At 48.4% G+C, this 69,944-nt stretch overlaps 1 protein-coding gene, 1 long non-coding RNA gene and 1 pseudogene across 11 annotated transcripts; 1 reads left to right on the top strand and 2 right to left on the bottom strand.

Annotated features, from left to right (window-relative positions):
- Positions 1-21,729: 21,729 nt before the first annotated feature.
- LOC149915071 (uncharacterized) lies at positions 21,730-25,903 on the bottom strand. The gene is made up of 3 exons (XR_016459718.1): positions 25,674-25,903; positions 23,270-23,362; positions 21,730-22,973 (listed from the first exon to the last, which is right to left on the bottom strand). It is a non-coding gene; the product is annotated as an uncharacterized LOC149915071 (long non-coding RNA).
- A 388-nt stretch (positions 25,904-26,291) lies between these two features.
- On the bottom strand, positions 26,292-29,552 carry LOC149915070 (uncharacterized; annotated as a pseudogene).
- A 16,316-nt stretch (positions 29,553-45,868) lies between these two features.
- Positions 45,869-60,415, top strand: LOC149915069 (annexin A4-like). 10 transcript variants are annotated; one of them, XR_016459737.1, is made up of 6 exons: positions 45,869-46,548; positions 47,641-47,735; positions 47,985-48,098; positions 49,023-49,079; positions 52,004-52,151; positions 56,812-60,414. XR_016459737.1 is itself a non-coding variant. In XM_090123979.1 (5 exons), exons 2-5 carry the CDS (start codon positions 48,048-48,050, stop codon positions 52,083-52,085), a joined length of 288 nt encoding a protein of 95 aa, XP_089980105.1. In that variant the 5' UTR covers positions 46,561-47,735; positions 47,985-48,047; the 3' UTR covers positions 52,086-52,266. The 10 variants fall into 10 exon arrangements, 2 of the variants coding, with proteins under 2 accessions (XP_089980105.1, XP_089980106.1); XR_016459734.1 differs by having other exon boundaries at positions 47,985-48,334; positions 56,812-60,413; XR_016459733.1 differs by having other exon boundaries at positions 47,985-48,341; positions 56,812-60,413.
- Positions 60,416-69,944: the final 9,529 nt, after the last annotated feature.

The following is a 69,944-nucleotide window of genomic DNA, read 5'->3' as shown; positions in this document are numbered from 1 at the left end:
CACACACACAGCACCCGTTAGGAGCAGGGCCACCACCTGGGTGCTGCCCACAACATTTGCCAGCTGTAACCTAGCTAAGTACAGAACTGTGCCCAGGGCTCCCAGCAGCACTGCAGCACTCCAGCCATCATCATTAGTGCTACAGCCTCCAATTAAGAAGCGCAGACAGAAGGAAACTGACAAGAGAGCCTTTCGTACTCCTTACGAAGCTTGTAGTTCTCATTAATGCGACAAATCTCTCCATTGGTGCGAGAAGCCAGAATTTCCATTGGGCAACCTTCATCTGCTCCTGCTCCCTAGGGAATCACCAAGGCAAGACTTAAGATACCAGCACCTGCTTGTGACGTGCAACCAGGTTTCTTTAAGAGAGAGAAGACATGCATAACAAAGCAGTAAGTCCTTGGCCAGAACTTAAGCAATACAAAAGGAAGATTTCCAAACCTTCACAGCCCTCCTTAGTTTGTGCACGTCATACATGGTGGTGGGAGTCATCACCCCAATGATCACCCTCTCAAAATTCCCACTCAGCTCCAACTTCAAGTCATCAATCAAATCCTAGAAGGCAAAGAGGAGAAAGGAGTTGGCAGAAGGGACGGCCTTTGAGGACAGAGGAACTGAGCTGTTCAGCACTCCTCTTCAGGCTCCAACCCTCCTTGCATCAACAACTGCTCTGAACTGAACAAGAACAAAACAACCTTGGTCAGGTGAAGTCTCTGCCGACCTTTCTCTTGTAGAGATTGGGTCGTTTTTCACTTTGCGCCCAAGTGACACAACCACGTTCATGCATCTCTGCAGACCACCCACCCTGCCAGTAGTGCTCTTAGCGGTGATCAGAACTTGCTGACGCTGGGAAACATTTAGTTTGGTCAAGACGTCAGTGATGGCATCTTCATCCGTGCCTGCAAGAAACAAATGGAAGCTAGTCAGGATGCTTGCACAAGGATCAGAAGTGCCCTCTGGTCTTGTGCCACCTCCAGTCCCTCACACAGCCGGCTCTCAACAGCTCCAGGACTACATCGATGCACACAAAGCTGCCAGGACCCACGCCACCAGAGCAGCTGCATTTTGGGACACGAAGGGCAGTTCTGTTTCCACTTTCCAACAATTTTTAGGGCAGTTGTGCAGCAGAGCAGTGCAAGCAGCTATGCTTCCCTCTATCAAACCACCAGAGCAGCCATTCGCAGTGCTGGGGAAAAAATAAAAGTTGACCATGGAGGGAGATCAACTTAGCAAAGCCCTTCATGGCCTTCCTGAGAGCCTGCGCTTCTTGCTCAGCGCTGAAACTTGAGACCCCCTCGATTGTTGCCTAAGGCCACAAGAAAAGGATTTAGCAAAGGCAGACCGACGCACGCAGAGTTGAACTGGAAAAAAAAAAGAAGACAAACATAAAAGATGTGAACACAGAGATAGTAAAACTCCACCCACACAACTGATGCTTCTCTCTCACTTCTGTCTCACACGGCAGCCTGTTCTAGTGGGACTTCCCAAGCATATCAGAAAGAAGCCACGGGGGCACAACTGCATGGAGAACATATCTCCATACTGCTGCCCACGGAGTACCTGGTTTCCAGTGAAACAAAAGCTGGACCACCCGGCATCTGTGTTCAGGCCCACCAGGCCTTCTTCCTAGCAGTTCTCCACGTCAATCATAAAGCAATGCGCTCCCATCATAGCCCTAGTCCTGACTTCTCTTGTAGCAGGTAAGGACCAGTATTCTGCACCATTCCTTTTGCTCTGCTCGGCACTGGGGAGGCTGCAGCTGGAGAACAGCGTCCAGCTCTGGGCTCCCAGTACAGGAGACAGCTGGACATGCTGGAAAGAGTCCAACGCAGGGCTACCAAGATGGTGAAGGGACTGGAACACCTCTGCCATGACAAGAGGCTGAGAGAGAGGGGGCTGCTCAGCCTGGAGAAGGGGAGCTCAGGGGGATCCCACCCACGGCTGTAGAAGTTCTGCACAGAAGTTTGTCCTGATATCCAACCTAAACTTACCCCATGCCTGTGTGTCCTGCGGAACCCCACAGATGTGACAGTGGGCTGCTTCTCAAAGGAAACCAGTGCTCGGCGTCGGGAGCGGTGGAGGAAGCAGCTGATCCTGCCAATAACGCTGCCATCGCGCGTCCCTCCCCGGGACTCCCACACCTTCCTCTCCCCAGCCCGGCTCGGCTCCTCGCAGGCTGCAGACACTGCTGAGGCACTCGCGCTCCAGGCCGTCATCTTCTTCCCGTGCCGCCGGACCGCTCTCTGCAGGGCTGCGCTGAGCTCCTGCTGCTGCACCAGAACCGCAGCTCCCGTGCTGACAGACGGCGGAGCTTCGTGCCGGCACCCACAGCACGCGGCCCCCGGGCTGCTGGCGGCACGGCAGGATGCTCCCGTCCCCGCCTCCCTCCCACCGCCCCTCGGCTCCGGCATCCTCCCGTTATCCGCCTGAGGAAACGAAGGCCCCGCACAGGGCTCTGGACGGGCTGACCGACGGCTGATGCCAACGGAAGGACGTTCAACACCGCCACGCGCCGGTCCCGCACTTCGGTCACGACGACCCGAGGCATCTCTGCAGGCCGGGGGCAGAGCGGCTGGAAGGCCGCGCGGAGGAAAAGGATCCGGGGGCGCGGGCCCCGGGGCCCCGGAAGCGGAGCGGGCGCGCGGAGCGGGGCAGCGCCGCGGGCAGCCGGGCCGGGACCACGCGGGACGCGCGCGGTGATGACGCAATGACGGCGCGACCGCGGGCGCAAACGACCCCGCCGGGAGCGCCCGCCCCGTTCCGCGGGCCGACCAATAGGAGAGCGGGAGAGGCGGGGCCGAGCGCGGGCTCTCCGCCAATGGCGGCCGCGGGATTCCGTGCCGGGAAAGCGGCGCTCCGCCGCCCCGCGTCCCCGCCGCCGCCCGCCCCGCGCCTCGGGGCCCCGTCCGTCCCGCGTCAGAACGGAGCCGTCCTCCGGAGTCGGCGTCGCGGCGGGGCGCCGCCGGCTGAGAACCGGCGGCTGACTGCGAGCGGCGGGACGCCCGGTGTCCGGGAGCGGCTCCTGGCCGAGCCGGGCAGCCCCGAAAGAGAGGGACCGACCCCGCCGATCGAGACGCGTTCGAGCCCGGCAGAGTCGGGCGGCCGCCTTCGGTTCCGGCTCGGCTCGGCTCGAACGGTCAGCAGCGCCGTGCTGAGCCGCTGCCCCGCAGGCGGAGGACTCGACTGCCGTTTTCTGTATTCACGTCTGTCCGAGAAGAAAGCTGGCGGCGCTGGCGCTGACCAGGGAGAGGGAGGCCGGGGGCCGGAAAGCTCTCGGGCTGCGGCTCCAGGGCAGGCAGAGGAAGTCACGGCGCCGGTGACATCAGCCGGGCTGCTGGGACCTGCGTGCTGTCACGCTGCGTTTCCGTGACGACGGCGGGCTCTCCCCGAGGAGCCGAGGGCAGCTTTGCTGCTGAGTTCGTTACCCGACGAAGCCCGACGCGGGGGGGCTGGGCAGACAGTCTTGCCAAAGAGGCCCGTGCTACAGCAAGATTGACAGCACGACGCCTTTTGTTCCCCTTGAGCCCTGGCCAGGCTTCGGGGCGAAAACCAAGAGGAGAAAGAGGGCAGCGGCTGTTCCCTCGGACTGCTCCGTACATTGGTTTACTCTGTGCTAGAAAGGCTGGAGCTGCTTGCAGCGGCTCTGGATGCCTCACTCGTGGGATGGATGCATTGCTGTGCAACTTCCCCATGGCTGGGAGAGGTTCTTCAGATCCTCCCTGTAAACGGGGCTCCCCAGTGACTGCGGATCTGGCTGATGGTAAAGTACTGGGGCTATTGGTCGTGGATCTTTCTTCACCACTGTGTTCACGTGGCAATGAGTAGGCCCACTGCCTTGCTTATTCCCTTTACTGCTAAGCTTCTCTTTTGGCTATAGACGCTGCCAATATTACTGCTGGTTTTATTTTGTCATAGGCAGTAAAATAAGCCTATCCCAATGACGTTGGTGTCTTTGTTGCAGCTGTTGAGCCCACCGATTGGCACAACAGCATTAACACATGATGGGCACGTAACTTGGACATCAGGAACGTGACTTCAAAGGCTTCAAAGCATCGGGAATGTCTCCTTTGGAGAGAGACTGAGAGGTTTGGGCTTGTTGAGCCCGGAGAACAGAAGGCTCATGGGAGACCGTGTGGCTGCCTTTCAGTACACGGGGCCTCACAGATCACCCTTGCTGAGGGTGAGCACTATTCCCTCATTGAGGACATTGATGAAGATGTTGAACAAGACCGGACCCAGCAACGACCCCTGAGGAACACCGCTGGTTACAGGTCTCCAACCGGACTCTGCACCGCCAACGACGACCCTCTGCGCTCTGCCAGTCAGCCAGTTCTCAACCCACCTCACTGTCCACTCATCTGTCCACACTTCCTCAGCTTTGTCATAAGGATGTTGTGGGAGACGGTATCAAACGCCTTGCTGAAAGCAAGGTAGACTACATGCACTACATCCACCCAGCCAGTGACAACATCGTAGAAGGCTACCACGTTGGTCAAGCATGCCCTCCCCCTGGTGAACCCTTGCTGATTACTCCTGATAACCTCCTTTTCTTCCAGTTGTCTGGAGATGGCATCCAGCACAAGCTGTTCCATCACCTTTCCAGGGACAGAGGTGTGCCCAGATGGCCAAGAGGGCCAACAGCATCTTGCATTAGAAATAGCGTGGCCAGCAGGAGCAGGGAGGGAATCATCCCCCTGTACTCAGCCCTGGTGAGGCCACGCATTGAGCACTGTGTTCAGTTTTGGGCCGCTCACTACAAAAAAAGACATTGAGGCCCTGGAACGTGTCCAGAGAAGGGCAACAAAACTGGTATGGGGTCTGGAACACAGGCCTTACGAGGAGCGGCTGAAGGAGTTGGGGTTGTTCAGTCTGGAGAAGAGGAGGCTCAGAGGAGACCTCATTGCAATCTACAACTTCCTGAATGGAGGCTGTGATGAGGAGGGGTTTGGCCTCGTCTCCCAGGCAACAAACAGGACCCGAGGAAATGGCCATAAGTTGTACCAGAGGAGGTTTAGGTTAGACATAAGGAAGAACTTGTTCTCTCAGAGAGCAGCCAGGCCCTGGAATGGCTGCCCAGGGAGTTGGTGGAGTCGCCGTCCCTGGCAGTGTTCAAGAGGCATCTGGATTAGGAGTTACAGGATATGGTTTAGTGCTTGTGGTAGCAGTGGTGATGGAAGGATTGTTTTTATTCCTTTCCTTTTTCTTCTTTTCTTCCCTTCCTTTCCTTTTTTTCCTTTTTTTCATTTTGTTTTCTGTTTTCCATCTTTTCTTTCCCTCTCCCCTTTTCTTTCCCTCTCCCCTTTTCTTTCCCTCTCCCCTTTTCTTTCCCTCTCCCCTTTTCTTTCCCTCTCCCCTTTTCTTTCCCTCTCCCCTTTTCTTTCCCTCTCCCCTTTTCTTTCCCTCTCCCCTTTTCTTTCCCTCTCCCCTTTTCTTTCCCTCTCCCCTTTTCTTTCCCTCTCCCCTTTTCTTTCCCTCTCCCCTTTTCTTTCCCTCTCCCCTTTTCTTTCCCTCTCCCCTTTTCTTTCCGTCTCTTTTCATCTCTTCCCCTTTCTTTCCTTTTTTCATTTCTTTTGATTCATTTTGTTTAGTACTTTCTTACTTTTCATCTTTTAGATTCCTTTCTAAAAGAAAAGATAGAATGGGAGACAATAATTAAAGAAACAAAACCTGCTTTGAAAGCCATGGGGCCGGATGGATTGAACCTTGGGGTGCTGAGGGGGTTGGCAGATGTGGCTGCCAAGCCGCTCTCCATCATCCTTCAGCAGTCCTGGCTAATTGGGGATGTGTCCTGGCTGTCCCTGAACGTGTTTAAAGAGCTCTGGATGTGGTGCTCAGGGACATGATTGAGTGGTGGGTTGTTAGAGTTAGGGGAGTATGGTCAGGTTGCGGTTGGACTCGATGATCTTTCAGGTCTTTTCCAACCTGATCCATTCTATGATTCAATGGATTTAACAGCAGCGTTCTTGTGGGAGCTGCATTGAAACTTGCAGTGTCTCTGGGTCCCCAGAATTACTTTCTCCAAGCTGATTCGTAGGTGCTGGCACTTCTTTAAAGCAAGAGCAGCTGCTGATGGGAGGAAGGTAGTTCAGGCTCATGAGTTCTGCAGCATCTCCCAGGATGGTACCAGAGGAGGCAGGAATGATATTGCAGAAGATGAGAAGCTCCCCAGCTGGAAGCCAGAAACCCTGCGGGAGAGTCGGAGCACGTGTGGATGCCCAGGAGGTAATGCAGCCCCAGTATTTGAGAAGCACGTGGCCATGGAGCTGCGGCCCAAGAACAGAGCTATTCCGCCTTTGCAGAATAGCTGGCATCCCAAGAAGGACTCGTCTGTCCTTGTAAAAAGCAGGGGGAGGGCACGTCCAAATGCTTGCTGGTTGCTTGGGAGCTCAAATCCTCCAAGCTGGAGGCAGCCTGGGGGTAACATCTCCTTGGTCCGATTGTGCAGCACCTGAGCAAGAACTGGCTGCATGAGGGTCATCTTAATTTCTCTGTTCTTTTACTTAAATAAACCTGTTGGGAGACCGTGGTGTTGGTTTCCTAAAATTTGGATCTGGGAGGTGAGCACACCCTTTGCCTATGATGGAAGCACAGAAATGATGCGGGCACTCGCTGAGGTCACAGTCATCGCCGAGGTGGGAGCGTTTGTGGCACAGCCGGTGAGCAGAGCTGGTGCTCTGGTGAGTGTGCTGCACGCAGAGACTGAGCTGTGAGCTTTCCTTGAGAGATCACCCTGCGAGAGCCCGTGGGAAGCACCGCTGTGGCGTGTGCGTGAGCTGGGCACAGCTCAGGCTGAGCAGGCCGAGCAGGTGAGCTGGGTTTGGTGCTGGGTGGTTGCCGGGAGGTGTCTCAGCAGGAAAGCTGGGCTGGGGTGGGCACGCTGCATCAGCCCTCGTCCCGGCTGGCGGTGAGACAGAGGGAGTTTTCTTCAGGACAGCAACACCAGCCATGTGCTTCAAGGTGCGTAACTATTGAGGAGATGGAGAACGCTTGCTGTCAGAAATCATGGCAGCTGTACAGGAGCTGGGTGTATTTTGGGGACAGTCCTTGTAACCAGCTGGTTTCGAGACATTGCCCTGCCCGAGAGTCTAAACTGCACAGCAGAAGAATGCTGGGAAAATGCTTCTTCCACACTGTTTTTCACTTGCAGGTTCTTTCCTTAGGGTTCCTTTTTCCTTTCCAAAAGGAGATTTTGGGGATCGAGGCACTTGAAGAGAGAGTGAAGCCAGCTCTTTCCAACAGTGCGGGCAGTCCCTGTGGAGAGGACCCCGGGAACTTGAGCTTTCCCTGAGACGTTCCCCAGCATGTCTCAGCAGGGAGACGGACGCAGTTGCCATCGCTGTTTTGCGCGTGGAAAGGTATGGCTGGGTTTCTTTCGCTTGGGTTTCTCCTTTCTCTGGTTTTGGAGGGGAAGGGGTGGAGCAGGGGGAGCCCTGCTGGTCCTTTGTTAGCTCAGTAAGCGGCTGGGTTGTGCACTTGCAGCAACAGGACAGCATTGCCAGGCTCCTTAACCTGCTGGGGCAGGGTGGGATCAGAGAGCGGGCACTGCCCTCCTGCCAGCTGCGCCTGGTTATGGTTTGCCAGCTGCCCTGGGTTTCTGCTGAGAAGTTTGTTCTAGCTGCCTGCAGTAGTAAAGGGTGGGGAAGAAATAGTGGTGAAGAGCTAAGGCTGTGTACGGTAATTTTGCATGGGTTGAACTGTGGCACCTGAAGTCACTGTTTCCCTCGGAATAATGCTGGTGTTTGCAGGTGTGTTGGTTTAACCCCCCGAAGTGATGTCTGAGAGCTTCCTTACTGGTTGTCCCCTCCCTTCTCTACCTCACCTGCTATTCCTTCCTTTTCCCTAGCTGAGCTGCATGCCGTTCCTTTTCCCTAGCTGAGCTGCATGCCCTTCCTTTTCCCTAGCTGAGCTGCATGCCCTTCCTTTTCCCTAGCTGAGCTGCATGCCCTTCCTTTTCCCTAGCTGAGCTGCACGCCCTTCCTTTTCCCTAGCTGAGCTGCACGCCCTTCCTTTTCCCTAGCTGAGCTGCACGCCCTTCCTTTTCCCTAGCTGAGCTGCACGCCCTTCCTTTTCCCTAGCTGAGCTGCACGCCCTTCCTTTTCCCTAGCTGAGCTGCACGCCCTTCCTTTTCCCTAGCTGAGCTGCACGCCCTTCCTTTTCCCTAGCTGAGCTGCATGCCCTTCCTTTTCCCTAGCTGAGCTGCATGCCCTTCCTTTTCCCTACCTGAGCTGCTGTCCCCTCCCTTCCCTAGCTGAGCTGCATGCCCTTCCTTTTCCCTAGCTGAGCTGCATGCCCTTCCTTTTCCCTAGCTGAGCTGCACGCCCTTCCTTTTCCCTAGCTGAGCTGCACGCCCTTCCTTTTCCCTAGCTGAGCTGCACGCCCTTCCTTTTCCCTAGCTGAGCTGCACGCCCTTCCTTTTCCCTAGCTGAGCTGCACGCCCTTCCTTTTCCCTAGCTGAGCTGCATGCCCTTCCTTTTCCCTACCTGAGCTGCTGTCCCCTCCCTTCCCTAGCTGAGCTGCATGCCCTTCCTTTTCCCTAGCTGAGCTGCACGCCCTTCCTTTTCCCTAGCTGAGCTGCACGCCCTTCCTTTTCCCTAGCTGAGCTGCACGCCCTTCCTTTTCCCTAGCTGAGCTGCATGCCCTTCCTTTTCCCTAGCTGAGCTGCATGCCCTTCCTTTTCCCTAGCTGAGCTGCTGTCCCCTCCCTTCCCTAGCTGAGCTGCATGCCCTTCCTTTTCCCTACCTGAGCTGCTTGCCCCTCGCCTCCTTTTTCTTGGTGCTCTTGCCTTTTCCTGCTACTCACTCCCAATCTCAACACTTGCCTGCTCTGCTTGCTGCTCTGACAAGTGCCTCTTAACTCTGCTCGCAGCTTCTCTCCTTCTGCATGCCCTTCTCTATTCCCTTCTCGTGCCCTTCACGCTTCTGCTCCCCTTGCTGAGCAAGCCCATGCCCGGTAGCTCCCCTTCAACCTCCTCCGCCCTTTGCCTTTCTCCACACAGATGCTTGCTTCTGGCCCGCACTCCTGCCCGCAGCCTAGCCCACAGCCTGCATCTCTTGGGGAGACAGCAAGGTGGCCTGGAGCTACCCACACCTCCTCCCGGGCACGGCTTCTCAGCTTTGCTTCAAGCCCACAAAAAGCCCCAAGGAGCTCCTCTTACCTTTGGGCTCCGCTTCTTCTCCTGCCGTGCAGCTCCTGTGCCAGGCCGGGGCTCAGCTCTTCCCACACTCCACCATTCCTGCAAGATTGCTTTCTCTCATTCACTGCCTTCCTTTGCTTTCCTTTGCCCTGCTACCCTTAGCTTCCCTACTTGCTTCCTCTACATTTACGTGCACCGCTTTGTACTTCTGAGTCTCTTCTTTGCCTCTTCTTTCTCTATTTTCCCTTCAACCCTCCCCTCCCCCCTCCCTCCCATTTTTCCCTTCCTCCCCTCCCCTCTCTCCTCTCCCCCCCTCTTTCCCTTCCCCTCCTGTACCCCCCCTTTTCTCCCTTTCCCCTCCCCTTCCCCCTTGCCTTATGGCAAACTCACCTTTCCTGCTCTTCACTCCCTCCTTCTTCATTCTCCTGCCTTTTGCTGCTACTCTCGCCTTGCTTTCCCTTGCTGTGCTCTGCTTTGCTTTCTCTACATTTTGGCCATCCAGTCTTTTCTCAGCTGTTATTCTTGACTGTTTACTTGGCTTTTTTCTTCTTTTCTCATTTCTTTTTTTTCTGACCTTTTTGGGCTTTTTTCTTTTTCTTCTTTTTTTATGCTTTCGTTTCTTTTTTCATTTCATTGCACTTGTTCTTTTTTTTTCTCTCTTTTCGTTTTTTTTTTGTTTTCATCTATTTTTTCTCATTTTCATCTTGGTTTTCTTTTTTCATTTTCACTCTTTTTTTCTTTTTTTTTTTTCCTAATTTTTTCATTGCACTTTTCTTTTTTATTTCATTTTTCTCTCTCTTTTCTCATTTTTTTCTATTTTCATCTTTTTCTTTTTCATCTTGGTTTTCTCTTTTTGTTTTCCATTTTTTTTTTCATTTTTCCTTTTTTATTTTTTTCCTTTATTACTCTTTTTTTTCCCTTTCTCTTTTTTCTTTCACCTTTTTTTCTTGATTTTCATTTGTCTTTTTTTTTTTTTTATAATCATAGGTACTCCTGAAACCCCCTTTAAGCCCTCCCTACCCTCCCCATTCTTTCTTTTCACCCTCACCTCCCCCCCTGCCCTATCCTACCATTCCCTTGCCTGCTCTTCTTACCTGCGCTGCTGTCCCTTCCTTAACCTGCCTGAGCTGCTTGTTCCAAAAATTACCTAGCTGACCTGCTTGCCCCTCGCTTTCCTAGCTGAGCTGCTGGCCCCTCTCATTCCCTACCTGAGCTGCTTCCCCCTAACTTACCTAGCTGAGCTCCTTGCCCCTCGCTACGTACTTGAGCAGATGTATGCTCACTTGGCTTCCTTACTGGTTGTCCCCTCCCTTCTCTACCTCACCTGCTATTCCTTCCTTTTCCCTAGCTGAGCTGCGTGCCCTTCCTTTTCCCTAGCTGAGCTGCATGCCGTTCCTTTTCCCTAGCTGAGCTGCATGCCCTTCCTTTTCCCTAGCTGAGCTGCATGCCCTTCCTATTCCCTAGCTGAGCTGCATGCCCTTCCTTTTCCCTAGCTGAGCTGCATGCCCTTCCTTTTCCCTAGCTGAGCTGCATGCCCTTCCTTTTCCCTAGCTGAGCTGCACGCCCTTCCTTTTCCCTAGCTGAGCTGCACGCCCTTCCTTTTCCCTAGCTGAGCTGCACGCCCTTCCTTTTCCCTAGCTGAGCTGCACGCCCTTCCTTTTCCCTAGCTGAGCTGCACGCCCTTCCTTTTCCCTAGCTGAGCTGCACGCCCTTCCTTTTCCCTAGCTGAGCTGCACGCCCTTCCTTTTCCCTAGCTGAGCTGCTGTCCCCTCCCTTCCCTAGCTGAGCTGCATGCCCTTCCTTTTCCCTACCTGAGCTGCTTGCCCCTCGCCTCCTTTTTCTTGGTGCTCTTGCCTTTTCCTGCTACTCACTCCCAATCTCAACACTTGCCTGCTCTGCTTGCTGCTCTGACAAGTGCCTCTTAACTCTGCTCGCAGCTTCTCTCCTTCTGCCTGCCCTTCTCTATTCCCTTCTCGTGCCCTTCAGGCTTCTGCTCCCCTTGCTGAGCAAGCCCATGCCCGGTAGCTCCCCTTCAACCTCCTCCGCCCTTTGCCTTTCTCCACACAGATGCTTGCTTCTGGCCAGCACTCCTGCCCGCAGCCTAGCCCACAGCCCGCATCTCTTGGGGAGACAGCAAGGTGGCCTGGAGCTACCCACACCTCCTCCCGGGCACGGCTTCTCAGCTTTGCTTCAAGCCCACAAAAAGCCCCAAGGAGCTCCTCTTACCTTTGGGCTCCGCTTCTTCTCCTGCCGTGCAGCTCCTGTGCCAGGCCGGGGCTCAGCTCTTCCCACACTCCACCATTCCTGCATGATTGCTTTCTCTCATTCACTGCCTTCCTTTGCTTTCCTTTGCCCTGCTACCCTTAGCTTCCCTACTTGCTTCCTCTACATTTACGTGCACCGCTTTGTACTTCTGAGTCTCTTCTTTGCCTCTTCTTTCTCTATTTTCCCTTCAACCCTCCCCTCCCCCCTCCCTCCCATTTTTCCCTTCCTCCCCTCCCCTCTCTCCTCTCCCCCCCTCTTTCCCTTCCCCTCCCCTCCTGTACCCCCCCTTTTCTCCCTTTCCCCTCCCCTTCCCCCTTGCCTTATGGCAAACTCACCTTTCCTGCTCTTCACTCCCTCCTTCTTCATTCTCCTGCCTTTTGCTGCTACTCTCGCCTTGCTTTCCCTTGCTGTGCTCTGCTTTGCTTTCTCTACATTTTGGCCATCCAGTCTTTTCTCAGCTGTTATTCTTGACTGTTTACTTGGCTTTTTTCTTCTTTTCTCATTTCTTTTTTTTCTGACCTTTTTGGGCTTTTTTCTTTTTCTTCTTTTTTTATGCTTTCGTTTCTTTTTTCATTTCATTGCACTTGTTCTTTTTTTTTTTTCTCTTCTCCTTTTTTTTTTTTTTGTTTTCATCTATTTTTTCTCATTTTCATCTTGGTTTTCTTTTTTCATTTTCACTCTTTTTTTCTTTTTTTTTTTTCCTAATTTTTTCATTGCACTTTTCTTTTTTATTTCATTTTTCTCTCTCTTTTCTCATTTTTTTCTATTTTCATCTTTTTCTTTTTCATCTTGGTTTTCTCTTTTTGTTTTCCATTTTTTTTTCTTTTTTCCTTTTTTATTTTTTTCCTTTATTACTCTTTTTTTTCCCTTTCTCTTTTTTCTTTCACCTTTTTTTCTTGTTTTTCATTTGTCTTTTTTTTTTTTTTTTTTATAATCATAGGTACTCCTGAAACCCCCTTTAAGCCCTCCCTACCCTCCCCATTCTTTCTTTTCACCCTCACCTCCCCCCTTGCCCTATCCTACCATTCCCTTGCCTGCTCTTCTTACCTGCGCTGCTGTCCCTTCCTTAACCTGCCTGAGCTGCTTGTTCCAAAAATTACCTAGCTGACCTGCTTGCCCCTCGCTTTCCTAGCTGAGCTGCTGGCCCCTCTCATTCCCTACCTGAGCTGCTGGCCCCTCTCATTCCCTACCTGAGCTGCTTCCCCCTAACTTACCTAGCTGAGCTCCTTGCCCCTCGCTACGTACTTGAGCAGATGTATGCTCACTTGGCTTCCTTACTGGTTGTCCCCTCCCTTCCCTACCTCACCTGCTATTCCTTCCTTTTCCCTAGCTGAGCCGCATGCCCTTCCTTTTCCCTAGCTGAGCCGCATGCCCTTCCTTTTCCCTAGCTGAGCCGCATGCCCTTCCTTTTCCCTAGCTGAGCCGCATGCCCTTCCTTTTCCCTAGCTGAGCCGCATGCCCTTCCTTTTCCCTAGCTGAGCCGCATGCCCTTCCTTTTCCCTAGCTGAGCCGCATGCCCTTCCTTTTCCCTAGCTGAGCCGCATGCCCTTCCTTTTCCCTAGCTGAGCCGCATGCCCTTCCTTTTCCCTAGCTGAGCCGCATGCCCTTCCTTTTCCCTAGCTGAGCCGCATGCCCTTCCTTTTCCCTAGCTGAGCCGCATGCCCTTCCTTTTCCCTAGCTGAGCCGCATGCCCTTCCTTTTCCCTAGCTGAGCCGCATGCCCTTCCTTTTCCCTAGCTGAGCCGCATGCCCTTCCTTTTCCCTAGCTGAGCCGCATGCCCTTCCTTTTCCCTAGCTGAGCCGCATGCCCTTCCTTTTCCCTAGCTGAGCCGCATGCCCTTCCTTTTCCCTAGCTGAGCTGCTGTCCCCTCCCTTCCCTAGCTGAGCTGCATGCCCTTCCTTTTCCCTACCTGAGCTGCTTGCCCCTCGCCTCCTTTTTCTTGGTGCTCTTGCCTTTTCCTGCTACTCACTCCCAATCTCAACACTTGCCTGCTCTGCTTGCTGCTCTGACAAGTGCCTCTTAACTCTGCTCGCAGCTTCTCTCCTTCTGCATGCCCTTCTCTATTCCCTTCTCGTGCCCTTCACGCTTCTGCTCCCCTTGCTGAGCAAGCCCATGCCCGGTAGCTCTCCTTCAACCTCCTCCGCCCTTTGCCTTTCTCCACACAGATGCTTGCTTCTGGCCAGCACTCCTGCCCGCAGCCTAGCCCACAGCCCGCATCTCTTGGGGAGACAGCAAGGTGGCCTGGAGCTACCCACACCTCCTCCCGGGCACGGCTTCTCAGCTTTGCTTCAAGCCCACAAAAAGCCCCAAGGAGCTCCTCTTACCTTTGGGCTCCGCTTCTTCTCCTGCCGTGCAGCTCCTGTGCCAGGCCGGGGCTCAGCTCTTCCCACACTCCACCATTCCTGCAAGATTGCTTTCTCTCATTCACTGCCTTCCTTTGCTTTCCTTTGCCCTGCTACCCTTAGCTTCCCTACTTGCTTCCTCTACATTTACGTGCACCGCTTTGTACTTCTGAGTCTCTTCTTTGCCTCTTCTTTCTCTATTTTCCCTTCAACCCTCCCCTCCCCCCTCCCTCCCATTTTTCCCTTCCTCCCCTCCCCTCTCTCCTCTCCCCCCCTCTTTCCCTTCCCCTCCCCTCCTGTACCCCCCCTTTTCTCCCTTTCCCCTCCCCTTCCCCCTTGCCTTATGGCAAACTCACCTTTCCTGCTCTTCACTCCCTCCTTCTTCATTCTCCTGCCTTTTGCTACTACTCTCGCCTTGCTTTCCCTTGCTGTGCTCTGCTTTGCTTTCTCTACATTTTGGCCATCCAGTCTTTTCTCAGCTGTTATTCTTGACTGTTTACTTGGCTTTTTTCTTCTTTTCTCATTTCTTTTTTTTCTGACCTTTTTGGGCTTTTTTCTTTTTCTTCTTTTTTTATGCTTTCGTTTCTTTTTTCATTTCATTGCACTTGTTCTTTTTTTTTCTCTCTTTTCGTTTTTTTTTTGTTTTCATCTATTTTTTCTCATTTTCATCTTGGTTTTCTTTTTTCATTTTCACTCTTTTTTTCTTTTTTTTTTTTTCCTAATTTTTTCATTGCACTTTTCTTTTTTATTTCATTTTTCTCTCTCTTTTCTCATTTTTTTCTATTTTCATCTTTTTCTTTTTCATCTTGGTTTTCTCTTTTTGTTTTCCATTTTTTTTTTCTTTTTTCCTTTTTTATTTTTTTCCTTTATTACTCTTTTTTTTCCCTTTCTCTTTTTTCTTTCACCTTTTTTTCTTGATTTTCATTTGTCTTTTTTTTTTTTTTTATAATCATAAGTACTCCTGAAACCCCCTTTAAGCCCTCCCTACCCTCCCCATTCTTTCTTTTCACCCTCACCTCCCCCCTTGCCCTATCCTACCATTCCCTTGCCTGCTCTTCTTACCTGCGCTGCTGTCCCTTCCTTAACCTGCCTGAGCTGCTTGTTCCAAAAATTACCTAGCTGACCTGCTTGCCCCTCGCTTTCCTAGCTGAGCTGCTGGCCCCTCTCATTCCCTACCTGAGCTGCTTCCCCCTAACTTACCTAGCTGAGCTCCTTGCCCCTCGCTACGTACTTGAGCAGATGTATGCTCACTTGGCTTCCTTACTGGTTGTCCCCTCCCTTCTCTACCTCACCTGCTATTCCTTCCTTTTCCCTAGCTGAGCTGCATGCCGTTCCTTTTCCCTAGCTGAGCTGCATGCCCTTCCTTTTCCCTAGCTGAGCTGCATGCCCTTCCTTTTCCCTAGCTGAGCTGCATGCCCTTCCTTTTCCCTAGCTGAGCTGCATGCCCTTCCTTTTCCCTAGCTGAGCTGCATGCCCTTCCTTTTCCCTAGCTGAGCTGCATGCCCTTCCTTTTCCCTAGCTGAGCTGCACGCCCTTCCTTTTCCCTAGCTGAGCTGCACGCCCTTCCTTTTCCCTAGCTGAGCTGCACGCCCTTCCTTTTCCCTAGCTGAGCTGCACGCCCTTCCTTTTCCCTAGCTGAGCTGCACGCCCTTCCTTTTCCCTAGCTGAGCTGCACGCCCTTCCTTTTCCCTAGCTGAGCTGCACGCCCTTCCTTTTCCCTAGCTGAGCTGCACGCCCTTCCTTTTCCCTAGCTGAGCTGCACGCCCTTCCTTTTCCCTAGCTGAGCTGCATGCCCTTCCTTTTCCCTAGCTGAGCTGCTGTCCCCTCCCTTCCCTAGCTGAGCTGCATGCCCTTCCTTTTCCCTACCTGAGCTGCTTGCCCCTCGCCTCCTTTTTCTTGGTGCTCTTGCCTTTTCCTGCTACTCACTCCCAATCTCATCACTTGCCTGCTCTGCTTGCTGCTCTGACAAGTGCCTCTTAACTCTGCTCGCAGCTTCTCTCCTTCTGCATGCCCTTCTCTATTCCCTTCTCGTGCCCTTCAGGCTTCTGCTCCCCTTGCTGAGCAAGCCCATGCCCGGTAGCTCCCCTTCAACCTCCTCCGCCCTTTGCCTTTCTCCACACAGATGCTTGCTTCTGGCCAGCACTCCTGCCCGCAGCCTAGCCCACAGCCCGCATCTCTTGGGGAGACAGCAAGGTGGCCTGGAGCTACCCACACCTCCTCCCGGGCACGGCTTCTCAGCTTTGCTTCAAGCCCACAAAAAGCCCCAAGGAGCTCCTCTTACCTTTGGGCTCCGCTTCTTCTCCTGCCGTGCAGCTCCTGTGCCAGGCCGGGGCTCAGCTCTTCCCACACTCCACCATTCCTGCATGATTGCTTTCTCTCATTCACTGCCTTCCTTTGCTTTCCTTTGCCCTGCTACCCTTAGCTTCCCTACTTGCTTCCTCTACATTTACGTGCACCGCTTTGTACTTCTGAGTCTCTTCTTTGCCTCTTCTTTCTCTATTTTCCCTTCAACCCTCCCCTCCCCCCTCCCTCCCATTTTTCCCTTCCTCCCCTCCCCTCTCTCCTCTCCCCCCCTCTTTCCCTTCCCCTCCCCTCCTGTACCCCCCCTTTTCTCCCTTTCCCCTCCCCTTCCCCCTTGCCTTATGGCAAACTCACCTTTCCTGCTCTTCACTCCCTCCTTCTTCATTCTCCTGCCTTTTGCTGCTACTCTCGCCTTGCTTTCCCTTGCTGTGCTCTGCTTTGCTTTCTCTACATTTTGGCCATCCAGTCTTTTCTCAGCTGTTATTCTTGACTGTTTACTTGGCTTTTTTCTTCTTTTCTCATTTCTTTTTTTTCTGACCTTTTTGGGCTTTTTTCTTTTTCTTCTTTTTTTATGCTTTCGTTTCTTTTTTCATTTCATTGCCCTTGTTCTTTTTTTTTTTTCTCTTCTCCTTTTTTTTTTTTTTTTTGTTTTCATCTATTTTTTCTCATTTTCATCTTGGTTTTCTTTTTTCATTTTCACTCTTTTTTTCTTTTTTTTTTTTCCTAATTTTTTCATTGCACTTTTCTTTTTTATTTCATTTTTCTCTCTCTTTTCTCATTTTTTTCTATTTTCATCTTTTTCTTTTTCATCTTGGTTTTCTCTTTTTGTTTTCCATTTTTTTTTCTTTTTTCCTTTTTTATTTTTTTCCTTTATTACTCTTTTTTTTCCCTTTCTCTTTTTTCTTTCACCTTTTTTTCTTGTTTTTCATTTGTCTTTTTTTTTTTTTTTTTTATAATCATAGGTACTCCTGAAACCCCCTTTAAGCCCTCCCTACCCTCCCCATTCTTTCTTTTCACCCTCACCTCCCCCCTTGCCCTATCCTACCATTCCCTTGCCTGCTCTTCTTACCTGCGCTGCTGTCCCTTCCTTAACCTGCCTGAGCTGCTTGTTCCAAAAATTACCTAGCTGACCTGCTTGCCCCTCGCTTTCCTAGCTGAGCTGCTGGCCCCTCTCATTCCCTACCTGAGCTGCTGGCCCCTCTCATTCCCTACCTGAGCTGCTTCCCCCTAACTTACCTAGCTGAGCTCCTTGCCCCTCGCTACGTACTTGAGCAGATGTATGCTCACTTGGCTTCCTTACTGGTTGTCCCCTCCCTTCCCTACCTCACCTGCTATTCCTTCCTTTTCCCTAGCTGAGCCGCATGCCCTTCCTTTTCCCTAGCTGAGCCGCATGCCCTTCCTTTTCCCTAGCTGAGCCGCATGCCCTTCCTTTTCCCTAGCTGAGCCGCATGCCCTTCCTTTTCCCTAGCTGAGCCGCATGCCCTTCCTTTTCCCTAGCTGAGCCGCATGCCCTTCCTTTTCCCTAGCTGAGCCGCATGCCCTTCCTTTTCCCTAGCTGAGCCGCATGCCCTTCCTTTTCCCTAGCTGAGCCGCATGCCCTTCCTTTTCCCTAGCTGAGCCGCATGCCCTTCCTTTTCCCTAGCTGAGCCGCATGCCCTTCCTTTTCCCTAGCTGAGCCGCATGCCCTTCCTTTTCCCTAGCTGAGCCGCATGCCCTTCCTTTTCCCTAGCTGAGCCGCATGCCCTTCCTTTTCCCTAGCTGAGCCGCATGCCCTTCCTTTTCCCTAGCTGAGCCGCATGCCCTTCCTTTTCCCTAGCTGAGCCGCATGCCCTTCCTTTTCCCTAGCTGAGCCGCATGCCCTTCCTTTTCCCTAGCTGAGCCGCATGCCCTTCCTTTTCCCTAGCTGAGCCGCATGCCCTTCCTTTTCCCTAGCTGAGCCGCATGCCCTTCCTTTTCCCTAGCTGAGCCGCATGCCCTTCCTTTTCCCTAGCTGAGCTGCTGTCCCCTCCCTTCCCTAGCTGAGCTGCATGCCCTTCCTTTTCCCTACCTGAGCTGCTTGCCCCTCGCCTCCTTTTTCTTGGTGCTCTTGCCTTTTCCTGCTACTCACTCCCAATCTCAACACTTGCCTGCTCTGCTTGCTGCTCTGACAAGTGCCTCTTAACTCTGCTCGCAGCTTCTCTCCTTCTGCATGCCCTTCTCTATTCCCTTCTCGTGCCCTTCACGCTTCTGCTCCCCTTGCTGAGCAAGCCCATGCCCGGTAGCTCTCCTTCAACCTCCTCCGCCCTTTGCCTTTCTCCACACAGATGCTTGCTTCTGGCCAGCACTCCTGCCCGCAGCCTAGCCCACAGCCCGCATCTCTTGGGGAGACAGCAAGGTGGCCTGGAGCTACCCACACCTCCTCCCGGGCACGGCTTCTCAGCTTTGCTTCAAGCCCACAAAAAGCCCCAAGGAGCTCCTCTTACCTTTGGGCTCCGCTTCTTCTCCTGCCGTGCAACTCCTGTGCCAGGCCGGGGCTCAGCTCTTCCCACACTCCACCATTCCTGCAAGATTGCTTTCTCTCATTCACTGCCTTCCTTTGCTTTCCTTTGCCCTGCTACCCTTAGCTTCCCTACTTGCTTCCTCTACATTTACGTGCACCGCTTTGTACTTCTGAGTCTCTTCTTTGCCTCTTCTTTCTCTATTTTCCCTTCAACCCTCCCCTCCCCCCTCCCTCCCATTTTTCCCTTCCTCCCCTCCCCTCTCTCCTCTCCCCCCCTCTTTCCCTTCCCCTCCCCTCCTGTACCCCCCCTTTTCTCCCTTTCCCCTCCCCTTCCCCCTTGCCTTATGGCAAACTCACCTTTCCTGCTCTTCACTCCCTCCTTCTTCATTCTCCTGCCTTTTGCTGCTACTCTCGCCTTGCTTTCCCTTGCTGTGCTCTGCTTTGCTTTCTCTACATTTTGGCCATCCAGTCTTTTCTCAGCTGTTATTCTTGACTGTTTACTTGGCTTTTTTCTTCTTTTCTCATTTCTTTTTTTTCTGACCTTTTTGGGCTTTTTTCTTTTTCTTCTTTTTTTATGCTTTCGTTTCTTTTTTCATTTCATTGCACTTCTTTTTTTTTCTCTCTTTTCGTTTTTTTTTTTTGTTTTCATCTATTTTTTCTCATTTTCATCTTGGTTTTCTTTTTTCATTTTCACTCTTTTTTTCTTTTTTTTTTTCCTAATTTTTTCATTGCACTTTTCTTTTTTATTTCATTTTTCTCTCTCTTTTCTCATTTTTTTCTATTTTCATCTTTTTCTTTTTCATCTTGGTTTTCTCTTTTTGTTTTCCATTTTTTTTTCTTTTTTCTTTTTTATTTTTTTCCTTTATTACTCTTTTTTTTCCCTTTCTCTTTTTTCTTTCACCTTTTTTTCTTGTTTTTCATTTTTCTTTTTTTTTTTTTTTTTATAATCATAGGTACTCCTGAAACCCCCTTTAAGCCCTCCCTACCCTCCCCATTCTTTCTTTTCACCCTCACCTCCCCCCTTGCCCTATCCTACCATTCCCTTGCCTGCTCTTCTTACCTGCGCTGCTGTCCCTTCCTTAACCTGCCTGAGCTGCTTGTTCCAAAAATTACCTAGCTGACCTGCTTGCCCCTCGCTTTCCTAGCTGAGCTGCTGGCCCCTCTCATTCCCTACCTGAGCTGCTGGCCCCTCTCATTCCCTACCTGAGCTGCTTCCCCCTAACTTACCTAGCTGAGCTCCTTGCCCCTCGCTACGTACTTGAGCAGATGTATGCTCACTTGGCTTCCTTACTGGTTGTCCCCTCCCTTCCCTACCTCACCTGCTATTCCTTCCTTTTCCCTAGCTGAGCCGCATGCCCTTCCTTTTCCCTAGCTGAGCCGCATGCCCTTCCTTTTCCCTAGCTGAGCCGCATGCCCTTCCTTTTCCCTAGCTGAGCCGCATGCCCTTCCTTTTCCCTAGCTGAGCCGCATGCCCTTCCTTTTCCCTAGCTGAGCCGCATGCCCTTCCTTTTCCCTAGCTGAGCCGCATGCCCTTCCTTTTCCCTAGCTGAGCCGCATGCCCTTCCTTTTCCCTAGCTGAGCCGCATGCCCTTCCTTTTCCCTAGCTGAGCCGCATGCCCTTCCTTTTCCCTAGCTGAGCCGCATGCCCTTCCTTTTCCCTAGCTGAGCCGCATGCCCTTCCTTTTCCCTAGCTGAGCCGCATGCCCTTCCTTTTCCCTAGCTGAGCGGCATGCCCTTCCTTTTCCCTAGCTGAGCTGCTGTCCCCTCCCTTCCCTAGCTGAGCTGCATGCCCTTCCTTTTCCCTACCTGAGCTGCTTGCCCCTCGCCTCCTTTTTCTTGGTGCTCTTGCCTTTTCCTGCTACTCACTCCCAATCTCAACACTTGCCTGCTCTGCTTGCTGCTCTGACAAGTGCCTCTTAACTCTGCTCGCAGCTTCTCTCCTTCTGCATGCCCTTCTCTATTCCCTTCTCGTGCCCTTCACGCTTCTGCTCCCCTTGCTGAGCAAGCCCATGCCCGGTAGCTCTCCTTCAACCTCCTCCGCCCTTTGCCTTTCTCCACACAGATGCTTGCTTCTGGCCAGCACTCCTGCCCGCAGCCTAGCCCACAGCCCGCATCTCTTGGGGAGACAGCAAGGTGGCCTGGAGCTACCCACACCTCCTCCCGGGCACGGCTTCTCAGCTTTGCTTCAAGCCCACAAAAAGCCCCAAGGAGCTCCTCTTACCTTTGGGCTCCGCTTCTTCTCCTGCCGTGCAACTCCTGTGCCAGGCCGGGGCTCAGCTCTTCCCACACTCCACCATTCCTGCAAGATTGCTTTCTCTCATTCACTGCCTTCCTTTACTTTCCTTTGCCCTGCTACCCTTAGCTTCCCTACTTGCTTCCTCTACATTTATGTGCACCGCTTTGTACTTTTGAGTCTCTTCTTTGCCTCTTCTTTCTCTATTTTCCCTTCAACCCTCCCCTCCCCCCTCCCTCCCATTTTTCCCTTCCTCCCCTCCCCTCTCTCCTCTCCCCCCCTCCTTCCCTTCCCCTCCCCTCCTGTACCCCCCCTTTTCTCCCTTTCCCCTCCCCTTCCCCCTTGCCTTATGGCAAACTCACCTTTCCTGCTCTTCACTCCCTCCTTCTTCATTCTCCTGCCTTTTGCTGCTACTCTCGCCTTGCTTTCCCTTGCTGTGCTCTGCTTTGCTTTCTCTACATTTTGGCCATCCAGTCTTTTCTCAGCTGTTATTCTTGACTGTTTACTTGGCTTTTTTCTTCTTTTCTCATTTCTTTTTTTTCTGACCTTTTTGGGCTTTTTTCTTTTTCTTCTTTTTTTATGCTTTCGTTTCTTTTTTCATTTCATTGCACTTCTTTTTTTTTCTCTCTTTTCGTTTTTTTTTTGTTTTCATCTATTTTTTCTCATTTTCATCTTGGTTTTCTTTTTTCATTTTCACTCTTTTTTTCTTTTTTTTTTTCCTAATTTTTTCATTGCACTTTTCTTTTTTATTTCATTTTTCTCTCTCTTTTCTCATTTTTTTCTATTTTCATCTTTTTCTTTTTCATCTTGGTTTTCTCTTTTTGTTTTCCATTTTTTTTTCTTTTTTCTTTTTTATTTTTTTCCTTTATTACTCTTTTTTTTCCCTTTCTCTTTTTTCTTTCACCTTTTTTTCTTGTTTTTCATTTGTCTTTTTTTTTTTTTTTTTTTTATAATCATAGGTACTCCTGAAACCCCCTTTAAGCCCTCCCTACCCTCCCCATTCTTTCTTTTCACCCTCACCTCCCCCCTTGCCCTATCCTACCATTCCCTTGCCTGCTCTTCTTACCTGCGCTGCTGTCCCTTCCTTAACCTGCCTGAGCTGCTTGTTCCAAAAATTACCTAGCTGACCTGCTTGCCCCTCGCTTTCCTAGCTGAGCTGCTGGCCCCTCTCATTCCCTACCTGAGCTGCTTCCCCCTAACTTACCTAGCTGAGCTCCTTGCCCCTCGCTACGTACTTGAGCAGATGTATGCTCACTTGGCTTCCTTACTGGTTGTCCCCTCCCTTCCCTACCTCACCTGCTATCCCTTCCTTTTCCCTAGCTGAGCTGCATGCCCTTCCTTTTCCCTAGCTGAGCTGCATGCCCTTCCTTTTCCCTAGCTGAGCTGCATGCCCTTCCTTTTCCCTAGCTGAGCTGCATGCCCTTCCTTTTCCCTAGCTGAGCTGCATGCCCTTCCTTTTCCCTAGCTGAGCCGCATGCCCTTCCTATTCCCTAGCTGAGCTGCATGCCCTTCCTATTCCCTAGCTGAGCTGCATGCCCTTCCTATTCCCTAGCTGAGCTGCATGCCCTTCCTATTCCCTACCTGAGCTGCATGCCCTTCCTATTCCCTACCTGAGCTGCATGCCCTTCCTATTCCCTACCTGAGCTGCATGCCCTTCCTATTCCCTACCTGAGCTGCATGCCCTTCCTATTCCCTACCTGAGCTGCATGCCCTTCCTATTCCCTACCTGAGCTGCATGCCCCTCGCCTCCTTTTTTCTTGGTGCTCTTGCCTTTTCCTGCTACTCACTCCCAATCTCAACACTCGCCTTCTCTGCTTGCTGCTCTGACAAGTGCCTCTTAACTCTGCTCGCAGCTTCTCTCCTTCTGCATGCCCTTCTCTATTCCCTTCTCGTGCCCTTCACGCTTCTGCTCCCCTTGCTGAGCAAGCCCATGCGCGGTAGCTGCCCTTCAACCTCCTCCGCCCTTTGCCTTTCTCCACACAGATGCTTGCTTCTGGCCAGCACTCCTGCCCGCAGCCTAGCCCACAGCCCGCATCTCTTGGGGAGACAGCAAGGTGGCCTGGAGCTACCCACACCTCCTCCCAGGCACGGCTTCTCAGCTTTGCTTCAAGCCCACAAAAAGCCCCAAGGAGCTCCTCTTACCTTTGGGCTCAGCTTCTTCTCCTGCTGTGCAGCTCCTGTGCCAGGCCGGGGCTCAGCTCTTCCCACACTCCACCATTCCTGCAAGATTGCTTTCTCTCATTCACTGCCTTCCTTTGCTTTCCTTTGCCCTGCTACCCTTAGCTTCCGTACTTGCTTCCTCTACATTTACGTGCACCGCTTTGTACTTCTGAGTCTCTTCTTTGCCTCTTCTTTCTCTATTTTCCCTTCAACCCTCCCCTCCCCCCTTCCTCCCATTTTTCCCTTCCTGCCCTCCCCTCTCTCCTCTCCCCCTCCACTTCCCTTCCCCTCCCCTCCCGTACCCCCCCTTTTCTCCCTTTCCCCTCCCCTTCCCCCTTGCCTTATGGCAAACTCACCTTTCCTGCTCTTCACTCCCTCCTTCTTCATTCTCCTGCCTTTTGCTGCTACTCTCGCCTTGCTTTCCCTTGCTGTGCTCTGCTTTGCTTTCTCTACATTTTGGCCATCCAGTCTTTTCTCAGCTGTTATTCTTGACTGTTTACTTGGCTTTTTTCTTCTTTTCTCATTTCTTTTTTTTCTGACCTTTTTGGGCTTTTTTCTTTTTCTTCTTTTTTTATGCTTTCGTTTCTTTTTTCACTTCATTGCACTTCTTCTTTTTTTTTCTCTTTTTTCGTTTTTTTTTTGTTTTCATCTATTTTTTCTCATTTTCATCTTGGTTTTCTTTTTTCATTTTCACTCTTTTCTTCTTTTTTTTTTTTTCCTAATTTTTTCATTGCACTTTTCTTTTTTATTTCATTTTTCTCTCTCTTTTCTCATTTTTTTCTATTTTCATCTTTTTCTTTTTCATCTTGGTTTTCTCTTTTTGTTTTCCATTTTTTTTTCTTTTTTCCTTTATTACTCTTTTTTTTCCCTTTCTCTTTTTTCTTTCACCTTTTTTTCTTGTTTTTCATTTTTCTTTTTTTTTTTTTTTTTATAATCATAGGTACTCCTGAAACCCCCTTTAAGCCCTCCCTACCCTCCCCATTCTTTCTTTTCACCCTCACCTCCCCCCTTGCCCTATCCTACCATTCCCTTGCCTGCTCTTCTTACCTGCGCTGCTGTCCCTTCCTTTACCTACCTGAGCTGCTTGTTCCAAAAATTACCTAGCTGACCTGCTTGCCCCTCGCTTTCCTAGCTGAGCTGCTGGCCCCTCTCATTCCCTACCTGAGCTGCTTCCCCCTAACTTACCTAGCTGAGCTCCTTGCCCCTCGCTACGTACTTGAGCAGATGTATGCTCACTTGGCTTCCTTACTGGTTGTCCCCTCACTTACCTAGCTGAGCTGCATGCCCTTCCTTTTCCCTAGCTGAGCTGCATGCCCTTCCTTTTCCCTACCTGAGCTGCATGCCCTTCCTTTTCCCTACCTGAGCTGCATGCCCTTCCTATTCCCTAGCTGAGCTGCATGCCCTTCCTTTTCCCTAGCTGAGCTGCATGCCCTTCCTTTTCCCTAGCTGAGCTGCATGCCCTTCCTTTTCCCTACCTGAGCTGCATGCCCTTCCTTTTCCCTACCTGAGCTGCATGCCCTTCCTTTTCCCTACCTGAGCTGCATGCCCTTCCTTTTCCCTACCTGAGCTGCATGCCCTTCCTTTTCCCTACCTGAGCTGCATGCCCTTCCTTTTCCCTACCTGAGCTGCATGCCCTTCCTTTTCCCTACCTGAGCTGCATGCCCTTCCTTTTCCCTACCTGAGCTGCATGCCCTTCCTTTTCCCTACCTGAGCTGCATGCCCTTCCTTTTCCCTACCTGAGCTGCATGCCCTTCCTTTTCCCTACCTGAGCTGCATGCCCTTCCTTTTCCCTACCTGAGCTGCATGCCCTTCCTTTTCCCTACCTGAGCTGCATGCCCTTCCTTTTCCCTACCTGAGCTGCATGCCCTTCCTTTTCCCTACCTGAGCTGCACGCCCTTCCTTTTCCCTACCTGAGCTGCACGCCCTTCCTTTTCCCTACCTGAGCTGCACGCCCTTCCTTTTCCCTACCTGAGCTGCACGCCCTTCCTTTTCCCTACCTGAGCTGCACGCCCTTCCTTTTCCCTAGCTGAGCTGCACGCCCTTCCTTTTCCCTAGCTGAGCTGCACGCCCTTCCTTTTCCCTAGCTGAGCTGCACGCCCTTCCTTTTCCCTAGCTGAGCTGCACGCCCTTCCTTTTCCCTAGCTGAGCTGCACGCCCTTCCTTTTCCCTAGCTGAGCTGCACGCCCTTCCTTTTCCCTAGCTGAGCTGCACGCCCTTCCTTTTCCCTAGCTGAGCTGCTGTCCCCTCCCTTCCCTAGCTGAGCTGCATGCCCTTCCTATTCCCTACCTGAGCTGCATGCCCTTCCTATTCCCTACCTGAGCTGCATGCCCTTCCTATTCCCTACCTGAGCTGCATGCCCCTCGCCTCCTTTTTTCTTGGTGCTCTTGCCTTTTCCTGCTACTCACTCCCAATCTCAACACTCGCCTGCTCTGCTTGCTGCTCTGACAAGTGCCTCTTAACTCTGCTCGCAGCTTCTCTCCTTCTGCATGCCCTTCTCTATTCCCTTCTCGTGCCCTTCACGCTTCTGCTCCCCTTGCTGAGCAAGCCCATGCGCGGTAGCTGCCCTTCAACCTCCTCCGCCCTTTGCCTTTCTCCACACAGATGCTTGCTTCTGGCCAGCACTCCTGCCCGCAGCCTAGCCCACAGCCCGCATCTCTTGGGGAGACAGCAAGGTGGCCTGGAGCTACCCACACCTCCTCCCGGGCACGGCTTCTCAGCTTTGCTTCAAGCCCACAAAAAGCCCCAAGGAGCTCCTCTTACCTTTGGGCTCCGCTTCTTCTCCTGCCGTGCAGCTCCTGTGCCAGGCCGGGGCTCAGCTCTTCCCACACTCCACCATTCCTGCAAGATTGCTTTCTCTCATTCACTGCCTTCCTTTGCTTTCCTTTGCCCTGCTACCCTTAGCTTCCCTACTTGCTTCCTCTACATTTACGTGCACCACTTTGTACTTCTGAGTCTCTTCTTTGCCTCTTCTTTCTCTATTTTCCCTTCAACCCTCCCCTCCCCCCTCCCTCCCATTTTTCCCTTCCTGCCCTCCCCTCTCTCCTCTCCCCCCCTCCTTCCCTTCCCCTCCCCTCCCCTCCCGTACCCCCCCTTTTCTCTCTTTCCCCTCCCCTTCCCCCTCGCCTTATGGCAAACTCACCTTTCCTGCTCTTCACTCCCTCCTTCTTCATTCTCCTGCCTTTTGCTGCTACTCTCGCCTTGCTGTGCTCTGCTTTGCTTTCTCTACATTTTGGCCATCCAGTCTTTTCTCAGCTGTTATTCTTGACTGTTTACTTGGCTTTTTTCTTCTTTTCTCATTTCTTTTTTTTCTGACCTTTTTGGGCTTTTTTCTTTTTCTTCTTTTTTTATGCTTTCGTTTCTTTTTTCATTTCATTGCACTTGTTCTTTTTTTTTCTCTCTTTTCGTTTTTTTTTTTTGTTTTCATCTATTTTTTCTCATTTTCATCTTGGTTTTCTTTTTTCATTTTCACTCTTTTTTTCTTTTTTTTTTTTCCTAATTTTTTCATTGCACTTTTCTTTTTTATTTCATTTTTCTCTCTCTTTTCTCATTTTTTTCTGTTTTCATCTTTTTCATCTTGGTTTTCTCTTTTTGTTTTCCATTTTTTTTTTCTTTTTTCCTTTTTTATTTTTTTCCTTTATTACTCTTTTTTTTCCCTTTCTCTTTTTTCTTTCACCTTTTTTTCTTGTTTTTCATTTTTCTTTTCTTTTTTTTTTTTATAATCATAGGTACTCCTGAAACCCCCTTTAAGCCCTCCCTACCCTCCCCATTCTTTCTTTTCACCCTCACCTCCCCCCTTGCCCTATCCTTCCATTCCCTTGCCTGCTCTTCTTACCTGCACTGCTGTCCCTTCCTTTACCTACCTGAGCTGCTTGTTCCAAAAATTACCTAGCTGACCTGCTTGCCCCTCGCTTTCCTAGCTGAGCTGCTGGTCCCTCTCATTCCCTACCTGAGCTGCTTCCCCCTTACTTACCTAGCTGAGCTCCTTGCCCCTCGCTACGTACTTGAGCAGATGTTTGCTCACTTGGCTTCCTTACTGGTTGTCCCCTCACTTACCTACCTCACCTGCTGTCCACTCACTTTCCTAGCTTAGCTGCTGTCCCCTCCCTTCCCTACCTGAGCTGCATGCCCTTCCTTTTCCCTACCTGATCTGCATGCCCTTCCTTTTCCCTACCTGAGCTGCATGCCCTTCCTTTTCCCTACCTGAGCTGCATGCCCTTCCTTTTCCCTACCTGAGCTGCTTGCCCCTCGCCTCCTTTTTCTTGGTGCTCTTGCCTTTTCCTGCTACTCACTCCCAATCTCAACACTTGTCTGCTCTGCTTGCTGCTCTGACAAGTGCCTCTTAACTCTGCTCGCAGCTTCTCTCCTTCTGCATGCCCTTCTCTATTCCCTTCTCGTGCCCTTCACGCTTCTGCTCCCCTTGCTGAGCAAGCCCATGCCCGGTAGCTGCCCTTCAACCTCCTCCGCCCTTTGCCTTTCTCCACACAGATGCTTGCTTCTGGCCAGCACTCTTGCCCGCAGCCTAGCCCACAGCCCGCATCTCTTTGGGAGACAGCAAGGTGGCCTGGAGCTACCCACACCTCCTCCCGTTGAGATTCTCCCTCTTTATCCTCCTCAGCTTGCCTCTATCTGTGCCTCCTACTGGGTCTTCTCTCTCACATTCCCGTCTAGTGCCCGGTGTCACCCCACATTACCCTCTATTTCCCTGTGCTCCCGCAAGCCCCCTATTGTCTCTCTGCAGCCTTTTATAACCTTACACCTCTCTACTTCCCCCCCAATCCCACCCACAGACCCCTGTCATGCCTGTTTCTCTATACCACGCCTACGGCCCTCCCACTGCTCCCTGTAGCCCCACATCCCCTTCTATCCCACCTCCATTCCCCCTACAGCCACTCATAGAGCCACAGTTTCTTAGGTCCTCCCCCAGCCCCCTATATCCCTCCCCGTAGCTCTCCCCAGCCCCTCCCGGCCCCCAGTGCTCCCTATAGCACCGTGTCCCCCCGTTTCCCCCTCACAGCCCTCTGCTGCCCTAAATCCCTTTGTACCCACCCCTATCGCCCCATGTACCCCGATACCACAGCCGCTGCAGCCCCGCCTGCCTCCCTATCCCCCCCCCGCCTTCCCAGCCCCTCACCCCACCAGGCTTCCTCCCCTGTCCCGGCGCCGCTCTCCGTCCCTCCCGGCTCCGACTCTGCTGTGCTCAGCACCGCTCCCGTCGTGCCGCGGTTCCGTCTCGGTGCTGCCCGGACAGCTCCGGCGCGCAGCGGCGGTGCGGGGCGGCCAGGGCTGCGGGAGCGCCGCCGCCTGAGTGGAGAAGTGCTCTAGGCCGGCTGCCAACGGCCGTTCCCGCGCGCCGCGCCTCAGCCAATCGGAGCCGGCGCCGCTGCCGCTGACCAACGAGAGCCCGGGGGCGGAACGGATCGGCACGTGCCCAACGAGAGCCCGGGGGCGGGACGGACCGGCACCTGACCAATGAGAGCCCGGGGCTGGGACGGTCCGGCACCTGCCCAATGAGAGCCCGCGGGCGGTGCGGCGTTGCGCTGCGCTGTTGGTGGGAGGAGCGCGGCAGGGGGCGGGCCGTGGGTGGGGCCTCGGGGTGCGCCCTACTGCTATAGGGGGTGCGAGATGGGAATGGGATTTACAGGTGGGAGGTGGGGCTTGGATGTGGGGTTGGGATATGAGGTTTGGAACTGGGCTTGGGAGCTGGGGTTGGGATGTTGGATGTGCATTGGGATGTGAAATGTAGGGTTGGGGTGTGGGGATATGGATATGGGGTGGATATGGAATGGGAGGTAGGAAAATGGAATATATATGGGATGGGCTTGGGATGGACATGGGACCAACACTGAAGAAGGTGGGATGGATTGGGGATGAAATATGGACACGGGATGGGATTGGGATGATAGTGGCATGGGATAAGTAGATGGAATGGACATGGGATGCATGTGGGGATAAGGATTCGGAATGGCTATGGATATAGGGTTAGGGATGGGGATAGGATGTGGGGGTATGGATATGGGATGGGTTTGAGATGGCTGTGGGGTGGATATGATGGATATGTGATGGGATAACGTTGTGGGATACGGACGAGGGATGGCTACGAGATGGAGCTGTAGTGGTTATGGGGCCATAGGGGCGATGGGGCCAGGATGCTGCAGTCACCTCTGTCCCCAGAGTTCATCCCCAGTGTGATACATGGAGCCCCACAGCCGCTCCTCTGCCCTTTATCACTTACATGGGGAGGACATCCCCCAACCTCCATTATCAAAAATAAACCTTAATTAGAAAAGTGAGGGGTGTCAACCCCACCCCATGGGAACAATGTTTTCTGTGGGGGAGGGCACAGATGGCGTCTCCAGAGGGCTGTCCCAAACTCTGGGGGGTGTTCACAACTCTAGGATATGACACCACCAGGGTGCCATGAAGGTGTCCCAAGCTTTGGGGTGTGACACAGGGATGTCCCCAATTTTGGTGGTGTGACATTGTCATGTGGTGTTCCCACTTCCCTGGGAAGTCCTCCAGGTGGTCACGGTGTCCCCAGCTTCGGCTCAATGTCCCCAGGGTTTTTTTTGTCCCCTCTGCATGACGGTGACACCCGGCGCCAGCTGCCAGGAGTGACGCCCAACGGTGATGACACCGCATCACGGCTGTGCCACGCTGGTGTCACACAGTCCCCTCTGGTGGTGGCACAGAGTTCACCACCGTGCATGTCCCCGTCCTCATGACAGACGATGGTGACAGCGCCAGAGGTTTCCGGTGTCACCGGGTCCTGCGGTAGGCAGGTCTGGAGGGGTGACAAACAACAGTGAGAGGCTCAGTGACAGCACGGTGACAACGTAGTGCCGCCTGTGCCTGCCCCCATGTGATGGTCAGAGTACAGGGAATGGTGTCACCCGATAGATGGTGGCACACAAGTGATGGTGACACCAGATGACGGTAACAACAGTGACAGCCAGGGATGGGGACACTGCGTCACGGCTGTTCCACATCGAGGTTACCCTGTGTCACGGCGTCACCTGAAGACAGTGACATTCAGTGACACCCAATGGCATCCAGTGAAGGTGGCACCCAACAATGGTGACACCACCGACCCCATGTCACACCTGCACCAGACCCCACGTGTCCCCCGACTGTCCCCAGCCCCCCTCCCTGTACTCCTCCTCGTCACCTCTTCAATGAGGATGTCACCGTGCTGCAGTTGTGCCACCATGGCAGGGGGGACAGCTTGGGACAGTCACGGACAGCCAGGGTGACAGCGTCCAGGAGCTGTAGGACGCTGATGGGGCTCTCGATGGGGCTCACTATGTTTAATGATTTAATTCGGGCTGGGGTCCAATTTGCTAAGATTGACTGCCAGCCCAACCATATTCTTCTCCAGCTTTGGAGACAGCTAAAGGACAACCAAAAATTTCAGACCTACCCTAAGAAACCAAGGGTAAGGGTTACAGAGAGAATGCCAACAACAACATGGAACTTAGAAGATTTCATTGTTGCTAATAGAAAAAAAAAGCTGCCTCAGGTGTCTCGGGCTACAATGCCTGAGGCACTGGAAGCAAAAGAATTGGCCATAGCTCAATTCATGGCGTGACGAGGGATGTTAGTCCCCCTAGGGCCTCCAGATAGGACCAGAGGCCCTGTGTAGAATTAAGGATTTATTGGTCCCGAAAAAACATTCAGAGAGTTATGGCATTGGTGGACACTGGAGCAGAAACATCAATTATCTACAAAGATCCAACCAAATTTGGTGGAGACAGAGTGATGATTGGTGGCTTTGGGGGACAGACTATTCCTGTCACCCAAACATGGTTGAATCTGAGGGTGGGGCGTCTCCCACCCCGGGAGTGTAAGGTGTGTATTGCCCCAGTGCAGGAATACATCTTGGGCATAGATATTCTATGGGGTCTGGCTCTCCAGACAACTGTGGGAGAGTTCAGACTTGGACAGAGATGTATCCGTACCCGGGCAGTGCAGGCAATATTAAGAGGCCATGTGAAACATGGGCCTATTTGCCTGCCGAAACCGCGCCGGATTACTGATGTAAGGCAGTACAGACTCCGGGTGGGCAAGATGAAATATGGGGAACGGTGCAGGAATTAGAAAAAGTGGGCATTGTAAGACCTGCACACAGCCCATATAATTCCCCCACACGGCCAGTGCGAAAGTCGGATGGCACGTGGAGAATGACAGTGGATTACAGAGAGTTAAATAAGGTCACGCCGCCTGTTCATGCGGCCATAGCCAACATTGCCTCCCTAATGGAGCTGTAGGACGCGGATGGGGCTCTCAAGGTACGTTGGTACGGCCCCAGGTTCCACGGTTACGGTGACAGTGAGAACTTTGGGGACAAGTGGTTGTCCGGTGTCACCCGGTGGCCCTGGGGGGATTGTTTCCGTGGGGCTTTGCACAGGGATTGGTGGGAACCATCCATTTCTGAAAGGAAGTGGCAAAAAATATACAAGAAAAGTGACATAGTATTGATTTTAATGGAAACAGACATTATTGGGGGCGATCCCACGGGGACAAAGAAGAGCGAGAATGTGTCACTATGTGAGGTTGTCCTCAAAATCCCCATTAGAGACCTCTGGAGGACTCCAGGAACGCCTGGGGACCCCAAGACACCCATGGGACATCTCCAGACCCTTCCAGAAGACAATAGGACCCTCTGAACCCACCTGAGGACCCCCCCACATTCCACAGGATCATTCTGGGACGTCTGCAGACCCTTCTGGATGAATCCAAGGACCCCCTGGATCAATTTGAAAACCCCCTGCACCCTCCAAGTCCTCTCTGGGACATCCCCAGAGATGTCTCTGATGACGGGATGACTCCAGGACCACTCAGACCCACATGAGAACTCTCTGGACCCTACCAGACTCTACTGGCACATCTCCAAATCATCCCAGTGGCTCCTCGGAGCTCCTGGACCCATCCTGGGAGCTTCCAGATCCTTCCAGGGACCCCCAGGACCATTCTTGGGACCCCCTGGACACCCCAGGATCCCTCTGGGACATCTCCAGATCCTTCTGTATGAATCCAAGGACACCTTGGATCCACCTGGGGACCAACTGGATGCCCCAAACCCCTCTACAACATCTCCAGATTCTTCTGCATGCCTCCAGGGGTATATAGGGGGGGGCTCGTGGGGAATCTATGGGCGAAAAGGTGTGAGTGGGGCTTCTGTGAGGTGGAAAGAGGGTCTGGAGGTGGAGAAAGGTTGGAAGGGGAAACTGAGGGATTGTGGAGGGCTTCTGTGGCGTGGAAAGGGGCTCTGAGGATGGAGAGAGGGGGTTGTGAGGGGGAAAAGAGCAGAACGAGGCTTCTGTGAGTGAAAAGGGGGCCTGGGGATGGAGGGGTACATTGTGGAGGGGAACTTGAGGGGTGGAAAGGGGGCTTCTGTAGGGCAGAAAGGGGGGTCTGGGAGTGGAGGGGGGGTTGTGTGGGGGAAAAAAGGGGTGAGTTGGGTCTCTGCTGGGAGGAAAAGGGGTCTAGGAATGGAGAAGGGGTGGCAGAGGAAATCTGGAGGGTTGTGGGGGGCTTCTATGGGGTGGAAGGGGAGTCTGGGGGACACCTTAGGGAAGTATTGGGGGGGAGAAGAGTGGGATGTCTATGGGGTGGAAAAAGAGTCTGGGGGGAAACTTAGTGGCTTGTGTGGGGGAAAGGGGTGAACAGAGTTTCTACAAGGCAGGAAGAGCATCTGGGGGTGGAGGGAGGGGTGGGAGGGAAGAGCCAGGGGTTGTGCGAGGCTTCTATGGGGTCTGGCTGAGGGAAATTGGAGGTCAAAATGAGGAACTGACTCCAGGGGTCAGGGAGGAGCGCACAGGGGGTTACAGGGACCTCTAGGGGTCAGAAAAAAGGGGCCAGGAGGTGGGAGGAGAAGGGAGGACACGGGACCCTGGGGGTCAAATAGAGGGGAATGGGGGGTGGTAGGAGACTCTGGGGATCAGAATGGGGGAATTGAAGTGGGGGCACTCGGGGGGAGGAGAGGGGGTTCGGGGGTCAGATAGAGGAGACTGGGAAAGGGGGGGACTCTAGGGGACAGAATGGGGAGAGCGGTGGGGGGGGTGGGGGGACACCAGGGATCAGAACGGGGGACTGGGGAGGGATGAGGGATCGGGGGGGGGACCCTGGGGATCAGAATGGGGGAGGCACAGAGGGGAGGGGTGGAAGAGGACTACGGCGATCAGAACGGGGGGACTGGAGGGGAGGGAGACCGGGGGGAGGGTGTAACCCCGGGGGGCACACAGAGGGACTGGGGGGTGCGGGCGATCAGCGGCAGGGGGAGAGGGGGGGAGGGCAGCGAAAGACACGGGGTGGGGGAGGCGGCGAGACGCAGGGCAGCCGCCCCCGCCGAGGGAAGCCCCGAGCACCACGGAGACCCCGCGGGGCCGAGACAGAGCGGCACGCGGCCCCCCCGCCGCCTTCACCCCGGCCCCCGCCCCGGCGCCCCCCGAACACCCACCTGTAGGAGCCGAGGCGGCGCCCGGAGCCCCGAGGCGCCCCGCACCGCTTCCGCACGGCCGCCTCCTCGGGTCGCGGCGTGATGACGTCACTCGGCGGGGACGGCGCGGCGCCGTAGCGACGGACCGGCGCTGAGGCGCTGAGGCGCCGTCGCCGTGGCGACGCCGTCGAACGGTACCGCTCCTGCGGGAGCCGCGCTGAGACGTGCCGCGTCTCCGGCTTCCCCAGAATCGCTTTCTCCAGGCCGATTCCGAGCTGCTGGCGCTTCTTGAAAGCCGAGCGCGCATCTCTGCCCGGTTTTCTCACGGCTCCTGCGGCGGCATCTCTGGCCACTTTCTCCTCCAAGGAAGAACCGAGCGGTGGCCCGGCCGGGCTCGGTGCGTGGGATGTGAGAAGGGCACAGCCCGGAGCAGGACCTGAAGAACGAGCTCAGCTCACCGCTGGCACGTGTTCTGTAGTCCCCCGGGTGCTGCAGAGCTGCGCTGGACTCGCTGAGCAGCACGGCGTGGTGCGGGGATGTAGGAGAACACAGGTGCTCGGTAGACTTGCTGGGGCAGGGAGCTCTCACTGATGCTAAACTCGCTGAAACGAAGTGACTCGTTCAGGACACGTGCCTGAAACATATGCTGGTTCTCTAGGCAGAGCTGCCGGACAGACCTGTCAGCACTGGGAATTAAGCACGGCAGTGAGATGAAGCCAATGATGCGTTCATGTAAGAGCAAGAGGTGCTTTGGAATGCCTTTATGGCTGCACAGCTCCTCGGGAAGCAGTTACACCTGCCAGCTCAATAAGAGCTGTCCCGTGGATGCTGTACAGCTGTGGAGCCTTTGCCCACCTGCACTGCATCTTTTAGATGTATCATTGAGAGGAATTGAACCAGCAAGGGCTTCAGGGCTGAGCTCTAAGAATGGAAACTCCCTCAACTTTTGAAAGAGACTGGGTTCCTAAGGTCTTAAGACCTGGAGCTGGCAGGGCACACCCCTCTTGTGCCTTTCCCCCGACTGGTTTTTGGGAGACAGCAAATGGACACCCCTACAAGAAGTCTCAGGGTGTTTCCTTCTGAAACTCTTATTATGGAAGTAAGAATACATTCCTGGCTCCATTTTGCTCTTGTGTCAGAAGGCAGAGATTTAAGCTACCTAAAGTCACTTTTCCACAGAACGTTCCCACAGAAAGAAGCATCCAACATCTCTCTGTAGCTACGGAGACCCTGACTTCTCAACTCTTTCCAGGTATGTTTTACTGTCTCTTTCCAAATTTAGAAACGGCAGCTGTGCAGAAAAACATGCCACAGATCCTGAAGTGTGGGCCAGCGGGGAGTTTTACCCCGTCTCCTCCCTGATGTCAATCTGAAGTGATCTCCTTTAGTCCTCAGTATAACAAACGCATCCTGTGACCGTGCTTGAAGACAGTCTCCCTTGAGCATTTTAGCTGAGCTTGGTTAGCGCTCTTAAAACAAGCTGTGCAAGTGCTGCTTTTCTCCCCACTGTGAGGGATTGCTGTCAGGAGCCAGTTATGCCAGGCACATCCAGCAAGGAGCTGCTGTGGCACGATGGGCGCGTGGAGCGGCTGTCTTCCAACCTATCCTCTGCAGCAGTTAGCATTCTGCGGGTTACTCTTCCCCAGTTTGCAGAACGAGTATCAGAAGTTGATGCTCTTTTGTGAAAGAGTAAATGTGGGTTGAAAAAAAGGCAGTGTGACATTCCTGACTGCAGATGGAACAACAGCACAGATGCTGCCAGCCCCGCAGTAAAAGCTGGACTTGTTAATGAAGCAGCTTATCCATCTGTGTCGGGCTGTGGTAAAACTCACCCGCTGGCCCACCTGAACCTTTGCCCACCTGCACTGCATCTTTTAGATGCATCATTGAGAGGAATTGAACCAGCAAGGCTTCAAGGCTGAGCTCTAAGAATGGAAACTCCCTCAACTTTTGAAAGAGACCGGGTTTCTAAGGTCTTAAGACCTGGAGCTGGCAGGGCACACCCCTCTTGTGCCTTTCCCCCAACTGGTTTTTGGGAGACAGCAAATGGACACCCCTACAAGAAGTCTCAGGGTGTTTCCTTCTGACACTCTTATTATGGAAGTAAGAATACATTCCTGGCTCCATTTTGCTCTTGTGTCAGAAGGCAGAGATTTAAGCTACCTAAAGTCACTTTTCCACAAACGTTCCCACAGAACGTGGACCTGGCCTTTGGCCTTGTTGGAACTCATCCCATTGGCTTCAGCCCAGCTCTCCAGCCTGTCCAGATCCCTCTGTGGGGCCTCGCTACCCCCAGGCAGATCCACACTTCCAGCCAGCCTGGTGTCATCCGCAAACTTCCTGAGGGTGCGCTCAGTGCCCTCAGCTCATCAAGAAAGATCTTGAGGAGGACAGGCCCCAGCACCGACCCCTGGGGAACAGCACTGTGACCCACAGATACCACTTTTCTCACAGATACGTGACATTTTCATCCGGGAACACTATTTTAGTCCCCTACACATGATCTCTTCCACCAAAAAACAAGGACATTTTCTCCCAGATAGACCACTTTTCTCCTAACTATGTGACCGATTATCCGGGAAATACCCATTTTTTCCTAAAAATATGGCGTTTACTCCCAGAAATACCAGCTTTCTCACATACATGTGATCTTTTCCCCCCAAAACAAGACATTTTCTCCCAGAAATACCACTACGCTTAGAAATACCTCACGTTTCATCCCAAGAATACTACTTGACGCTCCTCAGGATCACACTTACTCCCAGAAAAATGGCAGTTTCTTCCAGATAGACCAGTTTTCTCCCAAATACATGACATTTTCTCCAAGATAGACCACTTTTCTCCCAAAGACGGGACATATTCCCCCAGAAATACCAGCTTCGTCTTAAAAATACGGCCTTTTTTCCCAAAATACCAGCTTTCTCACAAACACCTGTCATTTTCCAACCAAGGATGCTACTATCTCCCAGAAACAGCAGTTTTCTGAGAAATACCTGACATTTTCTCTCAAAAGTACTACTTGACACTCCTCAAGAGGACATTTTCTCCCATATTTACCGTATTTTCTCCCCAAAGGACCAGTCGTCACACCAAAAATACCACAGTTGCTCTCGAATAGAAGACATTCTCTCCCACCATTTCCGAGTTCTCTCCCTCAAGTATGTCATTTTCTCCCAGAAATACCACATTTCAGTGGTAAATTTCACCTTCTCTTCCAAAAAGAGGATATTTTCTCCCAGAAATACCCCTTCTCTTAGAACTACCACACGTTTTCTCCCAAAAATACTGGATGACAAAACCAAATGGGACACTTGCAACCAAGAAGAGGACTGGCACAACTGCAGAGCGGTGCCATCCTCATTGAAGAGGTGACAAGGAGTGTACAGGGAGGGGAGCTGGGGATAGTCGGGGGACATGTGGGGTCTGCTGTGGGTGTGACATGGGGTCGGTGGTGTCACCATTGTTGGTGCTTCCCTTCACTGGATGCCACTAAGAGTCGTTGAGTGTCACTGTCTTCAGGTGACACCGTGACACAGGGTGACCTCGATGTGGAACAGCCGTGACGCAGTGTCCCCATCCCTGGCTGTCACTGTTGTTACCGTCATCTGGTGTCACCATCACTTGTGTGCCACCATCTATCGGGTGACACCATTCCCTGTACTCTGACCACCGCATGGGGGCAGGCACAGGCAGCTCTGCGTTGTCACCATGCTGTCACTGAGCCTCTCACTGTTCTTTGTCACCCCTCCAGGCCCGCCTAGAGCTGGACCTGGTGACACTGGAGTCCTCTGGCGCTGTCACCATCGTCTGACATGAGGATGGGGACACGCACGGTGGTGAACTCTGTGCCACCACCAGAGGGGACTGTGTGACACCAGTGTGGCACAGCCGTGACGCAGTGTCATCGTCATCGGGTGTCGCGTTCGGCAGCCAGCATTGGGTGTCACCGTCATGCAGAGGGGACAAAAGGACCCCCTGGGGACGTTGAGCCGAAGCTGGGGACACTGTAACCAGCTGGAGGACTTCCTGGAGAAGTGGGGACACAGCATCGTGCTGTCACACCACCAAAGTTGGGGACACCTTCATGGCACCCTGGTGGTGTCACGTACTGGAGATGGGGACACCCCCACAGTGTCACCCCCACGGACCACTTTGTTCCCATGGGTCGGGGGTTGACACCCCTCACTTTTGCAATTAAGGTTTATTTTTCGATAATGGGGGTTAGGGGATGTCCCCCCCCATGTCCCCATGTAAACTAAGCATGCACGCTGCAGTTTTCAGCCTAGGCTTTTAAGAGCAAAGCCAGAAAATTCCACACCGCTCAGTACAAAGCTGTGCGATGATGAGAGTGACTCAAGCTCTGCCCAAAGAATGAAAAGTAGCATCAAAACGGCTGAAGAGAGGGGGGACAGTGAGGCAAGGTAGCACTGCAGAGAAGTCAGGAGAACACCTCTGCCTTCCGGGATCAGGCAGCCGGCGGAGCCTCTCTTCCCCCAACAGAGACGCCTGCAGGGTGAGGGGCACACGCTCACTTCTGCTCAGTGCTGCCCCGAGAAACTCAGACAGCTCGAGACAGCTGTTCTCTAACTCAGCGCGCCTGTGCTCAGGCCGTGCTACTCGCAGTTCTGTGCACGTGCTTTGCAGGCAGTGCGTTTATGGGCAGGGCCAAGGACTGGTGCATCCATTGCTTCTATAACCTGCAGCATCCCCTGATGGAGATGTGGGAGTTCTGACCCAGCGCCGCGAGTGGAATAATGAGGAGGTGGTGCAGCAGCTCACTGAGTGCCACTGGACAAATCAGGCCGTGCGCTCTTTGTGAATACAAAGCTCCAATTGTTTATTGATGGACTGCAACCAGAGTGCCAAGTTGGGCTGCTGCCACGAAGCCGCTGCCTTCTGATGCTCCTCCACTCAGTCCTTCAGCTGCAGCTTCTCCATCATCTCCACAAGGCTGTTCATTGTGGAGGACTGGAAAGAAAGAAAGCGAGCGTCAAAGTAGGACACCGCTTCCCCCAGCATTCTACAATCCCCTTCACGTCTGACAGACAGAGAACAACAAGAGCCGTGTCTGTGCTCACCGAGGACTCACCTCTGCACGTGCAGCGGCAGCTCTCAGAGCAGCCTTCTTCATTTCTGCTCTCCTCTCTTTTTGTCGTTGTCGTCTTGCTATAGAGAAAGAGGAGAGAAATTCAGTTTGTCAACAGCAAAACCGCGGAAACATGGGTACATGAAAACAGGCTAGGAAGCCTCTCAGGGAAGGGTATTTCCAGTGGGACAAGCAGAAGGCTGTCATGGATTTCATGGGAAAAGAGAGGGTTACACTTTCTGGCACTTCCTTGCCATTGGACTCGGCAGCCTTCTACTCTTTTCCCCTCTCCGCAGAGAGAAGGAGAAAGCAAAGCAAATCCTAAGCAAACTCCATGCACCTGATAAGGGAAGCACCTCACCAGGGCAGCTGCAGCACCTTCCTACCTCTTCGCTTTGAGGTCCGGAACCGCTCAGTCGGCGCTGGGGCAGGCCCAGGGTGTGTTGCTGGAGCTGGCACACCGCCTCTGCTCTGATGTGGGCTCTGAGCCTTCTCCCCATCGCGCTCCACCTTCACTTGTTTCTTGGCAGGCCACAGCTCTGCTTTTTGCTCCTCTTCCTCCACTCCCTTGCGCTTTCTTGCAGCCATGGTCTTGGAGAGGGAGTGGTTGTCAACTGCAGGGGAAGGTCTTTCCCCTCTGCTGGGACCTGCTGTTCCAGGAAGCCCTCCTGGAGCCTGGAGAGGAGCTTTCGCGTACATCTTGCCGTTTGGCTCAGCACCTCTCCCTGTTCAAATCAAGCAAGGGGAAGCAGCAAGATTAAAAGAGAGTCACACACTGCCTTCGGTCTGCAAAATGGGCCACAATGCTAGGAACTCTCGAGTGTTCACAGCAATGGACCTTGGGATCTTGGCTGAACTGTGGGCCATTTCCAATTGGGACAGGAAAGGCAACTGTAATCCCCAGGGATTAAGATCTCAAGCAACACGCAACGACAGCAGTCCCAGGAAAGGACAGACAGAAAGCCTAACTAGAAAGACAGTGCACCAAACCCAGATGCTGCTGTGTGTCTGTACCTCTCTTGGGGGCTGTGCCACACTCCATGCTCCTCCCCTGGCTTCCTGCAAGGCTGCGCTTCACTGCAAGCCTGCTTGCATCAGCTTCTGTCAGAAAGGAAACAAGAAAGACATGAAGAGCATCTCTTTGGAGGAGCATTTTAGCACAGCCAACCACAAACTTCTGCTCCTCAAGCATAGTTCTTCAATTGGCCTTTCTGCTGCTACAACACTGTGCCATTTCTGCAGTCAGCACAGATCTGCAGTGCCCCTTCTTTTCTCCTCCATCCCACACAGCCCTTCATGCAGCCCTATTTAGAGGCAGGTACCCACACCACAGCTCACAAGAGCTTCTTACCTGGGGAGGCTTTCCGTTTCCCCCCAAGCCCAGCACCATTCCATGGACGCGCAGGCTCCGTCCCTACAACAACAGATTGTGTGTTGATTTCACAGACACCAGGAGCAGCACTGTCCTGTTAGCCCACGTCCACCACAAAAACCAAAAGACACTCTTCTACAGCCAGAACAGAAACTGATCTTTAAACTGCAGTGCGCTTGCACAAAGCACTACTGCTCTCATTCCCGCTCAGGTGGCAGCAGAGGAACCCCAGTCTGCCTGACAGCTCTGCATGCTGCAGAGCAAAGCTGCGTCAGCACACAAAACGCTATCAGCTGCAAAAGTCGAGGCACGGATTTTTTGTCCCTGCAGGGAATGCACTCAGCTCTGAGCACCACCACTTACACACACACTTCTGTCTCACTGCTGCCATCTGTTGCTGTCGGCCTCTCTAATGCTTCCACCATGGTTACCGGACATCCCTGCAGTGCTGCACCGCTCAGAAGTAATACTTAAAATGCATTCTTCCATACTTCATGACAGAGGACTGCAGAGACTCACTTTTGCGTGGTGCTAAGGATGGTCCATCCCCATCGCGTCCCTCTGTGCGCTGCAAGGCGCTGTTGGATCTCTGGCAGCCTGCTGGGTGCTGCTCCCTAGCACAGGGAACTGCGCCGCGCTGCTTCTGAGGAGAGAAATAAAGGAAGGGCCATGGAAACAGCCACCCAACGTTTGCAAAGAGATGCAGCATTTCAGATGGTGCCAGAGGTGGGTATCAGAGTGCTGAGACGTTAGTTATCACTAACGGAAACATTTGGGAGCGCATTCACAACATCTGCACGTGCTGCAATTTCTGGGCATATCCAGCTTTCTCATCGTTCAGGTGGAGAAGACGGGCGCTCTCAGACATCACTTCGGGGGGTTAAACCAACACACCTGCAAACACCAGCATTATTCCGAGGGAAACAGTGACTTCAGGTGCCACAGTTCAACCCATGCAAAATTACCGTACACAGCCTTAGCTCTTCACCACTATTTCTTCCCCACCCTTTACTACTGCAGGCAGCTAGAACAAACTTCTCAGCAGAAACCCAGGGCAGCTGGCAAACCATAACCAGGCGCAGCTGGCAGGAGGGCAGTGCCCGCTCTCTGATCCCACCCTGCCCCAGCAGGTTAAGGAGCCTGGCAATGCTGTCCTGTTGCTGCAAGTGCACAACCCAGCTGCTTACTGAGCTAACAAAGGACCAGCAGGGCTCCCCCTGCTCCACCCCTTCCCCTCCAAAACCAGAGAAAGGAGAAACCCAAGCGAAAGAAACCCAGCCATACCTTTCCACGCGCAAAACAGCGATGGCAACTGCGTCCGTCTCCCTGCTGAGACATGCTGGGGAACGTCTCAGGGGAAGCTCAAGTTCCCGGGGTCCTCTCCACAGGGACTGCCCGCACTGTTGGAAAGAGCTGGCTTCACTCTCTCTTCAAGTGCCTCGATCCCCAAAATCTCCTTTTGGAAAGGAAAAAGGAACCCTAAGGAAAGAACCTGCAAGTGAAAAACAGTGTGGAAGAAGCATTTTCCCAGCATTCTTCTGCTGTGCAGTTTAGACTCTCGGGCAGGGCAATGTCTCGAAACCAGCTGGTTACAAGGACTGTCCCCAAAATACACCCAGCTCCTGTACAGCTGCCATGATTTCTGACAGCAAGCGTTCTCCATCTCCTCAATAGTTACGCACCTTGAAGCACATGGCTGGTGTTGCTGTCCTGAAGAAAACTCCCTCTGTCTCACCGCCAGCCGGGACGAGGGCTGATGCAGCGTGCCCACCCCAGCCCAGCTTTCCTGCTGAGACACCTCCCGGCAACCACCCAGCACCAAACCCAGCTCACCTGCTCGGCCTGCTCAGCCTGAGCTGTGCCCAGCTCACGCACACGCCACAGCGGTGCTTCCCACGGGCTCTCGCAGGGTGATCTCTCAAGGAAAGCTCACAGCTCAGTCTCTACGTGCAGCACACTCACCAGAGCACCAGCTCTGCTCACCGGCTGTGCCACAAACGCTCCCACCTCGGCGATGACTGTGACCTCAGCGAGTGCCCGCATCATTTCTGTGCTTCCATCATAGGCAAAGGGTGTGCTCACCTCCCAGATCCAAATTTTAGGAAACCAACACCACGGTCTCCCAACAGGTTTATTTAAGTAAAAGAACAGAGAAATTAAGATGACCCTCATGCAGCCAGTTCTTGCTCAGGTGCTGCACAATCGGACCAAGGAGATGTTACCCCCAGGCTGCCTCCAGCTTGGAGGATTTGAGCTCCCAAGCAACCAGCAAGCATTTGGACGTGCCCTCCCCCTGCTTTTTACAAGGACAGACGAGTCCTTCTTGGGATGCCAGCTATTCTGCAAAGGCGGAATAGCTCTGTTCTTGGGCCGCAGCTCCATGGCCACGTGCTTCTCAAATACTGGGGCTGCATTACCTCCTGGGCATCCACACGTGCTCCGACTCTCCCGCAGGGTTTCTGGCTTCCAGCTGGGGAGCTTCTCATCTTCTGCAATATCATTCCTGCCTCCTCTGGTACCATCCTGGGAGATGCTGCAGAACTCATGAGCCTGAACTACCTTCCTCCCATCAGCAGCTGCTCTTGCTTTAAAGAAGTGCCAGCACCTACGAATCAGCTTGGAGAAAGTAATTCTGGGGACCCAGAGACACTGCAAGTTTCAATGCAGCTCCCACAAGAACGCTGCTGTTAAATCCATAGAATCATAGAATGGATCAGGTTGGAAAAGACCTGAAAGATCATCGAGTCCAACCGCAACCTGACCATACTCCCCTAACTCTAACAACCCACCACTCAATCATGTCCCTGAGCACCACATCCAGAGCTCTTTAAACACGTTCAGGGACAGCCAGGACACATCCCCAATTAGCCAGGACTGCTGAAGGATGATGGAGAGCGGCTTGGCAGCCACATCTGCCAACCCCCTCAGCACCCCAAGGTTCAATCCATCCGGCCCCATGGCTTTCAAAGCAGGTTTTGTTTCTTTAATTATTGTCTCCCATTCTATCTTTTCTTTTAGAAAGGAATCTAAAAGATGAAAAGTAAGAAAGTACTAAACAAAATGAATCAAAAGAAATGAAAAAAGGAAAGAAAGGGGAAGAGATGAAAAGAGACGGAAAGAAAAGGGGAGAGGGAAAGAAAAGGGGAGAGGGAAAGAAAAGGGGAGAGGGAAAGAAAAGGGGAGAGGGAAAGAAAAGGGGAGAGGGAAAGAAAAGGGGAGAGGGAAAGAAAAGGGGAGAGGGAAAGAAAAGGGGAGAGGGAAAGAAAAGGGGAGAGGGAAAGAAAAGGGGAGAGGGAAAGAAAAGGGGAGAGGGAAAGAAAAGGGGAGAGGGAAAGAAAAGGGGAGAGGGAAAGAAAAGGGGAGAGGGAAAGAAAAGGGGAGAGGGAAAGAAAAGGGGAGAGGGAAAGAAAAGGGGAGAGGGAAAGAAAAGGGGAGAGGGAAAGAAAAGGGGAGAGGGAAAGAAAAGATGGAAAACAGAAAACAAAATGAAAAAAGGAAAAAAAGGAAAGGAAGGGAAGAAAAGAAGAAAAAGGAAAGGAATAAAAACAATCCTTCCATCACCACTGCTACCACAAGCACTAAACCATATCCTGTAACTCCTAATCCAGATGCCTCTTGAACACTGCCAGGGACGGCGACTCCACCAACTCCCTGGGCAGCCATTCCAGGGCCTGGCTGCTCTCTGAGAGAACAAGTTCTTCCTTATGTCTAACCTAAACCTCCTCTGGTACAACTTATGGCCATTTCCTCGGGTCCTGTTTGTTGCCTGGGAGACGAGGCCAAACCCCTCCTCATCACAGCCTCCATTCAGGAAGTTGTAGATTGCAATGAGGTCTCCTCTGAGCCTCCTCTTCTCCAGACTGAACAACCCCAACTCCTTCAGCCGCTCCTCGTAAGGCCTGTGTTCCAGACCCCATACCAGTTTTGTTGCCCTTCTCTGGACACGTTCCAGGGCCTCAATGTCTTTTTTTGTAGTGAGCGGCCCAAAACTGAACACAGTGCTCAATGCGTGGCCTCACCAGGGCTGAGTACAGGGGGATGATTCCCTCCCTGCTCCTGCTGGCCACGCTATTTCTAATGCAAGATGCTGTTGGCCCTCTTGGCCATCTGGGCACACCTCTGTCCCTGGAAAGGTGATGGAACAGCTTGTGCTGGATGCCATCTCCAGACAACTGGAAGAAAAGGAGGTTATCAGGAGTAATCAGCAAGGGTTCACCAGGGGGAGGGCATGCTTGACCAACGTGGTAGCCTTCTACGATGTTGTCACTGGCTGGGTGGATGTAGTGCATGTAGTCTACCTTGCTTTCAGCAAGGCGTTTGATACCGTCTCCCACAACATCCTTATGACAAAGCTGAGGAAGTGTGGACAGATGAGTGGACAGTGAGGTGGGTTGAGAACTGGCTGACTGGCAGAGCGCAGAGGGTCGTCGTTGGCGGTGCAGAGTCCGGTTGGAGACCTGTAACCAGCGGTGTTCCTCAGGGGTCGTTGCTGGGTCCGGTCTTGTTCAACATCTTCATCAATGTCCTCAATGAGGGAATAGTGCTCACCCTCAGCAAGGGTGATCTGTGAGGCCCCGTGTACTGAAAGGCAGCCACACGGTCTCCCATGAGCCTTCTGTTCTCCGGGCTCAACAAGCCCAAACCTCTCAGTCTCTCTCCAAAGGAGACATTCCCGATGCTTTGAAGCCTTTGAAGTCACGTTCCTGATGTCCAAGTTACGTGCCCATCATGTGTTAATGCTGTTGTGCCAATCGGTGGGCTCAACAGCTGCAACAAAGACACCAACGTCATTGGGATAGGCTTATTTTACTGCCTATGACAAAATAAAACCAGCAGTAATATTGGCAGCGTCTATAGCCAAAAGAGAAGCTTAGCAGTAAAGGGAATAAGCAAGGCAGTGGGCCTACTCATTGCCACGTGAACACAGTGGTGAAGAAAGATCCACGACCAATAGCCCCAGTACTTTACCATCAGCCAGATCCGCAGTCACTGGGGAGCCCCGTTTACAGGGAGGATCTGAAGAACCTCTCCCAGCCATGGGGAAGTTGCACAGCAATGCATCCATCCCACGAGTGAGGCATCCAGAGCCGCTGCAAGCAGCTCCAGCCTTTCTAGCACAGAGTAAACCAATGTACGGAGCAGTCCGAGGGAACAGCCGCTGCCCTCTTTCTCCTCTTGGTTTTCGCCCCGAAGCCTGGCCAGGGCTCAAGGGGAACAAAAGGCGTCGTGCTGTCAATCTTGCTGTAGCACGGGCCTCTTTGGCAAGACTGTCTGCCCAGCCCCCCCGCGTCGGGCTTCGTCGGGTAACGAACTCAGCAGCAAAGCTGCCCTCGGCTCCTCGGGGAGAGCCCGCCGTCGTCACGGAAACGCAGCGTGACAGCACGCAGGTCCCAGCAGCCCGGCTGATGTCACCGGCGCCGTGACTTCCTCTGCCTGCCCTGGAGCCGCAGCCCGAGAGCTTTCCGGCCCCCGGCCTCCCTCTCCCTGGTCAGCGCCAGCGCCGCCAGCTTTCTTCTCGGACAGACGTGAATACAGAAAACGGCAGTCGAGTCCTCCGCCTGCGGGGCAGCGGCTCAGCACGGCGCTGCTGACCGTTCGAGCCGAGCCGAGCCGAGCCGGAACCGAAGGCGGCCGCCCGACTCTGCCGGGCTCGAACGCGTCTCGATCGGCGGGGTCGGTCCCTCTCTTTCGGGGCTGCCCGGCTCGGCCAGGAGCCGCTCCCGGACACCGGGCGTCCCGCCGCTCGCAGTCAGCCGCCGGTTCTCAGCCGGCGGCGCCCCGCCGCGACGCCGACTCCGGAGGACGGCTCCGTTCTGACGCGGGACGGACGGGGCCCCGAGGCGCGGGGCGGGCGGCGGCGGGGACGCGGGGCGGCGGAGCGCCGCTTTCCCGGCACGGAATCCCGCGGCCGCCATTGGCGGAGAGCCCGCGCTCGGCCCCGCCTCTCCCGCTCTCCTATTGGTCGGCCCGCGGAACGGGGCGGGCGCTCCCGGCGGGGTCGTTTGCGCCCGCGGTCGCGCCGTCATTGCGTCATCACCGCGCGCGTCCCGCGTGGTCCCGGCCCGGCTGCCCGCGGCGCTGCCCCGCTCCGCGCGCCCGCTCCGCTTCCGGGGCCCCGGGGCCCGCGCCCCCGGATCCTTTTCCTCCGCGCGGCCTTCCAGCCGCTCTGCCCCCGGCCTGCAGAGATGCCTCGGGTCGTCGTGACCGAAGTGCGGGACCGGCGCGTGGCGGTGTTGAACGTCCTTCCGTTGGCATCAGCCGTCGGTCAGCCCGTCCAGAGCCCTGTGCGGGGCCTTCGTTTCCTCAGGCGGATAACGGGAGGATGCCGGAGCCGAGGGGCGGTGGGAGGGAGGCGGGGACGGGAGCATCCTGCCGTGCCGCCAGCAGCCCGGGGGCCGCGTGCTGTGGGTGCCGGCACGAAGCTCCGCCGTCTGTCAGCACGGGAGCTGCGGTTCTGGTGCAGCAGCAGGAGCTCAGCGCAGCCCTGCAGAGAGCGGTCCGGCGGCACGGGAAGAAGATGACGGCCTGGAGCGCGAGTGCCTCAGCAGTGTCTGCAGCCTGCGAGGAGCCGAGCCGGGCTGGGGAGAGGAAGGTGTGGGAGTCCCGGGGAGGGACGCGCGATGGCAGCGTTATTGGCAGGATCAGCTGCTTCCTCCACCGCTCCCGACGCCGAGCACTGGTTTCCTTTGAGAAGCAGCCCACTGTCACATCTGTGGGGTTCCGCAGGACACACAGGCATGGGGTAAGTTTAGGTTGGATATCAGGACAAACTTCTGTGCAGAACTTCTACAGCCGTGGGTGGGATCCCCCTGAGCTCCCCTTCTCCAGGCTGAGCAGCCCCCTCTCTCTCAGCCTCTTGTCATGGCAGAGGTGTTCCAGTCCCTTCACCATCTTGGTAGCCCTGCGTTGGACTCTTTCCAGCATGTCCAGCTGTCTCCTGTACTGGGAGCCCAGAGCTGGACGCTGTTCTCCAGCTGCAGCCTCCCCAGTGCCGAGCAGAGCAAAAGGAATGGTGCAGAATACTGGTCCTTACCTGCTACAAGAGAAGTCAGGACTAGGGCTATGATGGGAGCGCATTGCTTTATGATTGACGTGGAGAACTGCTAGGAAGAAGGCCTGGTGGGCCTGAACACAGATGCCGGGTGGTCCAGCTTTTGTTTCACTGGAAACCAGGTACTCCGTGGGCAGCAGTATGGAGATATGTTCTCCATGCAGTTGTGCCCCCGTGGCTTCTTTCTGATATGCTTGGGAAGTCCCACTAGAACAGGCTGCCGTGTGAGACAGAAGTGAGAGAGAAGCATCAGTTGTGTGGGTGGAGTTTTACTATCTCTGTGTTCACATCTTTTATGTTTGTCTTCTTTTTTTTTTCCAGTTCAACTCTGCGTGCGTCGGTCTGCCTTTGCTAAATCCTTTTCTTGTGGCCTTAGGCAACAATCGAGGGGGTCTCAAGTTTCAGCGCTGAGCAAGAAGCGCAGGCTCTCAGGAAGGCCATGAAGGGCTTTGCTAAGTTGATCTCCCTCCATGGTCAACTTTTATTTTTTCCCCAGCACTGCGAATGGCTGCTCTGGTGGTTTGATAGAGGGAAGCATAGCTGCTTGCACTGCTCTGCTGCACAACTGCCCTAAAAATTGTTGGAAAGTGGAAACAGAACTGCCCTTCGTGTCCCAAAATGCAGCTGCTCTGGTGGCGTGGGTCCTGGCAGCTTTGTGTGCATCGATGTAGTCCTGGAGCTGTTGAGAGCCGGCTGTGTGAGGGACTGGAGGTGGCACAAGACCAGAGGGCACTTCTGATCCTTGTGCAAGCATCCTGACTAGCTTCCATTTGTTTCTTGCAGGCACGGATGAAGATGCCATCACTGACGTCTTGACCAAACTAAATGTTTCCCAGCGTCAGCAAGTTCTGATCACCGCTAAGAGCACTACTGGCAGGGTGGGTGGTCTGCAGAGATGCATGAACGTGGTTGTGTCACTTGGGCGCAAAGTGAAAAACGACCCAATCTCTACAAGAGAAAGGTCGGCAGAGACTTCACCTGACCAAGGTTGTTTTGTTCTTGTTCAGTTCAGAGCAGTTGTTGATGCAAGGAGGGTTGGAGCCTGAAGAGGAGTGCTGAACAGCTCAGTTCCTCTGTCCTCAAAGGCCGTCCCTTCTGCCAACTCCTTTCTCCTCTTTGCCTTCTAGGATTTGATTGATGACTTGAAGTTGGAGCTGAGTGGGAATTTTGAGAGGGTGATCATTGGGGTGATGACTCCCACCACCATGTATGACGTGCACAAACTAAGGAGGGCTGTGAAGGTTTGGAAATCTTCCTTTTGTATTGCTTAAGTTCTGGCCAAGGACTTACTGCTTTGTTATGCATGTCTTCTCTCTCTTAAAGAAACCTGGTTGCACGTCACAAGCAGGTGCTGGTATCTTAAGTCTTGCCTTGGTGATTCCCTAGGGAGCAGGAGCAGATGAAGGTTGCCCAATGGAAATTCTGGCTTCTCGCACCAATGGAGAGATTTGTCGCATTAATGAGAACTACAAGCTTCGTAAGGAGTACGAAAGGCTCTCTTGTCAGTTTCCTTCTGTCTGCGCTTCTTAATTGGAGGCTGTAGCACTAATGATGATGGCTGGAGTGCTGCAGTGCTGCTGGGAGCCCTGGGCACAGTTCTGTACTTAGCTAGGTTACAGCTGGCAAATGTTGTGGGCAGCACCCAGGTGGTGGCCCTGCTCCTAACGGGTGCTGTGTGTGTGTGTTCTTGCTGGAATATGGCTGCTCCCTTGAGGATGGCATCGTATCTGACACATCTCCCATGTTTCGAAGGGTCCTCGTGTCCCTCGCAACGGTGAGCCAAGCTGAGGGGAGAAGGGGGTGAATGTTCAGAGCTGTGGGCACAGCTCTGCACTCAGTGGTGAGGAGCTCCAGGCTGGCTTTTTCTCACCCTGTGTGTCCCATGACCTGCTCCTCAAACCCAGCCTCTCCGGGGAGGGAACTCTGACTCTGGGTGTGCATGAGTGCTGTGGGCTCTTCTTTAAATGTCCCAGTAAAGTGGGTTGCTGCTCGTTTCAGAAGGAAGCCCAAAGTACATCTGAGCTGCATTTCATTTGTAAGCTAGTGTTCCCTTTGAAGGACTCCATTATCCATCCCCAGCAGCTTTTCATGAACGGGGAATTCTCAGGAGTTGCTTCCAGTAGATGCTCTGGTGAACTGAGTCTTCTATCCTCGTGTCTTTGCAGGGAAACAGAGATGAAGGAATGTATGTGGATGATGCCCATGCTCAGCAAGATGCTCAGGTGCGTAGTAACGTGCTTCCCAATCTATTCTTGAGCAGGTGATGCATGGTGAAGAGAAGCCAGCCTGTGAAATGGAAATAATGCTTTTAGCCTTGTTTGCAAGTCTCTAATGAGAGGTCTCTCGACAGGCTGGCTACTTGGCAGGGGCAATGAGATTTTGGCTGTGGGTTGCCGTGCCTGGTAGGTGCTTGTTGGAAAATATCCGTGATCTAGACAAGTACGCGCCAGCAGTGCTCTAGCTGCAAGGGATTTAAGATCTCCTGTACGCCCAGTCTTCTCCATGAGCCTTACTTTGTCACCCCTAATGTCTTGAAGTGCCTGTACGAAGCGGGGGAGAAGAAGTGGGGAACAGATGAGGTGCAGTTTATGTCCATCCTCTGTACACGGAACAGGTATCACCTAGTGAGAGGTAGGACCCCTGCACAGTGTCCTGGGTTTTTCTTTCCTTCCTTGTTTGTGTGTGATGCTTTTGTAGGAGCTCTGTAGCTGTCCAGTAGATGTGAACTCTTCTGAGGCAGCAGGTGTCCTAGAGAGAGCCGCATTGCATCCATTCCATTCTGGCTGTTTTATTCCCTCCTGAGACTGAAAGGGACTTGAGAAACCTAAGTCCAACTGGCTGCAGCTCCAGCATGGAAAGCAGAGATCATGAAGTGTGACTGCCATTGGGGCAGGGGGGAGAGGAGCTAAGAAACTTGATTGGCAGCACAAAGCAGCAGGTCTTGAAAATGGTACTAGCTGTGGTAGGCCAATTCGCAAGACTGTTAGCAGTGAAAATGAATTATTTCTGTGGGGCGATCCTGATTTAGCTGAGAGTGCTGCAGGGATGAAAGAATGTTCATGCAGTATACGAGGAGCTTGTTGCAAAGCGGTCCTTTGAATCTCTGTGACTTTCTGCCATAGTTTTTGATGGTACAGAGGCATTGCTAACAAGGACATAACAGCATTAAATCTGAGATGGTAGGCAGTTATTCAATAGATTGTTTAGTTCTTGTTCAGCCTGTGCTTTTTGTTGTTGTCTGTCTGCTATTCAGCTCAGAATACAGAACTATTGTATTTCTCATAAATGCTTAGCACTCAAATATGGAAGTGCTTCACAGGCATTAATTTTTGTACCTAACAAGTTTTACTATGAAGCCACGAGTGTCTTCATCATTATTTAGCACAATAATTGCAGCAGTACAAACAACCAACCTTATAAAAAATATTACATGCATTATTTTTTTTTAGCTCATCAAGGAAAGGGTTCTGTGAATCTTTACCTACACCTAGATCTACTGTGCAGTATACAAGATGGATACTCATCTGAAATATCTAGTGCTGTATCTATATGCAAAGTGTCAACCTAAATTTTTGGCTTTACAAAATTTTGATGACTATATTTTGCAGTAGATATATTTACAGCCTAGTTGTTTCTTCATTTCTTTTTATTTCCAGTACTTGAATGTATTATAGGATTCTATATGGGTTTATTTGTGTGGCAAAGATCACCTTTCTTTGTTTACTGCTCCAAGATACTCGTTTTATTGAAAATTACTCATGAAGACTTATGATGTTTCTCTGAAAATGCTGAAAATAACTAAAAGGCAATCTTTAACATTTACCATTAGAAAACAAATGGTTTGTGCATGAGATGAAAAGACAATAAAATCTGTTATGTTAACAGATAGATATCATTTACTTTTAAGCAGAGTACTATGAAATCTTTTACCAAGAGGTACAAAATTACAAAAGAAGCACTGAATTTACTTCAGTCATTTTTAAATTTTACTTGAGTGTCTGTCACGGAGTTATCTAGATCAACGTGTGCCCTCGACAGGGGGCAGCAAGCCCATAGGCCCCCTGGCCCAAAAACAGGACGGAAAAGGGGGAAGGGAAGGGAGATGGGAGCTGGGCCCAGAAACCAGAACAGCAGCAACAATCTAAGGAGGAAAACTTAATTTTACTAAACATGATATCGGAATGCAAGATAACACAATATAATATAATATAATTGAAATTGAGGCTAATAAATCAAATAAGAGAGAGAGAGTGTCCGAAACTAAAAGGCCTACTTTGAACTGAAGGCACACGGTTGGGGAGCAGACCCACACACTGCTAGGCAGTGAGCAAGAGAGCCAGAGAGCAAGATCCCATGACTCCCTCCCATGGCTTATCTTCCTCTCTGAACATGAAGTCCCCTGGGATGTGTAGTTCTTCCTTTCTTCTGAGAACCAGGCATCCAGAAAGTTGTCAGTCCACGGAACTGGAGTATTAACTCTTTAATTACCCGTGCTTTACATGATGTTTGGTGTGGAATACCGATAACAAAATTATAAAACCATGACAGAGTACTGTGTTTTGTACTTTTTTGACTTCCAAAGTCAAAAAAGAGCTGATTTTGCTGTGGGAGGTAACTATGGTTAGGAGAGAAACTGTGTGCTCATTTTCCAGAAGGTAGTACATAAAAAATAAAGAAAGATCTTTGTATTCCTGGAAATTTGAGAAATTGGAGGGTCTGCTGTAGGAAATAGGATATATCAGTGTTTCTGTTTACAAGACAGTGACTGCTGTTTGTAATGTGTTAGAGGATGGGTATCTTGTCACAGAACAACCCTTTTGGACATCTTTATAAATGTTTTAGTAACTGAGCAATGGATCAGTGATGCAAAATACTTTCTTATCTAGCAGCAGCTCTTATCTGAATTTACTGTATCTATTGTGGAGAAAGCACGAGGTTCCAGTGCTACAGTGTTTGTGTTGTGAGCACTACAAAACTTTTTAAAACCACTGTTCATTTGCTCAGTATCAAAGAAAACATTTTAACCAAACTTAAGTGCTAACTAGTCACTCCGAGGTCTTCACTACCTAAAATTTTCCTTCATAACAGAATCTTTACAGTGTATGAGATAGAAATAATAAAATAATTTTCTTATTCTTTCCCTTAGGCATTTCCTGGAAACACAAACTCTGATAGTGTGGTCCGACATGATTTGCAACACCCAGTCATTGCTCGCTATGTACGTATAGTTCCTTTAGATTGGAATGGAGAAGGCCAAATTGGGTTAAGAATTGAGGTCTACGGCTGCTCCTACTGTAAGTTTTTCCATTATATTCCTTTAAAAAAAAAAAAAAAAATCTAAATAGAAACTGTCTTTGAATTTCAGATTAAATCTGAATCTCAAGTGCTTTTTGCTAAAATGCATGAAGATATTCCAGGATTACTAATCGTAATAACTGGAGCTTAATTTAATATTTACTGTATCCTTTATTCTGAGTTTCTAGTTAGCTCTTCTATAGGAAATACAGCATTAGAATTAGTAAGAGTGCTTTGAAATCACTACTTTTGATCTTCAAAATTGTTTTTGCAGAAGACTTGAATAGACCAGTTGAGGAAAAGATAGCATTCAGATACATTTCATGCTGGGTCTTGAGAGGGAAACAAGACATAATTCATTGCCTGATGACAAAGATAAAAATAAAACAAGTAAAAATTCAATTGAAGAAGCTCATCTTGTCTAAATATGACATGTTTTTCGGAGATTTTTCCTTTAATATTTGAGTATAACTTTAGAATCTCTTCTAAAAAAAAAAAAACGAGATGAGCAATGGTGCAAGTGGTTAAGAGCACAACAGATCAAGTTTTAAGAAAAGCAAGTGTAGTTTCTAAATACCATTCCTTGAATTTGATCCTGTGGGTGCTTACGTGAAGTCCACATGCCTGCAAACTGTAAATGTCTGATGTCCTATTTCTATGCAAATTTAGTACAGTATTCTTGTAGGTGTTTTAGGGGAAATAAATACTTGAGATTTATCTTAAAAAAAAAAAAAAAAAAAAAAATGTTAGAACAAGTTAAGAAGCACCTATCTTGAAGACTCTTCCATTGACATCAAGTGATTTAAGACCTATTGAAACACTTTGTCATGGTAACTAGCAATTATGTTAATTAACTAGCAAAAATATCTTGTGATTTCTGTTGCTTTTACTTGGCTATGTGCTTTCACTCTACTAAAATATTTTATATGCTGTTTTAAGTGTAGCCAACACTATAACATGGGCAGCTAACTGGGTAACGGGAAGAAGTTGTCCCCCTCAGTTCTGTTTTTGTGAAGTCACACCTGAAATACTGTGCCCAGGTCTTAGGCCCTGAAGACAATAAAGATGTGGAGCTGTTGGAATCAGTCCAGAGGGCAGCCACAAAGATGATCAGAGGGCTGGAGCACCTCTCCCGTGAGGTTCAGGAAGTTGGGCTTGTTTATACTGGAGAGGAGGATTGTTTTTCTGGGGAGACCTCATTGTGACCTTCCAATACTTCAGAGGAGTTTATGAACTGGCAGAAAACCAACTTTTTTCATGGTCTATTAGTGAGAACGGGCAAGAATGGTTTTAAATTAAAAGAAAGGAGATTTAGGTTAGATGATAGGAGGAAATTTTTTATTCACTGTGGTAAAGGACTGGAAAAGGTTGCCCAGAGAAGATGCAGATGCTTTTTCCCTAGAGGCATTCAGTGCCAGTCTGGATCAGGCCCTGGGCAACCTGATCTAGTGGTTGATAACTATGTTCATGTGAGGGCATTGGAACTACATGATATTTAAAATCCCTTCCAACATAAGTCATTCTATGATTTTAAAATGAAAGCTACAACTCCCGTTGACTACAGTATATTTTTTTTTAATGTTAAATATTTTGTTTGCTTCTCTTCCCACACAGTTAAAATCTTTTCTAAATTTGACATCAGCACTTATTCACAGAGAGAAATGTAAAGAACATTTTCAATCTTACTGTACAGGGAGCCTTTAATTTATTTATTTATTTATTTATTTATTCATTCATTTATTTATTTATTTTTGTGACTTCGAAGAGATCTATTAGAAAGTAACATCACAGATCTCATCTGCAGTTTCAAACATAGAAAAATCTCAAAGCAAGAAGGCAAGCAAATAATTAAATGAATAAGAGCACCTTGAAAGGAAATATTTTGTAATTTTACAAAATTCTCTAGGGAATAGATGTCATCTCTAATTCTCTTTTAAAGTTGAACCTTTTTTTTAATTCACATTGCTGTGTAAGGAAGAATGTGGTTTCCATTTCTGACACACAAAAAATAATGTGTATTTTATCAGCATACTCAAGAAAAATAAGAACAAATCAATATGGCAATTAATGACCACGTATTTCAATATGTGGTTTAATGAGAGTTCTTAATACTCTGAGACTAATAACCAGATTGCTGTATTGTGCAATGAAATATTTTTTTAAGCACTAAGTTTATGACTTTCCAATTAAACCTTTACTATGAGAAAATGTGCAAGTTCTACATCTGAAATATGTTCTCAAATATTCTCTAAATAAAAGACTGCATTCAATATAAACCTACAAACTAGAAGAAGAATATATGATTGTAAGGTATTAAGCAACCTTTTGCTTTAGGTAATGTTTCAAAAATTTTCACAAATTGGATTAGATGCCCATGTTTTAATCAGGCTAAAAAAATTGCTACTTATCTATACAGTCAGTTTCTTCACTGACAGCAGGATTAATCTGCAAATCTCACTGGTTAATGACAATGCTTCAATATACAATACTAATTATAGGGCTAAAAACTTTGCTCCTGCTGAATTCCGTATCTATGGAACAATGTAACTTTACATAAGTTGCTCCAAATAATGCATTTGAAAACAAGTTTGGAACTCTCAAACATTATTCTGTTTTTCCAAGAAGTCATAAGACAGTGAACTTTTCTTCTCAACTGCGCTGCTGCTGTCTACTGGTTTCAGCATACTGACTCAAGGACAGCCTGATTCCTGCTTCTAAAATCTACACAGTATTTTAGGAGAGGTTTTTTTTGTTTCTTTGTTTTGTTTGTTTGGGAGGAGAAAGGAAAAAAAAAAGTTCCTATAGACATATAAATGTAAAACATTATTATTAATGTCATTAACAAAATACTGAAATAACTTATAATACTAGCAGTTCAATGCTTCTCTTCGAGGAAAACAAAAGGTTAGGTTTCTTACTTCAGTTGTCTGTGAAGACAAATTTTATCAGTATTTTTTTAGTTGATTCATTATTTCCTTGATAGATGTGTTTTATTTTTCTCCAGAAATATGCAGTCTTTCAAGCAGACAACTTTTCATCCAGTGACAGAAATAATTTTGTTAGCCAACTATGCTTTTCCTCACATTTAGTTTCAGACTCCAAATTCATCTTGTAACGTGCTTACAGTGCATTAGATATCAATTTAATTAAAAAAAAAAAAAAGGAAACAAAACAAAAACCTAAAACCTTTTGCTTGTAAATATTTTTGGCTAAAAAACAAAAAAACAAAAACAAAAACAAAACCTACAACTTAAAAATATTTTCTTTTTTTTGTTGTTGTTTAAAAAAGTGTTGGATTAAAAAAAAAAAAAGTTGGTTTCTGTCTCCATATACATATACATATGCTATTTTCATTTTTTTAAGAATGAGACAGAATTTTTCACAACTTTTTTTGGATGCACGGCCCAGAAGTAATAGCTACAGAATTTCGTTTCAATGAACAGGCATACTTCTAGTGAGTTTTGAATCTTCTCTTTTAAAAACAGTTCAGTAAAAGACTGCAAACATATAGATCTTTAAAATTTTATAGATTTGTTTAATAAAACCCTTTAAAAGCCACTTAACCTGTGACCAGTAACTAGTGCCCTAGCTATTATTTCTATGAGTATTTCCTCCTCTCTATTCACAACTAATAATTTAAATTCTTTAAAAATAATTCTTTAAAATGTTGGTCTTTTTAAAGAAAAGAGTCTTCCCCACTTATATTCTACGGAAGCGTCCACTGTTATTGGCACAACATATTAGTATAATTCATTTCATGTTCTGAATTAAATAAAAAATAAAATTTATCATAAATTCTTCAATTACATCTTCCTTATTTTTGCCTGCTTCTATTGTGTGCCTATTTTCTTGTGTGACTGCTTGTAACTTTCTAAAAATCCTAACTAGTTTTTGTTATCATGGTGGAAAGTAACTTAAATCTTTCAGACCTTCTCAAAAACACACAAACAAAAACATTCCATTGTGCAGTTAGTGCAGCAGAATCTTAAAAAATTCCATTATAGCATTTTGTACATGATTAATATTACATATAAATGATTAATAAATTATATATATTTCAGTTCAAATTTAGGTAGTCAACATTATCCGCTATTATGTTAAAAAAGTTGCCTTTGTTTTTGGCAACATATGTCAGACATGCATTTTAAAAAATGCTTACTTTGAAGTAATTCTTGAAATATTATTTTTCATCCAGATTCAGTGAAGCGCCTAAAGAAATGTCTACAACCATGCCTAAATGTCTGGGAATTTAGGGGATACCAAAATGATCTGCTGAGTCAATTTTTACGAGTTCTGAGTCCTCAACTGCTATCAAGAGACTGCTTATGTACAGCATCAATGTAGGCTTCTTTTCACATTCTATAATTTCCAGGAACATTTTTGCAGTGATAGAAAAGTTATCTGAGTGTCAGAGAAAAGCAAGCTTCATGATGTTTATTCTTTACTGAAAGTATGTACAAACAGAACCAATGTTTCATTCTATTTCATTGTCCAGTCACAAAATCCACAACACATCTTCTATTCATTAACTAAACAACAGTCAGTTGAGATCAAGGCTGGCAGTTATGTTTATTAAGTGCCTGTCCATACATCCTTTCACCATTAAGCAAAGTGAGTTTTCTGATATACGCACCAACACATTATGTTTCTGTCCTTCAGGATTTTTCCAGCTAGACCAGGCATGTCCAACCCATGGACTGTGGACAACATGCAGTCTGGCGCAGCCTGTCAAGAGGCCCAGCCTCTGCCCCTCACCACCATGGTGATTAGTCTTCTTAACCTACCTGCCTGGTCTGGCCCTAGGTGCTCACCTAGAAACAACCACACATAGATCTGCCACTAACATCATGGTGACTGAAACCAGGAGCTCAGTGTACAGGTAAGTCAGGTTATGGCAAATAATTTTATACTATTTGATACTTTAGCCAAAAACAGTACTGCAAACAGTGAAAAACATGCAGCCATGCTTTCTGTTTTGATAAAGGAATTTGAGACTATATTTCAAGACTGATGAAAAGAATCTTCTCTTCTCTTCTCTTCTCTTCTCTTCTCTTCTCTTCTCTTCTCTTCTCTTCTCTTCTCTTCTCTTCTCTTCTCTTCTCTTCTCTTCTCTTCTCTTCTCTTCTTTCTTTTGTGTACTCATGACCCTATTTTCAGTTCCCATAAATAAATTACCTGCAAATTTTTAAATGTAATGTGTAGAGTTACAATCACATATTTAACTCAAACATTGATCCTGTCTCTTCATCAGACTTCTGTGAGACCTCTCTTAGCAGAGACAAACATTCCTTGCTTCACCACCCCATCTTATTCATGTCATTGCTCTCTGATTGTACATAAATTTGTGAACAACAGTTATCAAGGATGAAGCACAGAATGAATGAAATTTCATCAAAACTCTCCCACTAACACCTTGAGAACTCACTAGGAATTGCAACCACTACTATAAAAACAGAGTTGTGCATTGATTTCACAGAAATGAAATCAAATATCTTACTAGTTTTATGGTTCCCCACCCCCCCGCCCCCTTTTTAAAAATTAAAAATTGAAATGTTTTGTTACTTACATACATAAACTATATTATATATTTTACAAGAGATGCTCCAAAAATAATGCCTCCTGCTTTATTGTGTTGGCCCATGGTGACAGAGACAGATGTTGAAAGTGTGGTAGTAGAGGCTGAAACTTCCTGACCATATTCCATCACATTTTGTGTGTGACAGATGGAAGCAGGATGGTGGTCTGACAAAATAACCTCTGACACAGAAGTGCATAAGAAGCAAAGGTGGATAATTCAATTCCTCCAGGTGGAAAATTGGCTCTCATTGACATTCACTGGTGATGACTCAACACTGATGAACACCAACAGTGGATGTGAATACGAGTTGGTAGGTGGTAGATTTCAGCAATTGTGACAGCTAGTCTCCTCCTCTGGTGCAGGTTTTTACAAGAATGGCCTGTGGTTTCTTGTTCATCCCTGGTGAAAATACACAGCTAGTGGTGGTGATTTTCTTGAAAAAATAGTATTATGAGGCTGAGAATTTGCTCTATCAAATAGTGTTATTATGCTCTTTGTATCTGTTGTAGTTTCCATGGAGACATTACTTGCAGTAACCTACGTACATGTAGCCCACAAAAATTCCTCTTTTCTCAGAACATACCAGGCAAACCAAAAGTATGGAAACCCATGCACCAATCACTAATTCATAGGTCACTCTGAAAGTAATGCTTGCTATTTAGTTACATGCAAACTATAATAGAGGTTTATCTAGACATGAACCAGCAGTATGCCCAGGTAGCCAAGAAGGCCAATGGCATACTAGCTTGTACCAGAAATAGTGCTGCCAGCAGGAGCAGGGAAATGATCATCCCTCTGTACTAAGTTATAGAGAGGCTGCATCACAAGTACTGTGTTCAGTTTTTAGCCCCTGACTAGAAGAAAGACATTGAAAGCCTGGAGTTTGTCCAGAGAAGGGCAATTAAACTGGTGAGGGGTCTGGAGCACAAGTCTTATGAGGAGCAGCTGACGGAACTGGGATTGTTTAGTCTGCAAAAGAGGAGGCTCAGGCATGACCTTATTGCTCTCTACAACTACCTGAAAGAAAGTTGTGGCAAGGTGAGCGTCAGCCTCTTCTCCTTTGTAACTAGCAATAGGACTAGAGGGAATGGCTACAAGCTGTGGCAGAGGAGTTCAGGTTGGATGTTAGGAAAAGCTTTTTTTCCAAAAGATTGGTCAAGCACTGGGATGGACTGCCCTGGGAGTGGCAAGTTAGATCAGAAAAAGGTAATACTTTCTTTCTTTACTTGAAACAGTCGTAGGCTCCACAAAATTCTTCCTGTGGAAGTAAAAGAGATTAAGAAGACTGAGGGGATAGATTCTGTAGTGCAAGTTTCCTCATGTCTCTCTATGACATTGTTACTCGACATTCTACTGGAGTAAAAGGCACCTACAGAGCATTTTTATTTCATGTTATTTTTGAACACAATTGATGTAATAGCAGCTTAGTATCACCAAAATAGACATGTCACATCATTGGAAGGTTTTCAGGCTCTTTCCAATTGCCTATATATATATGTACAGATATATATTAATATGTAGATATTTTCATGGATCACCTCAACCTATCATGACTTCCACAGCATTGACTTCGCATCCTATGAAGGAGGTCAAAGGAAAGAATTTAATTTTCTGCTGTTTGTAAAGTCCCCTATGTAGAACATATCACCTTTCCCCTAAGATCAGCTGGTATCTCTTTGTAACATCAGCATAAGTTACCTTGACTGTCAAGCATGTGACTCACATCTAATCTAGACTTTGACTAGATTTTTGTGGGTTTGTGGGTTCTCAATATGTAGCTCATGAAATACAAGTATCCTTTTCATACCTGGATCAGTCTTTCAGTCATGCAGTTATGTTCTTTTCATTATCAATTTACTTAAATTAATATCACACACTTTAACAGAGTCAAGTAAAAGTATCACATATTTCTAAAACACGGCCCTGAATATTATGCTTTGAAATCATTCAATTAAAAAAGAAACAGGACTAATCTTTGATTGAGTAGCTTTCTTTTATTCCTAGCTAAGCTACCAGCATGTGCACTGGCCTATATAATAATTCAATATAATAATTCACCTAAAGATTACATAGCAATTATGTTTAAGAGTCATTATGTATAGAAAGATGGTAATGACTTATGTTCCTTCTACAATGACTCTCAGCTATTTAATATCACGATAATAACCATGACAAGAAATGGTACTTAGACAGTAAAACATATTGTTCCTATAATTGAAGCGTAAATATATAATATTTTTCATCCTTAGTCACTAAACTAACTACCATTAATAGGAAAGAGACAGTATATAAGTGTATACATATATGTTTATATATTTGTTTATATATTTACTTAGTGCACGAGAGAGACAGGAAAAGAGGAAGAGAGACAAAAATGTGGTAAGATAGGAAAAAAGTAACTGACAATATTGAAAATAAATATATGCATTTAAATAAGAAATATCAATCTAATTACTTTAAACCTGAATTCTCCACTGTTGGATTTCCTGAGATATGGATAAGCACTATTGACATGTTAAAAATACAACACCACTTTCATCTGGCTAGGAAAATGTATTAGCCCTTAATCCAATATATTTCTGTGATGCCACATTTAAGCAGTTTTCCTCTGAAGAACAATAAATCAGAATATCTCGAAGAAGGTGTTAAAAAATCTGGTGACAAAAGTGACCCCAATTCCAAATCTCAAAGGAAAATAAGTCACCACCCACAGTCTTATTACCTTATTAGACTTGGGTAGGCTTGTTCAGATATTTTTTGCCCTATACTTGTGTCTACTTGAAGAATTTTGTAAATTTTGGTCAGTGAACAAAATCTGTAAAAGAGATTCCTTTTTGAATTCCAAAATAATTCATTTAATTAATTACAAACAATTTTGAATTAGACTCAGACTCCAGAACTTCCCTATTTCCTCTTTTTTCTGGTGACGGAAGTGTAACTATATGTCATGGTTTTAGATTTTTGTTCTCAGTATTCCACATCATAACATCATGTAGTACATGTTAAAGCATTAATGCTCCTGTTCCATGCATAGTAGATACTTCGGGGTACCTGTTTTAGAAGAGAAGAAGAACTATATCCCCCAGAGGACTGCTCACTGTTCTGTTACCATTTCTGCTCAGTGGGAAAGATAAAAACCATTCGTAGATCTCTTGACTTCCCTTTTTTGATTTTCTGGCTCATCTCTGCTCCCAGCCATATCACCTCAGCTTAATTAGAGTAAGGCTTCTATTTTTCAGACACTCTCACTTTAGTTATTAGCTTCAATTCTAATTACGTTATATTATATTGCATTATAGTATGTTATCTTGCATTCTGATATCTTATTTAGTAAATTAGTTTGTTTCTCCTCAGATCATTGCCACTGTGCTGTTTTTAGACCCATCTCCCTACCTTTTCCCCTTTTCCTTTTCCCAGGGCTTGGATTCGCAGGTTCCCCTGCCTCATTAGTCTATTACCTATGTTAGTGTCTGAAAAGTGCTAGAATAGAAGTAGAATAGTGCATAGAGGTGCTCATTCACAAAAACTCAACAGTGATTTCATAACAGCTAATTTAGCTACTTTGATAAACGTTACTGCCTTGAATTACTAAAAAATTCCTGCTAAGAGCAGGTGTCAGTGAATTTACATTGGACAGAATAGCAGTGTACTTTCCAGAGAAATGCTTGTGAATGTATCTGAAATCAAGCCAACAATATTCATAGGAAATTTACCATTCACACATATTTCAAAATTGCCAATGGCTTCTACACGATCAACTCTGCACACTTCTTACAAAACATTTCACTGGGATTAAAAATATAAAGGTTCTGTACTGATTGCTGGCAATCTTAGGTGAAATTTTTCTCACTTTTTTCACTTACATTAACTCTATTTCATCTGACATACTTTTTAGATTAAAACATTTTTAGAGTGAGGATCTTCACTTTCAGCATTCTTTTCTTAACATATTATGTGAGCCTTATGCTGCTGTATTGGCACTAATGCATATACTAATTCTGTATGACTAAAAAGCATTAACCATGAATCTATCCTTTAAAAGCATCTATCTTTCAAAAACGTAAAATGTATCAAAGGGCCTCTCGCTGGGCTACCATATTCCACACATGTGGAATATTTTGTTGTTGTTATTAATCACGGGCACCAAAATATCATTATGAAAATTTAAGCACATAAACAATATATTATCAACATACTGCTCTGATGACCAAGAAGGCCAGTGAGTTCATTGAAAAGAGCATGGCCAGAAGGTCCAGGGAGGTGATCTTCCCCCTCTGCTCTGCTCTGGTCAGGCCTCACCTGGAGTACTCTATCCAGGTCTGGGCTTCCCAGTACAAAAAATGCAGGGATCTCCTGGAGATAGTCCAGCAGAGGACCACAAGTGACCTGGAGAGTCTCCCCTGTGAGGAAAGGATAGGTAACCTGAATCTTTTCAGCCTTGAGAAAAGAAGACTGAGAGGGGATCTTATTAATGTCTATAAATATCTTAAGTGTGGGAGTCAAAGGGACATGGCCAACCTCTTTTCAGCAGTCCATGGGGACAGAACAAGGGGAAATGGCCATAAAGTTGAGCATAGGAAGTTCCGAACCAATAAGCGAAAGAACTTCTTCACAATGAGGGTTACAGAGTACTGGAACATGTTGCCCAGAGTTTTTCTTCAGAGGAGGGGAGTTACATTCAGCTAGATTGAGTCAAGGTTAGATATCATGGGGAAGACAGAGACCCCCATGCTTTCTGGGAGCGCATCCTCATGGGGACAGTCTTTTTCTCCCAGCTGGAAGATGTCCATGCTGCAGCATGTGTCTGGTGCCGCTTGTGCTCCTGTCACTGAGCACCTGTGAGAAAAGCCAGGCTTCATGATCTTCCACAATCCCAGTAAGCATCTGTAGGTAACACTCACTTTTTTTAATACTGATTGTAGGCAGTTCCCTCAGCCTTTGCTGCGACTGCTGGGTGCCCTGGACTCTCACCAGCCCTGGCTGAGCTCTTGCTCCATGTGGCAATGTCTTTTTCATACCAGGGACACCAGGTAGGGACTTAAGAATCCACATGCAGATTCTCAAGGTCCAAAAGGGGGGAAAAAATAGAGAGAGAAATATGTGTTGTTTTTGTTGTTTTTGCGAGTTCGTTTTCTTAAGTATTACTCATTTTTTATTTATTGAATCAATTGTTCAATATGCCTCATCTTGAAAAGATGACCTTCATGCTGAACTTCAGGCTGCTTCATGTCAGAACCAAAGTCATCTTCTCCACATTAGTAGCCACTTCTGTAACTTGTTTGACACGTTCTCAGGGCCCCAGTCAGCTCAGGTCCTTCTGCTGGATTCCTTCTGTTGTCCTGGCACAGCAGCTCAGAGAATGCTGGTCTCTGCCTTCCCCTATTCCTGAGGACTTGGGGAAGAAGAAATGACAGATTTTGGCAAGGGAAAAGGATGGAGATGCGAAGGATGGTCTCACAGGAGCTTTTGTTGTCAAAAGAATTACCAGGAATGGCCATGTGAGCCTGCAAGGTGGTACTGGAGTTGGGACTCCGCCAGCTAGTGGTAAACTTATGGGATGGATAGTTTGGTGCCAAGACAGAGGTGGCCATCTGGGGAGAGGTGGACAGGACCCTGCCTGGCCACCAGAGCACACAGCTAGTTTGAGCTGAAGGGGAAATACTTTGTCCAGTAAAGATCCCAGTAAATCCTGGGAAAGCATCCTTCAGGAATAATATTGCAATATTTTTTGGAATTTGGAATACTTCTTTCTTTCCAGACTTGTCCAAACTTGAAGTTTTTTAATTAGATCTTCTTCCTCTGTCACTGGTGTAAAAAATCAGACTTAAATAACAGTGTGGGTTTCTATTCTGTTTTTGTTTCCAATTATCAGTCTCATTACTTATTATTATCTAGCTGGGATTGTATATTGTACAATAACAGAAAACTTCCTCACAGTCTTTGTACTTCATATAAAATCAGCTGTAACTTAATTCACAATGACATAAACAATGTGATAACACCATAGCTTATGCTTCCATTTAAAATTTATCATTTCTATTTTTGTAAAATAACATCAGTTCGTATAATCTGTGTACAATTCAGTCTGATTGCTTAGAATAACTTGTTACAAATGTTAAATAGCTGTCATGCTAATATATCATAAGACATGATGAATGTGTAGTTTTTAGGAAGAGTGCCACAAGAGCTCAATCCATCTTTGAAGAGACACATTTTTTATAAGGAACCTATTTCATACTCATACATAAAGCACAGTTGTTTAGCTTTGTTTATCTTTGCAGAAGCTTGCTTATGAATATAAATAACACATTTTATAGAAGAGAGAAAGAAAGGTAGAAAGAAAGTAGCAGTAGCACATCCTTCTTTTCATAAATTCTCTTAGAAAGTTAACTGAGTTTCACTGAAGGGAATGAATCAATGGTCCTTTATAAAGAAAAAATCAATTAGAAAGTCATTACATAAACGTTAGCATTCAAAAAATAAAATTATATATTAAAGCCAATTAGACTGTATGTCAGAACTACGGTGAATTGCACTTGCATTGATGTATGCAAAATCATTAGCAACCTCCATGTCCAAGAAATGTAGAGAGTGACAAAGAACATGTTTATAGACAACTGAATTTTCTTTTGCAAGCTATCTCAAGCAGCAGATGACTTCTCTGGGCTTTTTAAGAGGTTTACTTTGTCTATCTCAAGTGTTACTGTTGTTACTGAAATTAGAACACTTGAGGCAACACATAAGACAACAGCCACTCCTGTGGCATCCAGGAGGGCTATAGGAAGAACAGGAATCCCAGTAGAGTCTTTCTCCCAATAGCTTGCTGTAGTCCTGGTGTGATTTGTGTTTAATGCCACACTGGAGAGGCAGATGGTGTTAAACATTGAGAAGGAGCACTACTGAGCATCTCACAGAAGAGCTGAAGTCCCCTCCTGTGGATGCAATGGGACAGTCAATCTTATTTATTTCCTTAATGACAGCAAATAGGCTAGCTAACTTTTCGTGTTTGGGTCTGCATCACAGAAGATTAATGTATCTCTCCCTGATGGGTTTGTTCTGAGCAATCAGAAGCAGAAGAAATCTCTCCCTGTAAGTCAGATGCTGTAGCTTGCAAAATTAAACATTCCGATACAGGTTGTCACATCATACAACCACTGCAAGGGATGGGGCATTTCAACTGTATCACAGTTTCAGGATTTTTGTAATTGGTATTTCACATCTTAACATCAAGTAGTGCACTGGGAGTTAAAGAGTTAATGCTCCAGTTCTGTGGATTGTTGATATTTCTAGGTATGGCTGTCTCAGAAGACAACTATATAGCCCAGAGGACTTTACGCATTTATTTTCTGTTTGGATGGGGAAACAAAACTGTTTGCAAATCATGAGACATCTCCTTTTTCCTTTCCGCTCATCTCTACAGCGTGTGTGCTCCCTAGCCATCTCACCTTCAGCGTTAGAGTAAGGCCTTTGTTTTTTGGACACTCTCATTTTATTTGATTTCTTAGCTTCCATTTCAATTATATTATATTATATTGTGTTATCTTGCATTTCAATATCTCATTTAGTAAATCAACTTTTCTCCTCAGATCATTGTTGTTTCATTTTTAGGCCCATCTCTCTACCCTTTACCCTCTCTACCCCTTTACCCCTTCCCCCTTTCCCAAGCTGTGGGTCTGTGGGTCCCCCTGACCCATTAGTCATGGAACCAGGCTGAACTGGCCTGTAAACCATTGACATACTGCATCTACCATTAGAGGTTCAGTCCTAAACACAGTAGATAGAGAGAAAAGGAGACACAGAAGTCTGAATTCATTACATATGTTTCTGAACACATATTCAACATAATACACATTTTAGTTAGATATAACTGAAATGCAAATGGCATGCATTTCATTTCAGAAATGAGATGCATTTCTGAGCTGAGGTAAAAACTATGTTTAGTTAGAAAAGCTGAATTAGGGTACTTAGTGCCAGAGATGCTTAAGTAACAAAGACATCCCTATAGCTCTGTAGATGTGAAGGAGGTATGAGATGAGACAACAACTGCTGGACAGACAAAATGCCTGAGTGTGCCTCAGCTGGTGAAAGATACCTAAATTCAGAAACATAATTTGTCCTAGGTTCCTAAAACACTTCAGTATGAGATGTATACTGTCCTAACGCTATCCATTTATCTTCTAGCAATATGTACTTAGATTAGACAAGTTTGTATAAAAGTCTAATCAAATGTTCTGATAATGGTTATTTTTATATTTGAATTCAGGCATAATGGACCATAGGGTCATAAAGAGTAGATGGTGCATATACAAATTCATATCCACTTCATAATTTATAACAATTAGTAATTTTGATGACAGAATACTAGCTCTTGGGAACAAACATACCAAAAACTACACCCATTTGGTCTAGAATAGCAAACAATCACCAAAGTCAAATAACACAACTCAAAACACTTAGTACTCCACTAATAATTTCAAAATCTAGCACAAAGGACATTATTTTAAAGACTTAATCTGGATATATGAACAATAAACAGAAAAATAGAAGAAAAAAAAAAAACATGAAAAAAAAATGAAAGCAAATAATAAAGAAAGATTGTTAAAGAAAAAATGGTTATGACTGCTACTGGAGTACTGTGTTCAGGGAATCCAGAACAACCACATATTATATTCTTATTGTCCCTCATTTAATCGTTGCTAGCACAACCTATGCTTTAAATAAAATGCTTTTATACTAACTTTTCATACATTAAATTTGATTTCTAAATCAAAATATACCTAAGTCAGGTTTCAGTGTAAGATATTTATAAAGTAGCCAGTATTAAATAAATTGTTTGAATATTTATTTTACAACTTGAAAGTCTATTTTGCAACTGTAGCTCAATTTCTTTGGCTCTACTTCAAAAAAAAAAAAAAAAATCCTTTTGTGTCTCACATGTCTTAAATCATCTTTAAGATGTCTTAAGACATCTTAAGTCACTGCATGTGTTTAGGAGCTGGTTGATCACATCTGAGAAGTGCTTGTAAAAGGAAGCAACGTTGTAGTATCTTTTATTCCAACAAGTTAATCAATAAATCCGCTCTGCTTTCATTGCGCATCATCTGTAAACTGAAAAGCTGAAGGCTGACTTGCATATTTGCTAATGCAGTAATGCAGTAAATGATAAGAATATGTAAGTGGTTGATTCTAATCACAGCCTTGTGAAGCTATATTGCAGAAAGCAGAATTAAATCCATAGGGCTACCCTGGACATCTGTTGTGTGGAGCTCTGACTTTGCAATTCCTATTGACAGCTACATCAAACATCCGAGTGCTTGAAATATTTGAGTGAGTGACCAGAACTCTTTAGGCTCAAATGAGATGCTGCATTACTGCATTAATAATCAGAGGAATGTTCATCAGTTCAGACATCTACAAGTTAGACACTATATTTCTATCTAAACTCTGAATTTTAAATAGACATGTTTTCTTAGAATGTAAGAATATTTTACCATTGTGTGCATTGTGTGCATTGACACAGCTAATCATAGCAGCTAATCATAAATGAGCAGATTTGTAGAAAGATTCAAGCATTAAGCGTTATCTGGAGTATTATGTTCAGGTCTGGGGCCCCCAATACAAGAAGGAAAGGGAGTTGTTAAGGTCCAGAGGAGAGCCACGGAGATGATAGAGGGATGGAGCACCTCCCCTACAAAGACAGGCTAAGGGACATGGACTTGTTCAGCCTGGTTAAAAGAAGGCTACGGGGTGACCTCTTGCAGCATGTGACATGGAGTATGGAGAGATCAACTTTTCACAGTCTCAGCAAAGATATATTATGCTTCAAATTATGATAGATTCAAAGAAAAACAGAGATTATGCATGGAAAAGGGATGACAATCTGTTAAGCTTATTACTAAAATGCTATCAATACTGAAGGCTTTTGTGGGGTTAAGAATGTAAACTGGGAAATAATATGTAAGAGCCATTTAAAGTTCAATAAATATGCAGTAGAACCACATGACTCAGGAAGTTTTTGAGCCAAAACTAATTCAAAAGTAGAAGAACACTGTCTGGAAGCAACATACCTATTTTTATTTTTTTTATATATACACTTCTTACCAGATCCCAAAGAAATGGCCTTTTCTTACATTTATATATATATAGAAAAAATAAAAATATGGCCTTTTCCCTCTCAAGCATCTGTTTTCTCACCAATGCCTGGCATTTTCTCCCAGAAATACCAGCTTTCTCACGGATACATGACCTTCTCCCCCCCACATCAGACATTTTCTCCCAGAAATATGTCATTTGAGCACAGAGATCAAGTCTCCCCGAAAAAGCACTTTTCTGAGAAATACCTGACATTTTCTCTCCAAAATACTACTTGACACTCCTCCAGTGGACATTTTCTCCCGTGTTTACCATATTTTCTCCCCGAGACCACTTGGCACACCAAAAATACCGCAGTTGCTCTCCTCTACAAGACAGTCCTTCCCACCGTTTCCCACTTTTCTCCCTCATTTATCTCATTTGCTCCCTGAAGTTCCAGCTTTCTCCTCCTTCGATGACATTTTCTCCCAGAAATTCCCGTTTTTCACCCAGAGGATGGCATCTTCTTCCAAAAAGAACACATTAGCTCCCAGAAATACCAGCTTTCTCCAATCCAATGAGATTAGCTCCCAGAAATACTGCTTTTTGCCCAAACACACGATCTATTCCACCACAACTATCATGTTTTAATCCTCAAGAATACATTTTCTACCAGACCTATGCCATTTCCCCCCACAAATACCACCCTTCTCCCAAATACGTGGCATTTCCTCCCACAAGTACTACTTCACACTCCACAGGATGAGACTTACCATCATACTTTTCTAGACTTCATATCACAGTTTCCTCCCAAATTACATTTCCTTCCAGACAAACCAGCATTCCCCGAAACAGAGGACATTTTCCCCCGGAAATACCATCTTTTCTCCCAGAAATGCCAGCTTTCGTACAAATACTTCATATTTCCTCCCTATTACGCGACTTCACACTCCTAACAATCCTACGGCCGTTTCATCTGCCAAATGTGTTTCTGCCAGAAATACCAGTTGTCTCTTAAATATATGAAGCTTTCTTCTTATACAATCCTCAAGATGACATTTTCTCCAAACAGAGGACATTTTCTCTCAGAAATACCAGGACTCGTATGAATATTTCAATTTCCTCCCGAATTTACAACATTACACTCCTCAAGAGGACAGTTTCTTCCAGAAATGTGGCATTTTATCACACCTAGACCATTTTCATCCCCAATAGAACTCATTTTCCCCCACAAATACCACTACTCCAAGAAATAGCCCCCATTCTCTAACAAAAACGCTGCTTTACTCTCCTCAAGATCACACTTACCCCCATCAAGATGGCAGTGTCACAGAAATACCAGCTTCTGCCCCCCAAAATAGGACATTTTCTCCCCAAAACAAGACATTTTCTCCCAGAAATACCACTTCTCTTAGAAATACCTCCCATTTCATCCCAGGAATACTACTTGACACTCCTCAAGATCACACTTACTCCCATCACAATGGCCTTTTCTCCCACATACACCAGGTTTCTCCAAAATACACCACATTTACTCCTACATAGACCAGGTTTCTCCCAAAGATGGCATACATTCACCCAGAAATTCCTGCCTATTCTTCAAAATACGGCCTTTTCCCAAAAAAAAACAGCTTTCTGACAAACACATGTCATTTTCCAACCAAGTCTGCTACTATCTCCCAGAAACAGCCGGTTTCCGAGAAATACCTGACGTTTGCTCTCCCAAATACTACTTGACACTCCTCCAGAGGACATTGTCTCCCCTATTTACCACGTTTTCTCCTCAAGAGACCACTTGGCACACCAAAAAGACCACCGTTGCTCTCCAATACAAGACATTCTTTCCCACCGGTTCCCACTTTTCTCCCTCAGCGATGTCATTTCCTCCCAGAAATGCCACTTTTCCCTTGGAAATTTCACCTTCTCTTCCAAAAAGAGGAGATTTGCTCCCAGAAATACCCCTTCTCTTACAACTGCCACACGCTTTCTCCCCAGAAAGCCAAATGGGACACTTGCAGCCAAGAAGAGGACACCTTCTCTCAGAAAGACCACTTTTCTCCCCAAGAGAGGAGATTTTCTCCCAATTGGATGACATTTGCTGTAAGAAAGACCTGTTTTCTTCCCTCAAGAGGACATTGTCTTT

The sequence above is a fragment of the Phasianus colchicus genome, chromosome 24 (genome assembly GCF_987193195.1).
Source record: "Phasianus colchicus chromosome 24, bPhaCol1.hap1.1, whole genome shotgun sequence".
Taxonomy (NCBI): Eukaryota; Metazoa; Chordata; class Aves; order Galliformes; family Phasianidae; genus Phasianus; species Phasianus colchicus.
This window is presented reverse-complemented; position numbering and strand designations above follow the sequence as displayed.

Bases quoted from the DNA above. Each gene is read 5' to 3' on its own strand.
- LOC149915069 (XM_090123979.1), top strand. From the start codon at position 48,048: ATGACTCCCACCACCATGTATGACGTGCACAAACTAAGGAGGGCTGTG. The intron at 48,099-48,243 runs GTTTGGAAATCT...GTGATTCCCTAG, and splicing joins AACTAAGGAGGGCTGTGAAG to GGAGCAGGAGCAGATGAAGG. The intron at 48,342-49,022 runs GTACGAAAGGCT...GTGTCTTTGCAG, and splicing joins AACTACAAGCTTCGTAAGGA to GGAAACAGAGATGAAGGAAT.